Genomic DNA, 72,089 nt, shown 5'->3' on the forward strand with positions numbered 1-72,089 from the left:
AACTGGAGTGTTGGAACCCAGAATAGTCCTTCTTCAAGGGCCCCTAAGGACAGGAATCACTGAACGTAGGGAAAATCATCCACTTTTCAGGCATGATACCTATTTCCATCTTCCCCCACCTGTTTCTTTAACACTTTATTTACTCCTTATCTGGCTGCCTTCTGAAATGATTCAACCCTCATGGTCAGAAGTCCCTCCCTACAGTAATAATTCCCCTGCACCTGTTACTCCTTACTGCCAAATTCAGACTTCAATTGAGGAAAGTAGGTAAAACCACTATTCAGGTATGACCTAAATCAAATCTCTCACAATTATACAGTGGAAGTGACAAATAGATTCAAGGGATTAGATCTGATAGAGCACCTGAAGAACCGTGGACAGAGGTTCATGACATTGTATAAGAGACAGTGATCAAGGAGAGAGTGGGATGATTTGGGAGAATGGCATTGAAACATGTATACTATCATGTAAGAAACGAATCGCCAGTCTATGTTTGATGCAGGATACAGGATGCTTAGGGCTGGTGCACGGAGATGATCCAGAGAGATGATATGGGGTGGGAGGTGGGAGGGGGGTTCATGTTTGGGAACTCATGTACATCCGTGGCGGATTCATGTCAATGTATGGCAAAACCAATACAGTATTGTAAAGTAAAATAAAGTAAAAATTACAAAAAAAGAACACCCCTAAGAAAAAGAAACACAAAAAGATATAATGGTTGTCTAAGGAGGCCTTACAAATAGCTTTGAAAAGAAGAGAAGCTAAAGCAAAGTAGAAAAGGAAAGATATAAACATTTGAATGCAGAGTTCCAAAGAATAGCAAGGAGAAGTAATCAATGATTACTCAGTGATCAATGCAAAGAAATAGAGGAAAACACCAGAATTAGAAAGACTAGAGATCTCTTCAAGAAAATTACAGATACCAAGGGAATATTTCATGCAAAGATGAACACAATAAAGGACAGAAATGGTGTGGACCTAACAGAAGCAGAAGATATTAAGGAGAGGTGGCAAGAATACACAGAAGAACTGTACAAAAAAGATCTTCATGACCAAGATAATCATGATGGTGTGATCACTCACCTAGAGCCAGATATCCTGGAAAGTGAAGTCAAGTGGGCCTTAGAAAGCATCACTATGAACAAAGCTAGTGGAGGTGATGGAATTCCAGTTGAGCTATTTCAAATCCTGAAAGATGATGCTGTGAAAGTGCTGCACTCAATATACCAACAAAGATGTAAAACTCAGCAGTGGCCACAGGACTGGTAAAGGTCAGTTTTTGTTCCAATCCCAGAGAAAGACAATCCAAAGAATGCTCAAACTACCTCACAATTGCACTCGTCTCACTCACTAGCAAAGTAATGCTCGAAATTCTCCAAGACAGACTTCAATAGTACATGAACCATGAACTTCCAGATGTTCAAGCTGGATTTAGAAAAGGTAGAGGAATCAGAAATCAAATTGCCAGCATCCGTTGGATCACTGAAAAAGAGAGAGAGTTCCATAAAAACATCTATTTCTGCTTTATTTACTATGCCAATGCCTTTCACTGTGTGGAGACAACAAGGTGTGGAAAATTCTTCAAGAGATGGGCATATCAGACCACTTGACCTGCCTCTTGAGAAATCTGTATGCAGATCAAGAAGCAACAGTTAAAACTCGACATGAAACAACAGACTGGTTCCAAATCAGGAAATAAAAACTAAAGAGACTCTTAATGAAAGTGGAAAAGGAGAGCGAAAAAGTTGGCTTAAAACTCAACATTCAGAAATCTAAGATCATGACATCTGGTCCCATCACTTCATGGAAAATAGACGGGGAAACAATGGAAAGAGTGAAAGACTTTTTATTTTCTTGGGCTCCAAAATCACTGCAGATAGTGACAGCAGCCATGAAATTAAAAGACTCTTGCTTCTTGGAAGAAAAGCTATGACCAACCTAGACAGCATATTAAAAAGCAGAGATATTACTTTGTCAGCAAAGGTCCGCCTAGTTAAAGCTATGCTTTTTCCAGACTGTATGAATGTGAGTCAGACTATAAAGAAAGCTGAGCATAGAAGAATTGATGCTTTTAAACAGTGGTGTTGGAGAAGACTCTTGAGAATCCCTTGGATTGCAAGGAGTTCCAACCAGTTCATTCTAAAGGAAATCAGTCCTGAATATTCATTGGAAGGACTGATGCTGAAGCTGAAACTCCAGTCCTTTGGCCACCTGGTGGGAAGAACCGACTCACTGGAAAAGACCCCGATGCTGGGAAAGTTGAAGGCAAGAGGAGAATGAAGACAGAGGATGAGATAGATGGTTGGCATCATGGACTCAATGGACATGAGTTTGTGTAAGCTCTGGGAGTTGGTGATGGACAGGGAGGCCTGGCGTGCTGCAGTCCATGGGGGTACAAAGAGTAGAACACGACTGAGTGAACCAAACTGAGCTGATCCGTGTTACAGTGTTCGGTGGCATTATTGTAGTAATTAAAGACTCTCCTTTCCTAAGTCCAGATTTGTTTTTCTATGACATCACAGCTTATTGTAATTATCTGTTTAATTTTTTTTATTCTGCACTAGATTATAAATTCTGTGAGTACAAGGACAATGTCTCTTTTATTCACAATTAGTTCGTGAGAGTATATACAATGCTGTGTCATAGGAAGTGATCAGAGATTTATCTCATTACTCAGCATTATTTGGTTTTGACCTCTAAGATCTAACACTTTAATTCCATGATATCTATTTGACACTGAAATATAGGATCACAATTTGGAACAGCCACCAGCTAGAGAAAGGGTAATTAATTTTTAAATGTCAACAAAATAGTTCATGCTTTATATGATAGTGTCATGTAGTACCTTGATAAACTGAACCTACACATAGAACAAAACTTTCTTCCACTTAAGCTGAACAAATCATTGAAAATAATTTTTGATTAATTTCTTATGAGAAAAACAGTAGTTAAATTCTCAAAACTCCTTCTATTTAGAGTGAAAGTGAAAGTTTCAGTTGCTCAGTTCTGACCAACTCTTTGTGATCCCAAGGACTATAGCCCTCCAGGCTCCTCTGTCCATGGGGTTCTCCAGACAAGAATACTAGAGTGAGTTGCCATTTTCTTCTCCAGGAAATCTTTCTGACCCAGGGATTAAACCTGGATCTCCCACATTGAAAGCAGATTCTTTACCATTTGAGCCACATGGGCTTCCATACCCACCAATATAATGAAACATGAAATATTTGTTTCTCATATAACAGAAATACTTGACTAAAACTTTTCAAGCAAAAATGATATTTTGTATGCTCAAAAGTTTTACACAATAAAGATAAGGTATTTTATAACATATTCCAAATGTTGCCTAGGATATGATTCAGACTCAAATTCATGCCAACTTGTGTTTTTCCAGGACACAAAAGTGATGTGCATTTAACCTTGCCTGCCAAGGCATTTCAACACCTATAATCAGGGTGCATTCTTTAGGAACTTGAAACAAGATGTTTTGTTATAGTTAATTAAAAGAGCTAGATTATATCATATAATTATATATGATAAATGAATAGAAATAAAAATACATTTATAGATTGTTCTGGTTTTAATCATTTGAGGTGCCTTTGTTTTTAGACACCTTTGTAGAGTTGTTTATTTCTCTTTAGGATTTTAAAATCTAAACATTAACATGTTATTAACATATTAAGTCACTAACTTTTGTCCAACTCTTTTGTGACCCCATGGACTGTAGCACATCAGACTTCTCTGTCCATAAGGTTATCCAGGCAAGACTACTGAAGTGGGTTGCCATTTCCTTCTCTAAGGAATCTTCTTGACCAAGGGATCAACCCATGTTCTCTTGTGTCTCCTGCAGTGCAGGTGGATTCTTGACCGCTGAGCCACCAGTGAAGCTCCAAATACACGACTGAAGCGACTTAGCAGCAGCAGCAGCAGCAGCAGCAGCAGTCATTAATCATAGGTGGCAGGTAAGTTTCACATGTCGTACCAGTTACAATCAATAGGCAGGAACTTCCCAGCGTACCATGTTATGAAGGCTTATAAGGTCATGTCTGAATTTAGAAAGTAAATCACCATGGCTGATTATTCATAACTGCAATGTATGTGAGATGCAAAAATAGCAAAATATGTGTAATGAATTTTATCCCTTTGGACTAGACTAATACCTAAATATATACTATATTTTTGCTAACAAGAGAGAGAATTATATTTAAGAAAGTACACTACATATATGTAGTATTTTATTATTATGCATAATATTAGAAGCATACTTAAATATCCATGGACAGAGGAGCCTGGTGGGCTTCAGTCCATATAGTCACAAAGAATCAGACATGACTGAGTGACTAACACTTTTACTTTCACTTAAATATCAACACTCCACTTTTTGAAAGCTATTCTGTCTTCCACATCTGCCACAGTTTAAAAGTGTAATGTGGGTTAAATATTTGTTTCTTAATGATGATCAAAAAGAGAAATTAAGAAACAAGTTAGTTATTCCCCAGCCCTTAATTATCAATCTGTTGCTAATAGTGATCGTCAATATAATAATTAATCAGATTTCATCATCTTCCTTAAGAAGATACAACTAAGCATATTTGAGTTCATAAATTTGATTGTGTTTAAGGATATGTAAATGTCCATCTTTGAAACAGAAATTTTGTCTAAGTTCTCACAAGAAGTAGGGGTAGAAACCTATCTTTTGAAATATGTTAAACTCCAAGAGACTTTGTTTCTTTTTTTAATTAATTAATTTATTTTAACTGGAGGTTAATTACTTTACAATATTGTATTGGTTTTGCCATACATCAACATGAATCTACCACAAGCATACACGTGTTCCCCATCCTGAACCCCCCTCCCTTCTCCCTCCCCATACCATCCCTCTGAGTCGTCCCAGTGCACCAGCCCCAAGAATCCAGTATAAAATGGTTTTCTGTCCACAGTCTAGAATATACTATGAGAAGCTGAGAATAGCTCATGCATATCTCAAGGAACTGCTGAGAATTTTGGCCCTTTATCTAAAGAAATGAGCTAATCTCGATTTCATTTTAATAGAAGGAAACCAAAGGCTAAAAATAGGAAATACATTGCAAAAAAGTGAGTAGTTATAGGTAAAGAAATCATTGTTTAGATAGGACAATTTGGTAAAATAAAACTCTTTGTATTTCTGGGGTTGTCCTAATTGTATCCAGATTGAATCCATAATACTTCATAGGTGAAGGTGAATTCGCTCAGTCATGTCCGACTCTTTGCGACCGCGTAGCCTACCAGGCTCCTCCATCTATGGGATTCTCCAGGCAAGAATACTGGAATGGGTTGCCATTTCCTTCTCCAGGGGATCTTCCCAACCCAGGGATCGAACCCAGGTCTCCTGCATTGGAGGCAGACGCTTTAACCTCTGAGCCACCAGGGAAGCATAATACTTCATAGGGATCTCAAGAAGCAATCTGTCATCTTTATTTATGAAAAAAGCATATTTATGCAAACCCTGGGGTTTCCCAGGTGACTCAGTGGTAAAGAAATCACCTCAAATGCAGAAGACTTGGGTTCAATCCCTGGGTTGGGAAGATCCACTGGAGGAGAGCATGTCAACCCACTCCAGTACTCTTGCCTGGAGAATCCCATGCACTGAGGAGCCTTGTGGGCTACAATCCACAGAGTCAGCCACAATTGAAGCAACTGAGCATGCAGGCAGGCATTCAAATCCTACGTCTCTGTAAAGGACACACTGTTTGGGGAGGAAGATGAGCATCTACTTTCACTCTGTATATCCACACTGATTTACAGACAGAAGAGAGTGAATAGTACCAGTGAGAGCAATTGTTTCATTGGTCCAGTTGAAAATTTCATCATGTATTTAGAAGAATCAATAATGCCATTTAACACTTAAGATTTGTTTCCTAGTTCTTTTTAATAAAACGAGAATAATTCCTCCCCAAAAGGCCAAGTCCATCACGTTATCAGGATGCAGACAAGAATTCATTTTGCCTCTTTGTTAAGATAATGGAACTCATTTTAAACTCCAAGATGAGAAAATACTTTCCTAATAAAGTCAATTACTTAATTCTGAAGTTCATTACTCAATTTACTTCAGGATTATTGAAGTAAAATAATATCTGTAATGTGGTAATTTTATATGATGCGTTTAATGGCTTACAAATAGCTCAGGTTAAATTTTAAATTTGATTTTATTATGATTTTATTCATAACTAAGTTATAATCTTCTATGAAACTGTCCCTGTTTAAAAAGACCAAAGTCAACTCTCATAGTTATCCCAGCTAACATTTCCTCCACCTTTCATTTCAACACTGACACAAAATTAAAGCATATTGATAAGGCAGGAACATTTTAAAAGTATTGTATTTCTTGCCAGATAGGATTACTTCTGGAAAGTTTAAATTTGCAGCTATAATATCACTGGATAAACATACCCCAGTAGATAAATACCCCAATATATAAATAACATTTGCTTTTAATCAAGTGTAGACAAGAAAACAAAGAATTAAAATCCACCATCGTCACTTCTTCAAAGCTGTTGGCTGAATTATTTCCAACACCACATGAAAACTGGGTGTGATTATAATCCACTGTGAAAACAAAAACAAAATGCCCAGAATGTACCAGTAATGCTTTAGGCAGTAGTACCTTATATTTTGGATTATTTTTCAGAGAATAAGCTCTTGAATGCGAAAGCACAGAATCTAATAAGAGAGTAGGCCTCTCTCCTGTCATTTTTAATGAAGTATCATTAAGAATACCACTACAAATAGGTAAAATGTTTGTTTGTAAGAATATGCAATACTTCTTTTCATTAGTCAATTTTAGAAGTGCTTTACAAGTCTTTTATTTTGTAAGCTAGAAAATCATTGATCAGCTAAATACTCTTTCATGTAAGAAAAGAGGAATTTATTGGTTCATTCCTAGGTGAAAGGAAGCTTCCATGTATTTTTAATATTTTAAAGTAAAGTGAGATTTATCACCACCTTTTCTAAGATACTCACCTGTCTGAAACACCTCTCTACTCTGAATGGCAGTTTCAAATTATTATCTCTAAATATATCAGACTCCTCAAAATGTATTATTAGAAAGGATAAATTGATGAATTACTATCCTCAGAGGCAACATGACACTTGACTGTCTCTTCCAGACGCAGCAGAGTCAACTGAGAATGAACTACTTGAGTGTGAAGAAGGAAATATCCAGGTCTCCTTTCCATCCAATAATCTCCATTCCATTGAAAATTATATCGCTACACTGTGACATTCTTAAGTGTGTCATTATAAACTTTTCTCCTGAAAAGACTGAAGTGGTGAGGATTGATGGTTCAAAAAAAAAAAAAGATGAACCTCGCTTTCTATGACTAGGGATGCATATGGATGTTATTCCATCAGCAGCATTTTTGTGTGTGTGCAGTTTGTGCTGTGTTCAATCACACCCATCTCTTTGCAACCCCATGGACTATAGCCCACTAATTTTCTCTATCCATGGGATCTTCAGGCAAAAATACTGGAGTGGGTTGCCATTTCCCCCTCCAGGGGATCTTCCCAACCCAGGGATCAAACACATGCTTCTTTCATCTCTTGCACTGGCAGGCAGATTCTTTACCCCTGTGCCACCTGGGAAGCCCTGATTTCACCAGCACCTGAGTGTAATTGTAATGACTGTCTGAGAAGGCCTTACAAATAGCTGTGAAAAGAAGACAAGTGATCTAGTTTCATTCTTTTACAAGTGGTTGACCAGTTTTCCCAGCACCACTTGTTAAAGAGATTGTCTTTACTCCATTGTATATTCTTGCCTCCTTTTTCAAAGATAAGGTGGCCATAGGTGTGTGGATTTATCTCTGGGCTTTCTATTTCGTTCCATTGATCTATATTTCTGTCTTTGTGCCAGTATACTGTCTTAATGACTCTGGCTTTGTAGTAGAGCCTGAAGTCAGGCAAGTTGTTTCCTCCAGTTCCATTCTTCTTTCTCAAGATTGCTCTGGCTATTCGAGGTTTTTTGTATTTCCATACAAATCTTGAAATTATTTGTTCTAGTTCTGTGAAAAATACCGCTGGTAGCTTGAGAGGGATTGCATTGAATCTGTAGATTGCTTTGGGTAGTATACTCATTTTCACTATATTGATTCTTCCAATCCATGAACATGGTATATTTCTCCATCTATTAGTGTCCTCTTTGATTTCTTTCATCAGTGTTTTATAGTTTTCGATATCTAGGTCTTTAGTTTCTTTAGGTAGATATATTCCTAAGTATTTTATTCTTTTCATTGCAATGGTGAATGGAATTGTTTCCTTAATTTCTTTTTCTATTTTCTCATTATTAGTGTATAGGAATGCAAGGGATTTCTGAGTGTTGAATTTATATCCTGCAACTTTACTATATTCCTTGATTAGCTCTAGTAATTTTCTGGTGGACTCTTTAGGATTTTCTATGTAGAGGATCATGTTATCTGCAAACAGTGAGAGATTTACTTCTGCTTTTCCAATTTGGATTCCTTTTATTTCCTTTTCTGCTCTGATTGCTGTGGCCAAAACTTCCAGAACTATGTTGAACAGTAGCGGTGAAAGTGGGCACCCTTGTCTTGTTCCTGACTTTAGGGGAAATGCTTTCAATTTTTCACCATTGAGGATAATGTTTGCCATGGGTTTGGATCACTTTCTAACACCACACACAAAAATAAACTCAAAATGGATTAAAGATCTAAATGTAAGACCAGAAACTATAAAACTCCTAGAGGAGAACATAAGCAAAACACTCTCCGACATAAGTCACAGCAGGATCCTCTATGATCCTCCTCCCAGAATTCTGGACATAAAAGCAAAAATAAACAAATGGGATCTAATTAAAATTAAAAGCTTCTGCACAACAAAGGAAACTATAAGTAAGGTGAAAAGACAGCCCTCTGAATGGGAGAAAACAATAGCAAATGAAGCAACTGACTAACAACTAATCTCAAAAATATACAAGCAACTTATGCAGCTCAACTCCAGAAAAATAAACGACCCAATCAAAAAATGGGCCAAAGAACTAAATAGACATTTCTTCAAAGAAGACATATGGATGGCTAACAAACACATGAAAAGATGCTCAACATCACTCATTATTGGAGAAATGCAAATCAAGACCACAGTGAGGTACCATTTCACACCAGTCAGAATGGCTGCGATCCAAAAGTCTACAAGCAATAAATGCTGGAGGGGATGTGGAGAAAAGGGAACCCTCTTACACTGTTGGTGGGAATGCAAACTAGTACAGCCACTATGGAAAACAAGGTGGAGATTCCTTAAAAAATTGCAAATAGAGCTGCATTATGACCCAGCAATCCCACTACCGGGCATACACACCCAGGAAACCAGAATTGAAAGAGACACATGTACCCCAATGTTCATTGCAGCACTGTTTATAATAGCCAGGACATGGAAACAACCTAGATGTCCATCAGCAGATGAATGGATAAGAAAGCTGTGGTACATATACACAATGGAGCATTACTCAGCCATTAAAAACAATACATTTGAATCAGTTCTGATGAGATGGATGAAACTGGAGCCGATTATACAGAGTGAAGCAAGCCAGAAAGAAAAACATGAATACAGTATACTAACACATATATACGGAATTTAGAAAGATGGTAATGATGACCCTGTATGCGAGACAGCAAAAGAGACACAGATGTATAGAACGGACTTTTGGACTCTGAGGGAGAGGGAGAGGGTGGGATGATTTGGAAGAATGGCATTGAAACATGTATACTATTATGTAAGAAACGAAGTGCCAGTCTATGTTCGATGCAGGATGCAGGATGCTTGGGGCTGGTGCATGGGGATGATCCAGAGAGATGATATGGGGTGGGAGGTGGGAGGGGGATTCAGGATTGGGAGCTTGTATACACCCGTGGTGGATTCATGTCAATGTATGGCAAAACTAATACAGTATTGTAAAGTAAAACAAAGTAAAAATAAAGAAAGAAAGAAAGAAAAGAAGACAAGTGAAAGGCAAAGGAGAAAAGGAAAGATATACTGATTTGAATGCAAAGTTCTAAAGAATAGCAAGGAGAGATAAGAAAGCCTTCCTTAGTGATCAATGCAAAGAAATAGAGGAAAGCAATAGAATGGGAAAGACTAGAGATCTCTTCAAGAAAATCAGAGATACCAAGGAAACATTTCATGCAAAGATGGGCTCAATAACGGACCGAAATGGTATGGACCTAACAGAAGCAGAAGATATTAAGAAGAGGTGGCAAGAATACATGAAGTTCAGTTCAGTTCAGTCACTCAGTCATGTCCGACTCTTTGCGACCCCATGAATCGTGCACACCAGGCCTCCCTGTCCATCACCAACTCCCGGAGTTCACTCAGACTCACGTCCATGGAGTCAGTGATGCCGTCTAGCCATCACTGAAGAAAACATGAAAGAACTATGCAAAAAAAGATCTTCATGACCCAAATAACCATGATGGTATGATCACTCACCTAGAGCCAGATATCCTGGAATGTGAAGCCAAGTGGGCCTTAGGAAGCATTACTATAAGCAAAGCTAGTGGAGGTGATGGAATTCCAGTTGAGCTATTTCAAATTCTAAAAGATGATGCTGTGAAAGTGCTGCACTCAATATGACAGCAAATCTGGAAAACTTAGCAGTGGCCACAGGCCTGGAAAAGGTCAGTTTTCATTCCAATCCCTAAGAAAGGCAATGCCAAAGAATGCTCAAACTACCACACAATTGCACTCATCTCACACACTAGCAAAGAAATGCTCAAAATTCTCCAAGATAGATTTCAACAGTACATGAACAGTGAAATTCCAGATGTTCAAGCTAGTTTTAGAAAAGGCAGAGGAACCAGAGATCAAATTGCCAACATCCATTGGATCATTGAAAAAGGAAGAGAGTTCCAGAAAAACATCCACTTCTGCTTTATTGACTATGCCAAAGCCTTTGACTGTGTAGATCACAACAAATTGTGGAAAATTCTTCAAGGATTGGGAATACCAGACCACCTGCCATTCCTCCTGAGAAATCTGTATGCAGGTCAGGAAGCAACAGTTAGAACTGAACATGGAATAACAGACTGCTTCCACATTGGGAAAAGAGTACATCGAGGCTGTACATTGTCACCCTGCTTATTTAACTTATATGCAGAATACATCATAAGAAATGCTGAACTGGATGAAGCTCAAACTGGAATCAAGATTGCTGAGAGAAATATCAATAACCTCAGATATGCAGATGACGCCACACTGAGGGCAGAAAGCAAAGAACTAAAGAGCCTCTTGACGAAAGTAAAGAGAAGAGTGAAAAAGTCGGCTTAAAGCTCAACATTCAGAAAACAAAGATCATGGCATCTGGTCCCAACACTTCATAGGAAATAGATGGGGACACAATGAAAACAGTGACAGACTTTATTTTTGGGGGGCTCCAAAATCATTGCAGATGGTGACTGCAGCCATGAAATTAGAAGACGCTTACTCCTTGGAAGGAAAGTTATGTCCAACCTAGACAGCATGTTGAAAAGCAGAGACATTACTTTGCCGACAAAGGTCCATCTAGTCAAGGCTATGGTTTTTCCTGTAGTCATGTATGGATGTGAGAGTTGGACTATAAAGAAAGCTGAGCACCAAAGAATTGATGCTTTTGAGCTGTGGTGTTGGAGAAGACTCTTGAGAGTCCCTTGGACTGCAAGGAAATCCAACCAGCCCATCCTAAAGGAAATCAGTCCTGAATATTCATTGGAAGGACTGATGCTGAAACTGAAGCTCCAATCCTTTGGCCACCTGATGAGGAGAACTGACTCATTGAAAAAGATCCTGAAGCTGGGAAAGATTGAAGGCAGGAGGAGAAGGGAATGACAAAGGATCAGATGGTTGGATGGCATCACTGACTCAATGGACTTGAGTCTGAGTAATCTCCAGGCATTGGTGATGGACAGGGAAGCCTGGCATGCTTCAGTTCATGGGATTGCAAAGAGTCAGACACAACTGAGTGACTGAACTGAACTGAATGTAATTACCTGAAAATAAAGACAGTGACTTTTCCATTTATGGAGAACCCCTCCACCATATGGAGCTCCCAGATCTCTGGCATTTTTTACTCCATAGTATTAATATTATTCCCTGTCTTAGCTCAGACACTTACTCCCAGAAAATGCCATCACCAATAACTGAGCCCTTTGCATAATCTTTTGACCCTAACCTATTTATCTGAACTTCACCCACTTAAGCTCTTGTTTTCCCCTTTCCAGTTAAAATTATATAACTGATCTCTGTATTAACTTCTAGCATACACCCTTAGCCTCTTGTCCATTCTCTGTCTTGGTAATCCTGGTTATGTCCAAATATCTGACTTCTCTGTGCTCATTGAACCTGTGTAACTGATTTTACTTTGTATTCATAACCACTAAGCTCAGGTGGATCCTAATTGTTGTTAAATTTGTCCATCACATTTTGATATTAAAACCAAATACACAGATATCCAGAAAGCGTCTATACATATAAAATAAAGATTTTATCCACCAAGACTTTTTAATTTTGAATATAGTATAAATTATCCCAGGGGATAAATAATATTACTTTTAATTAATGATATACCAAAAAAAAGAATAAAATTCACAATAGCCATTTATGCAAAGTTGTTTATAAGATTTAAGCATAGCATAAAGCGGAATTTAATCCTAAATCTAAAACCCTGTAAAGTCAGAAAGTGAATATACTCAGACTATGTTAATATTCTCTGCTATAATCACTGGTATTTCAGACTCTGCCTTCATAGTCCTACATTGTGTTTGCCAATTTACTTTACTGCTCTCTGAGACGACAGTATCATGCCTTCTCCCTTTTCCTCCTCCATTACTCCTTCTCTATCTTCACTTCCAGATGAAGCCTTTCTTTCCTAGCTCCCATGGAGGAAACCTAAGTAGTCTGGAGAAAACTTCCCCTTGCCATCTCCACCACATCTGCCATGTTTTGCTCCAAGATGCACCCACACTTTTTGCTTTGTTTCATGCTTGTGTGAACAAATTCTCTATGCCTTCTATCAAGCCCAAATTTTCCACCTGGGTACCAGACCCCGTCTGTTTATCCTCATCTACTGAAGGACATCACTGCAGACATTCTCCTGTCTGGCATCGTCTGTTTTTCTTCTGCATTCAATCATTTCCACCAACATAATACTAATAATGACAAAAATTTTTACACTGCTTATTTTCTTGCAGGTACTCAGATACACTAATTTAATCCTTATGCCAATCCACTGAGAAAGATAACTTTATTGCTGTCCACATTTTACAGATGAAAACTTGGAGCGCAAAGAATGTAAGAAATTTGCCTTAAGGAGCAGAGGTAATAGATTGTGTGGAAGTAAAATCTAATACTCTTTTATCCAGCTTCTATTATAACTGTATACTTCACATACCACAGTCAGGGAAAATTTTATTCTATGATAAACTAAAAAAGAGGGAGTAATCCTGATTGGTTCTTGTTCTTAAAATAATACAATTTGAATGTTTTCCTTCAACTAGATGTCCTAACAAAGATAATTTTATCATTAATTCTTGATATAGCACATAATTTTTAAATATATGATAATTAAAAAATTATTTTTTGCCAACATAAGCAAATGTAATGTACACTGTTAATTTTACATTTTTCTTTGTTGTGTTTTATATTTGACAAATATTTTCTTCTGAAATCTGACTCACTTTTTCTAAGTGCGCTTGTTTCTGAGTCTTCTTTGGCAGTCCTTCTTACAGGTTCTATTAAGCTATAGTCCGCAATTAAACACAATAGAAATGTGTAGTTTGGTGGCATTCCTTGTCTGGACCTGGACAAGCTAAGCCCTTGGCTCAGTTTTGCTTGTCCCTTCATGTATGGTGACTGAGTTTTTTGGCTCTAATCAGTAATTCTGTTTTATGATCAAGTCTGTTTCTGGTGACAGCAGTGGTGAAATCTGGTTTTAAATTATACAGCTGACATGTGGTGGATATCAGAAACTGTGTCTCTCAGGAAGCAGCTGACAAGAAATTGAAATTTATTTCCCTATTAGTCTTTATTTGTGTATTGTGTTTGTCTTAAAATTCTAATATTTTCTGACATATGACAACGAAGGATTAAAATGCTTTTATTTTTCCAACCATTGGTAAAATCGTCTCTGATTATGTGATTTGTGTTTCTACCTATTTAAACTTGTCTATCAAGAATAGCTTTTGAATAAAACTAAACTAAATTTCTAACTTTCAATGATCAACTTTTGTTCATTGCCATGTAAACACCTTCAATAATAAGATGATCCCCAATTAGTGTGTCTTCAGGACCCTTTAAATGAGGCTAAAGAAAGAAGATTGCTACAGTTAAAAAATAATTAAATAAATAAATGTAAGAGATTTTTCTGCTAAATTCAAAAGAAAAGCACAATATTACTTAGAATTTCAACAAATGAAGCTTTTTAAAGATCTAATGGGCTCAATTTTTGTCTTTGTGTCTTTAAATGTTTGATAATTCTTGAGAGGTGCTGGTACTTCCATTCCTTTTGGTTTCTAAAACTGGCTCCTCTAGTTTGGACAAGAATTGATAAAGCTTTTTTTCTAAATACAAACCAAATTTAGAAAAGAAATCTATACCTTTTGTCTAAATATGAGATGAAATAAAATGAAACAAAGCATAGTATAAACTCTCTTAAAATATTTAATGAGGCAAGACCCCTACCTCTGACTATGATGGAATCACAGTGAAGACAAGTACCACAAATTGAATGGCTTATTAAACTGACAAAAATAGGTGAATGGTACTCAGGCTCCTTAGTGGTGGTGAGGGATGAGGATGGAAAACAAGTGTAAGACAACTGACTTAGGTCTTTAGAGAAATGGGAAGTCATCAATGAATTTTATTCAGGAAATGACCCTTATTTAAGATTCACATTTTTCTGTTACCTATGTTGACTAATTTTTTCTTGAATGTTAAACATTTCAAATTTACTGATTACAAAAATTTGTCACTTTCCATATTCCTTTAGAATGCATTGAAGTTTATTCTAGAAAGCAGGTAAGTTTCTTGCAGACCAGCTTGATCTTTTCAGGGGTTATTTTTGCAAACTCTCACATCTGTTCATTCACTCATTAGCCATTTAATTTAGCAAGAAACTCCAGGAGATCAATATGCAGAGTTCTGGAGCGTTTTCCCCACATGATTCTCTCATCTTCAGTGCTGTTCCCTACAAACTCCATCCCATTTAGCCTCCCTAGGGGCCGATCTCTATTTCTTCCATTCACTGAGACCACCTTACCCTGTCTAGGATCCAGCCTGCTTCCTCACCATCTGGAAAGCACCTCCAAGTTCATTTTGTCTGCTTTTAGAGATCACAGTCCCAAACTGACCACTATGCCATGTCTACAAACAGTTGCCGCTTACATTCTGTCTAGTTTTCTCTATACTCATGGTAGAAGAGAAAGTTTGGCTCCAGTTCCTCTAAAATGATTGTCTATGCATGTTGTCTTGGATTAGATTATCTGTGTTTTCTTCTGAGTTCTCAGGGTAGCTGTTCCCCCCTATCCAACCCACTCCTTTGTACCATTACTGAAGGAAATGACTGAAATAATCTAATTATCTCTGAGGCTTTGCAGTAAGTTTGCATTTATTCAGTTTACCATTTCAGAGGAATATATGATTTTTTTTAATATATGATTTTTAAAAATAAGAATAAAAGTACTATACATGGCCTATTATTATTTACTATATATCAAGTTCTGTGAGTAATACTTTTCAGAAAATATTTAATTTTTTACAAAGTGTTTGTAAATTAAGGCATTACATACTTGATTTTACTCATGCAATACACTCACAGTGACTCACCAAAAGTCAAGTGTCTAGTAAGTGATGGGAACAAACATAACTTGTCTCTCTACCTCTCTAATTCCCCTCTAACTTATTTTAGGGGGCTTCCCAGGTGGTGCAGTAGTAAAGAATCCACCTGCCAATGCAGAAAACACATTAGACATGGGTTCAATCCCTGGGTCAGTAAGATTCCCTGGAGTAGGAAAAGACAACCCACTCCAGTATCCCTGCATGGAAAAATCCACAGACAGAGGAGCCTGGCAGGCTACAGTCCATGGCGTCACAAACAGTCATACACAGCTAAGTGAATGAGCATGCAAACATGCAATTTATTACAGGAATGCCTATTAAAGAAGTTAAAATAATAGCCCTAACAAAAGTGCCTTTCAAGCATATTTACTCCCATGAAAAAGCATTTCTCTGAGGGATGGTATCTCAGTGAGGTTTTTAATCAAAACCTGTTTTTATTCACATTGACCTAAGTATTTCCTTTTAATGCATTCAAAATGTTTACCCTTTCATAAGAATAAAACTGAACTGAGAATCAATATTCAACATAAGAAAAAATAACAACAAAGCTTACATTGTTCTTACAGCGTTAGCTCAAATTAAGACTCTACCATTTGGAGCTGCTATTAAAATTATGTCAGATTCTAAATTCAATTTTGAAATTGTTTCAAAAACTAATGAGAATGCAACATTTCATGTAGAAACAAGCTGTGCTGGGAATTATTACTGTTTAGTTTATGTTTTCCAAAAAGAATTAAGAAAACTGCTATTTGGAAAGAGATTAGCTTAGTAGAATGAGAAACCATTGGGAGCAACATTTAAATAAAATTTTTTTCAAATTAATTCAATAATTAATTAAACAGCAAATTGATATTCTATTGGAGAATATGTGTTGAACATTATTTGTGGGTCAGTAATACTCCTTTCCTCTCAAAAACCTCTGAAAAGTTTATTGCATTAATATGATCAAATGATGATAACATAATGAATGCATTAATTGATCAAGTAAAAAATAAATATCTTTTAGTGGAGATATCATGGTCTCTGTGAAAATTTTTTAAGCAATGATACCTTCAGATTGTTATTTATCCACATAAATAGTGCTCAGAAGTATAGATTTTGTGGCTCTGGATCAAGATTTGGAAAACTTTCACTTAAATGGCCAGATAGTAAATATTGTCAGCGTTGCTGACAATACCATCTTTGTTGCAGCTACTCAGTTGTCCTCATAGTGTAAAAGTAGCCATGGACAATCCGTAGTAAAATCAGTGTAGCTTGTGTTCCGATAAATCTTTGTATGCAAAACCAAGTAGTCAGCGGACAGTTTTATCTGTGGGTCATAATTCCAAGACCCCTGATTTACAACATAGATTATTTTGTAATTTACACTTAGACCTCACAATTCTCTGTTTCTTGACATTGGTCAACAGCGTTAGGTGTGGGGAATCAAGTCTTTTTTAAAAATAAACTCATGTGGTTAGTTTTATATTATATTTTCCCTGGAGAGAAATTGAATATGTGCTTCCCTATTTTCTGATCAAGAAAAGAGATAGGATACAGATAGATAATTCTTCTAAAATGATTATTAATATTTAGGACTTCCCAGGTGGCCTTGTGGTTTTAAAAAAAAACTAAAACACCCACCTGACAATGCAGGAGACATAAGAGACACAGCTTGAATCCCTGGGTGGAGAAGATCCCCTGGAGAAGGAAATGGCAACCCACCCCAGTACTCTTGCCTGGAAAATCCCATGGACAGAGGAGCCTGGTGGGCTAAAGTCCATGGAGTCACAAAGAGTTGGACGTGACTGAGCGACTTCACTTTCACTTTCATGCATTGGAGAAGGAAATGGCAACCTGCCGGGGGCCAGCGTGAGGAACTCCGCCCATGGCAAAGGTCATGAGGAAGGAGGCTTGGCATACGCAAAGGCGTGATCAAGCCTCAGGAAACCCCCTGTTCCCAAGCATCTAACCCCAAAATCAGAGTCTGTTTTATGCTCTCACCTACACCTCTGACTTTACGGGGGGCTCTCACCCATAACCGTTTCTCTCAGAGAGGGAGTAAATGTGCAGCTCCAAGGCAATAAAAATTATTGAGCGTGACAAGAGTGTTTCAGCTTACGGACTCCTCTGAAGGTTATGTAGCCCGCCTGTATAGGTTCGTCCAGCCACATGTGATTGTTTATAGCCTCCCAACCTGAGAGGCATGAGATGTTTTAGACTTACTAAAGGCAAATTATTGTGGAGAGTTAGAAATTATTAGTATAGTTGGTTAGGAATTATATTGGTGAAGGGTTTTTCATTTGTTGTGTCAATAATTGCTGCTAATTCCCTGCTCTGGGTGGGACAAGGATGTTTCAGGTCAAACCTCTCTGCTGACAGACCAGCTTGTGTGACAGGATTATCCATACTCCTGCCACATGATTGTTTACTACCTCTCAACCATAAACAGCACAGAGAGTTTTGGAGTATTTTGAGAGTCTTAATTAGCATAGGACCTTTTCTTCTTGTTGAGTCAATGATTGCCGCCAGGCCTCCATATCCTTAGGCACCTGGGAATATATTAATCAATGTAATTGGAATATAGAAAAGGAAATACAGTAGTTTTTGATGTTAGCAATACTAGACTTTTTGAGCTAATGGATTTTCTCTTTTGTAATATATCACTGTACTTTGTTATAAATCACTGTGTCCTTGCTATGTAAAAATATAACTTTATCATATCTTAAGACTAAACAGATCTTAAGGGGAGCATTGGTGAAAGGATTTTCATTTGTTGGGCTGATGTTTGCTGCTAAATCTCCATGTTCCCTACACTTATAATAAATATAACTAACATATAGGAGAAATAAGTATTAACCTTTAAGCATATAGGAGAAATAAGTATTAACCTTTAAGACTAATCATGTTAACCTTGGGTTAAATAAATTCCTTTCTTGATTGTAACTCACTACACCCTCACCCTATAGGAATGTAACTTTATTTGGAGGGTGGTGCTTGGTTTAAGAAAAAACACCCTTGGAAGAAATAAGTTTTTTGGTTATCAGAAAGAAAGGATCATAAAATGTCAGCAGGTCTCACTCATGGCCAGAAGATGATGTAATATCCCTAAGACCTTTTTTTTATACATTTATGTGAAGCACCTGATTTTGATAAAGGTCAGGACTGCTGACCCCCACATGACTCTGTATTCATCCCTATGTGTAACAAAAGGTATATAAGCAAACCCCAAAATAAAGAAATCGGATCAGTTTCCAGAAAGACTGATTCCCTCATGTCGTTTCTTTCTTGCTCCCGTTTTTCTGGCTGAATTCCCATCTGGAGCATGGATGCTATTCCACGTAATCCAAGTTGTTCAGCCTCCTTTTCTCCACGAATCTTCCTACTACACTGTCCATTTCCAATCTCTCTATATCTGTGATTAACTATGTATTTTTCCAAAGACGCCAACTCCATCCCCCCACCTTCGAATCACCCTGGGTCCACCGGAGCTGGACCCCGGCAGCAACCCACTCCAGTGTTCTTGCCTGGAGAATCCCAGGGACTGGAGTGCCTGGTGGGCTGCCATCTCTGGGGTCGAATAGAGTCAGACACAACTGAAGTGACTTAGCAGCAGCAGTCTTTATTTAAAATTCTGATATTCTATCTATTAAGGATTTTTACTTTATTTATTTTAAAATTTATTATTTTTTTTAACTTTACAATATTTTATTGGTTTTGCCATACGTTGACATGAATCCACCACAGGGGTACATGTGTTCCCCATCCTGAACACCCCTCCCCTCTCCCTCCCCATCCCATCTCTTTGGGTCATCCCAGTGCACCAGCCCTGAGCACCCTGTATCATGCACCTTTATTTTTAATATATCCAGTTAAAATATTATGTATCTTGAAAATTCCCTAGTGGTCTGGTAATTAAGACTCAGCACTTTCACTGCTGAGGCCAGGGTTCAATCCTTGGTCAGGGAACTAAGATGCTGCAAGGTGTGAGGCCAAAATATATATATATATATATATGTGTGTGTGTGTGTTTGTGTGTGTGTGTGTTGTGTATCTTGATTAGTCAGTTTTTTGCTTCGTGCTTACATTGATGCCAGAGATACCTCACTCATCTTCTCTAGTACCTTAGATGTCAAAGAGCATCTTCTTTCACCACCAAAGTCACACAAAGATTTTTGTGTACAAACTCCCTTTTCAGATTCTTATATAAATTCCCTCCAAAGGACATAAAACCATGCTGCTAAGTCACTTCAGTCATGTTCGACTCTTAGCGACCCCATGGACTGCAGCCTGTCAGGCTCCTCCGTCCATGGGATTTTCCAGGCAAGAGTACTGGAGTGGGTTGCCATCTCCTCTGAATCGTCTTTCCTACTTCAGTATGAATCCTTCCACCAAAATCCCCCACCCAAATCCTTTACCGTCTCTTTCTGATCGTCAAGTTTCCTCTAACCTAACCAATCATGTCAATGTAAAGTTTTTCCTGGAAATCATTGCAATATATATTTTATAATCCACTATGAATTCCTGGCTATGCTTATATAAATCCATGAAGTATGAAAGGTATGTAAAGAAGAGGAACTTGTTTTTAAGATTCAATTTATTTCAAGTCACCTGTCTTGACATTGTTAATGTTGTTGACTGTCGGTCACTAGTGGCTCTAACATTTCCAGCAGGACAATGAGTCCTCTGGCATTGTCTTCCTTGGATGATTTTAAGCCATTTCCACAAAGGGCTAATAAGCCAATCATTTCTTTTGCTTAAAGAAACTGCAGAGTGGAATAAAAAAGGAGCAAAGTGGTGTTTTCGTCTCTGTTGTGAATACACTCAGGGAGAGAATCACAGGTGGGACTCGGGTGCAATAAGAAAACTATGGAAAAAGACTGGATTTAGAAAAAAAAAATGCAGAAAAAAATATGCCCATCTAAACCAAATAAACATCTATTTCAACTTACTTATTTTTAACTTATCTAACAAGTTTCAGACAGGTGACACAATTCACAGGAAATTAAATTCAAACATTGAAGAAAATCTAAAGATAAATTGAGAATATTCAAGAAGCTCATTTTAAAATGACAAAGCATGGCAAAATATAGATGTGCATTAGAAAGCATGTCATAATATCAAATACGTAAATGAAATTTCACAAAGACAAAGAGATGTTTCAGAAAGAGAATTGATTGGTGAGGCACAGAAGTTTTCTGTGGAAGGTGGAGGGGATTTGGCATTGCAGGAAAAGGAGATGATACTGTGTGCTGGTTTGACAAATATCTGCATATGAACTATTTTCAGCAGGCTTTCAAAGACCAGAGAAAGCTTTGAAGCAAGTCTGTGTTGAATTAGAACTCAACATGTGGAGCATTCTGAGAGAGAAAAGTTCACTATAATTTAGTCAATTATTTATAATTGGTTCAAATTAGTACTTTAGTATACATATTGTTGGATACCTGTGCATACAATTATTCACTTCAAAACATGAATTTCCCTGAAACTGCCAATTGTTACAACAGACTCCTGCTGATTATCCTAAAAAAACTCAGTTGGGGTTTGGCCATACCCATGTATTCAAAGTAAGGTAGAAAATTAAAGTTATTATGTGGACAATATAATGGAAACAGAATCATCTGAACCATTCAGAGGACTAAGCAACCCTATAACACTGGACATCCGTTTTCCTCTTATTTCATCCGTATTCACCATAGGTTCTCAAAACAACTAGCCCCAAGGCTTGGAATGTAGGTCAGGAGCTTTATTCTGAGATGATACCAGTTCCAAAGTTATAAACGCAGTCATCCTAGTGGTAACACTGAAGAGGCTCAAGAAGACAGGGATTGTCTTTGGATTTTCCATGCTTCTAAGAAAGCAAATATAAAGCTAAACAAAGTGTGTTTGGAAATAGGCACTAGATTGCTGCTCCATGTGGATTTGAGGAGTTAGTGTGGCATCACTAACTGTGGAAAATTCTGAAAGAGACAGGAATACCAGACCACTGGACCTGCCTCTTAAGAAATCTGTATGCAGATCAGGAAGCAATAGTTAGAACTGGAAATGGAACTAAAGACTGGCTCCAAATAGGAAAAGGAGTACGTCAAGGCTGTAATATAGTCACCCGGCTTATTTAACTTATATGCAGGGTACATCATGAGAAATGCTGGGCTGGATGAAACTCAAGTTGAAATCAAGATTGCTGGGAGATATATCAATAACCTCAGATATGCAGATGACACCACCCTTATGGCAGAAAGTGAAGAAGAACTAAAGAGCCTCTTGATGAAAGTGAAAGAGGAGAGTGAAAAAGTTGACTTGAAGCTCAACATTCAGAAAACTAAGATCATGGCATCCAGTCCCATCACTTCATGGCAAATAGATGGGGAAACAGTGGAAACAGTGTCAGACTTTATTTTGGGGGGCTCCCAAATCACTGCAGATGGTGATTGCAGCCATGAAATAAAAAAGATGCTTACTCCTTGGAAGGAAAGTTATGACCAACCTAGACAGCATTTTAAAAAGCAGAGACATTACTTTGTCAACAAAGGTCCATCTAGTCAAAGCTATTGTTTTTCCAGCAGTCATGTATGGATGTGAGAGTTGGACAATAAAGAAAGCTGAGTACTGAAGATAATAGATGAAGACAGGCTATATGGGAAATAGAAGATGGACAGACAGAGACTGGAAAAGGAAAGGGCAACCAACTCCAGTATTCTTGCCTGGAAAACCCTATGGACAGAGGAGCCTGGCATGCCATAGTCCATAGGGTCGGAAGAGTCAGACACAACTTAGCTACTAAACCAGACAGATAGATAGATAGATAATAGGTAATCAAGGAATAATTTATCTTTTTACATTTTCATACCCTTTAAAACACTAAATTTTTCTGCTTCAAAAAAGAAGCTTTTTCTGTGTACAAGAATAAAATTGTTCCTTATCAGAATTTAACTTGAGGAACTCTTAAAGAATGATAGTCGTCTAGTGAAAAATCTCGTATTCTCTCTCTCTCTCTCAATAAAATTATCTCCTGCAGCATATTTACTGCTGATGCAAACACACTACTCTAGCTGAATTATCTCCTCAGTTCCATTTTCAATGCCATCATCATAGCTCAGCCTCAACATTTTCTCCTTTATTGCTTTAATGATGTCTATATTCAAGTACTATATTTGGTCTCTTAAATAAACCTCAGCTATTGAACTTCCCTGGTGGCTGATTGGAAAGAATCTGCCTTGCCACATAGAAGATGTGGGTTTGATCCATGGGTCAGGAAGATCCCTTGGAGAAGGAAGGCTGGCAGGCAACAGTCCACGGGGTTACAAGAGTCGGACAGGATTTAGCGGCTAAAACAAGAAACCATAACTGGAGTAACACAAAACCCCAAAGCCCGCATCTTTCTTCCACTCAAGCCTAGTAAGATAGATAAAAAGCTTTCATCTTTGTGTTTAAGACCCTCAAAATTGGGTCCTAGTGTGCCTCCTGAATGCTTCATTGTGTGTAGATGCCACTGGTAAGGATTCTATACTATCTAATCTGTCAGTGTGTTTTTTTTATTCCAGGCACAGCCATTTTCATCTTTAGTACTTTGATTTTGGACTTTGTAAAGTCTTTAATATCTCTACTTAGCATGCTCACCTTAGTTCTGTCTTATTCAACAAATGGAATACAATTATAATAATTTGACATCCTTCTCTACTGGTTCAATTATCCATGTTGTTTCTGAGTAGGTTTTGAGTGAATAATCTGTCTCTTCATAATGCCTTGTCCATTAATCCTCTTTTGCATGTCTCATAATGTTTAACTAGATGCCAAACATGTTGAATTTGATCTTGCTTGATAATTTTGAATTTCTAAAAAAATTCTGTGCTTTGTTTTGGGTTTCCATTATTTGGAAATAGCTTGCTTTGGTGGGGCTGGGGGATGAAGTGTGGTTCTCTCCTTTAAGCTTTCAGGCAAGACCAGAGCAGTATATAGCCTCAGACTAATTCTGTTCCACCAATAAGATAGAATTCCTCTGAGTACCTTAACCAATGTTTTGAGAATGTGAAGTTTTCCACTTTGACTGTGGAGAACAGGTGATATTCACAGCCTTGTTTAACCACTGTTCTCTCCTATTCTTTCTAACCTCATCCAGGAATTAATCAATACTCAGCTAAATTCTCGAAGGGACACTCTCTAGGTCTGAATCTCTCTCTCTGTGTTCGCTATTCTCTGCTCTGAGAACTCTAGCTGCCTTGGCTTTCCTAGACTTCTATATCCCTACTTTCAAATCAGCAGGACTACCAGGCTTGGCCTAGAACTCCCATCCCAGAACTATCACCTGTAATTTTTCTCCAGGCAATGATCTGGGGTAACAATAAGGCTCGCATTATTTACTTACCATTCTCAAAGATAACTATCCTTGTTGCCTGATGCTCAATGATTTGAAAGCTGTCACTTCATATATTTTTTCAGTATAAAATAAAAAATATATTTTTTTCGGCGTGGGGGGGGGGCTCATAAATCTAGTCTCATGTTATTCCATCTTCTAAAGTGAAAATCTTAAGTTTTTATCATAGTGGTGGTGAACTGTCCTCAACTTAATCAGTCTATAAGTAAATCCACAATTATTTTGACAACAAGGTAAACATTTGGGCTTCAGTTTTATTTTTACCTTGGTCTTATCCTTGAGACAAAATGTCAAGGCTATTGGTTCTTCCAGAGAAGTGTTGCCCGCTTTCTTTCAGCTGATACTATTCTATGTTATGTATGCATGTGAGAGTTGGACTTTGAAGAAAGCTGAGCGCTGAAGAATTGATGCTTTTGAACTGTGGTGTTGGAGAAGACTCCTGAGAGTCCCTTGGACTGCAAGGGGATCCAACCAGTCCTTCCTAAAGGAGATCAGCCCTGGGTGTTCATTGGAAGGACTGATGCTAAAGCTGAAACTCCAGTACTTTGGCCACCTCTTGTGAAGAGTTGACTCATTGGCAAAGACTCTGATTCTGGAAGGGATTGGGGGCAGAAGGAGAAGGGGATGACAGAGGATGAGATGGCTGGATGGCACCACTGACTCAATGGACATGAGTTTGGGTGAACTCTGGGAGTTGGTGATGAACAGGGAGGCCTGGCGTGCTGCGATTCATGGGGTCGCAAAGAGTTGGACACGACTGAGCAACTGAACTGAACTGAACTGAACTGAATTCTGTGTTAAGAGAAAATTATAGAATTTCACTAGTGTATTTTAAGTTTGCTCTTCCTATTGTAACTTTAAAGCACTTTTGGCAAACTACTGCTTAAATCTTCTGGCGTACTCTGCATTTACTTCAGCATGTGAATGATTTGGGATTGGTATAAAGAACACCTGGGTTCTTACCCTATCTCTGCTTAAAAAAACAAAAAAACAAAAAACAGAAAAACAGCAACAAAAGCTGTAGGACACTGGCCAAGTTTCTTTACATCTCAGAACTTCAGTTACTTCTGTAAAATAAAGAAATAAGATTAGGAAACTTTAACACACCATTATTTTACTGTTTATAATGCTGCATTTGCTTTAGTTTCAAGAGGTTTTTGAGTATCAAAACTTTTAGGAACACTTCTGTGTCCAATTTTCAAGTACAACCCTGTCCAAGTTTTGTTGATTAGATTTCTATCCATTTCTTTTAGTTTTAAGAACAGGCACCTAGGGCAATAGCCATGTTGAAGCAGCTTATCACCACACACTAGATTGACATGCATAAACACACTAATGATGTGTCAAATTGCAAATAGACCACATCATTCTCTTTAGAACCCATTTTTTACTGAACTTGCAATGGTGAGAGCACATTAAAACTATTAAGTAGATGCACTTTAAAAATAAAACGTCATGAAAATTTTGAATGGACTGTATTTTTCTCTAAATAAGTTACTAAATTTGCTTCTTTAAAAGGGAGTTTTTAATTTTCAGTACTCTGTGTAAGTTATCTGTTACCTGAGCACTTTTAGAGCACTGTTCTAAAGCATTTACATACTTGTTCTAATATTTGAACTGGACTAAAACGGACTATCATTTTTTTTTTTGGACTATCATTTTAAAATTTTATGTCCTTCAGATTGCAAACAAAACATCCCAAAACAAAATATCAATAACCTCAGATATGCAGATGACACCACCCTTATGGCAGAAAGTGAAGAGGAACTAAAAAGCCTCTTGATGAAAGTGAAAGAGGAGAGTGAAAAAGTTGGTTTAAAGCTCAACATTCAGGAAATGAAGATAATGGCATCCGGTCCCATCATTTCATGGGAAATAGATGGGGAAACAGTGGAAACAGTGTCAGACTTTATTTTGGGGGGCTCCAAAATCACAGCAGATGGTGACGGCAGCCATGAAATTAAAAGATGCTTACTCCTTGGAAGGAAAGTTATGACCAACCTAGATAACATATTAAAAAGCAGAGACATTACTTTGGCAACAAAGGTCCATCTAGTCAAGGCTATGGTTTTTCCAGTGGTCATGTATGGATAATAGAGTTGGACTGTGAAGAAAGCTGAGCACTGAAGAATCGATGCTTTTGAACTGTGATGTAGGAAAAGACTCTTGAGAGTCCCTAGGACTACAAGGAGATCCAACCAGTCCATTCTAGAGGAGATCAGCCCTGGAATTTCTTTGGAAGGACTGATGCTAAAGCTGAAAGTCCAATACTTTGGCCACCTCATGCAAAGAGTTGACTTATTGGAAAAGATCCTAATGCTGGGAGGGATTGGGGGCAGGAGGAGAAGGGGACAACAGAGGATGAGATGGCTGAATGGCTTCACTGACTCTATGGACATGAGTTTGGGTGAACTCCGGAAGTTGGTGAAGGGAAGCCTGGAGTGCTGCGATTCATGTGGTCACAAAGAGTTGGACACGACTGAGCGACTAAACTGAACTAACTGAACTGCACCATCTACCTGAGAAACTGATGATTTGAAGGTAGACAGATGGAGGCAGACGTGGGTGGAGTGGTCAGAGAGAGGCACAATGTCTAAAGACAGCTGAAAGAACATCAGAGATGAAGTTAGCCTCCTTTACCATTTCCCTGACTCCATTTATTAACAGCTCCTACTAAGCAAATTATCATTCAAGGATGAAAATAAATAAGACAAGGGCCCCTCCCCTCAAGCAACTTGGTAAAACTGGAGAACCAGAAAAATACAAAACTCAAAAATAATATGGCAATAAGCAATATTTATTGATGACAAGAAAGTTCTCAAAAAAAATACATGAGTATAATGTATTAATTCTCCTTGGTATTGAGAAAAGCTTCAGAGAAGTCATATATTTATATTTTACCTTTAGTTAGCACCATCTAGTTCTCAAAGTTTTTCAAAGATAGTGTTTTACTTAATTCTTTTCACATTCCTGGAAGGTAGACATTATATAGTCTTTAAAGCTGAAGAGAAATAGATATTAAGAAATATTTATTGATTTGTCCAAAACTATAGAACTAGTAAATGCTACAGCTCAGATTTCCAACACATTGTCCAGTGTGATCAAACACTGTCTTGGAAAATATGACAGGAAGAAATTATATTTACCTTTAAAGAGCACATCTTTTGGAAAATGGAAATTTTTGAAGTGCTTAAAACATTATTTTCTAGAAGAGGTGAAATCAACATTTTGAAAATATTCTCCTATCATTTGTTCATCATCATTGATTTCAAAGGTAAACCATGGCCCAGACGCTGTCTGGCTTGACAGATTAATGGAGTTGGAATAAATGGTGTTTTGCCTTTGCTATGAAGTACAGGTATTGTAAGTGACATGCCTTTGAAACTGACAAAAATGAAGCTTTAGAAGAAAACATTAGTATCTGAGAGTCCTTTGTCCTCAGAGTCCCTGCACTGGGTCTGATTCCATTTAATATTTCAATTCCAGGAGGAACAGAAGTCTGGCAGATACTCAAGACTGACAATTTATTGAGCTTCTCACCTGGAGATATCCCTTACAGAGCTCTTTCCTGCTAAAACTTGGAAAGGTAAAAGATTTATTTCAAGAAAGGAGGCTGTGTTCTCAAAATGTGAGGGAGGGAAGATTTAACAAACACATTGTTCATTACAATTTTATAATGATAAAAGTCTTCCAAACAATCCTCTGCACAAACACACACACTCTCATCTAACTATGTAAATGAATTCGCAAGACATTTCTCTTGTCCTCTAATCCTTCCAGTCAGTTTGCTCTTGTTAGGACACATTAATTTAAAAATTAGTGAACAATCACTGCTCTTCTCTGCATGTATAGCAGTAGTCACACTGGGTCTTTGAGTAGTAAGAAAAAAGGAGAGATTGGATAGAAAGTACTTGGGTGTCCATAGTCACACAGACAAATGAAAAATGAATTAGTCAAAGTCAAAGATGGATGTTCAAGCAAGACCCTAGAGGGTGACAACACAAAATTAAAAGGGAGATGAAAACACCTATTTTCTGTGCAGAGCGACATAGTACCTTGCTGTTTAAAGCTTGATAAAGCAATCTGAACTGTGGCCTGAGGCATCTTTGTGACCCCATGAACTGCAGCATGCCATGCCTCCCTGTCCAGCACCAATTCCCAGAGTCCACACAAACCTATGTCCATCAAATCAGTTGATGCCATCCAACCATCTCATCCTCTGTCGTCCCCTTCTCCTGCCCTCAATCTTTTCCAGCATCAGAGTCTTTCAAATGAGTCAGCACTTCACATCAGGTGGCCAAACTACTGAAGCTTCGGCTTCAGCATCAGTGCTTCCAATGAACACCCAGGACTGATCTCCCTTAGGATGGACTGGTTGGATCTCCTTGCAGTCCAAGGGACTCTCAAGAGTCTTCTCCAACACCACAGTTCAAAAGCATCAATTCTTCAGCACTCAGCTTCCTTTATAGTCCTACTCTCACATCCATACATGACCACTGGAAAAACCATAGCCTTGATTAGAAGAACCTTTGTTGGCAAAGTAATGTCTCTGCTTTTTAATATGCTGCCTAGGTTGGTCATAACTTTCTTTCCAAGGAGTAATCATCTTTTAATTTCATGGCTGCAATTACCATCTGCAGTGATTTTGGAGTCCAGAAAAATAAAGTCAGCCACTATTTCCACTGTTTCCCATTCTATTTCCCATAAAGTGATGGGACCAGATGCCATGATCTTTGTTTTCTGAATGTTGAGCTTTAAGCCAACTTTTTCACTCTCCTCTTTCACTTTCATCAAAAGGCTTTTTAGTCTTCTTTACTTTCTGCCATAAGGGTGGTGTCATCTGCATATCTGAAGTTATTGATATTTCTCCCGGCAATCTTGATTCCAGCTTGTGTTTCTTCCAACCCAGCGTTTCTCATGATGTACTCTGCATAGAAGTTAAATAAGCAGGGTGACAATATACAGCCTTGAGGTACTCCTTTTTCTATTTGGAACCAGTCTGTTGTTCCATGTCCAGTTCTAACTCTTTCTTCCTGACCTGCATACAGATTTCTCAAGAGGCAGGTTAGGTGGTCTGGGATTCCCATCTCTTTCAGAATTGTCCACAGTTTATTGTGATCCACACAGTCAAAGGCTTTGGCATAGTCAAGAAAGCAGAAATAGATGTTTTTCTGGAACTCTCTTGCTTTTTCCATGATCCATCAGATGTTGGCAATTTGATCTCTAGTTCCTCTGCCTTTCCTAAAACCAGCTTGAACATCAGGGAGTTCACGGTCACGTATTGCTTTCATGTTAGATAAGCCTAAATTATAAAAAGGAGTGCCTGGGAAAAACCAGGAGACCTGAGAATGCAGTGTGCAGGGAAAGAAAAGATGAGCTTGATCAATTGCATACCTTCTTCTCTGACCTACTCCAGGGCTCCACAGACCAGGCAGGTGAAAACACTGCATCCAGAAATATCGCTTTGGCTGTTTCACATTCACATACTGCCTCTTACAAGTTGTGCAACCTTTGGGGAGTTATATTCTCCAGTCTTTAAATTACTCTTTAGTAAAATGGGCATAATAGAACTACTTCATTATCTTTTCATGGGGGAATTGAATGAGATAACATGTGGAAACCAAAAAGCAGAGTGTTCTGGAGTACAGATTTGGAGCCTGATAAATGAGATCCATAAAAACTTCAAAGAATACTCCTTTCTCTCATAACTCCTTTGAGGTCTTCATTTCATTCTTGATATTGCAAATGAAATAAACTTCTTCTTAATTCAATCAACCATATCACCAACTCTTCTCCCCTCATGAACTTTTAAACTCTACCACACTAATCCCCAACAGACCACTTTTTTCCTCTCCTCCAAGACCCCATAAGATGATTCCCTCTACCTGAAAGGTCTTTACTCCTCCACCCTTTAAGCTGCTACTCAGCATTGAAGATTCATGCTCTGTGAAACTTTTCTGTATATAGTCAGCTCCACTTGTCAAAATGTGTTATGAGACTTGATTTATCATTCTTTTAAACTCTCTGGGATCCTCAAAAGAAAAGGTATTCAATGTATTTATTCATTCCTTCATTCATTCACTATTTTATGAATGTTACCTGTTTGTCACATATTTAAACTAGGTGATGGTGGTACATTTTTAGAAAACATCTGAGTCCTCTTTACTGAAAGCTTTATTTCCTGTGACTGACACTAACACAATAGTTACTTAAGAGTAGTGAGTGGAGCAGAAAGTATTTTTCTCTCCTTCAAACCCCTAATCATTTGACACCCCCAACCCCTAAAAAAATATAGTGTCATGGGCAACCTCTTTGAAAACTTTTACACTTATTTCCATATATAAGTAATAAGTTCCACTTTTGTTTTCTACTAAAATCTATATTAATCTTATCTATAACTTCCCACTGTTGACATGACTGCTTCACTCTTCTAAACTTAAAGTTCCTTAGGGACTGGAACCCTGCTTATGTCTTAGCACAATGCTTGGCATCCTAAAAGTAGCCTGCATCTCATAGATAAATGAATAGCCAAAAGATGCATGGACTAAGGTTTTATTTTCTGTACAGTTTTACATTGGTCCTTCCCCTTAGATGACTATCCTTGAGTTCCTATACTATGAATCCCAGGCTCCAAATCACTTGCTGGTCAATTTAGGGCTTCAGTTTTGAGTTGACTATAAGAAATAGAAGTTGTAACTTTCATCTTCTCCAGAGAGAAAGTGTTTGCTTGAACTGAGTGCACTTCAAATAAAGAAAGCAGAAAGTGTAAGAAAGAGTGGGGGTATATTTGTGTATACTGTGGTGTTGAAAAGAGAAAATTAAACTTTGGGGCTATTTTCCAACTTATACATGGGGAATGGTAATTGTCTCCATTCTAGAGTCTGTTCATCCATTGCCAGGGCTCCCAGTTTCTCTCCAATATGAAGTCATACACATCACTGATGCTTCTCTTTCGCCCTCCTGTCAATTACTTTTTATTTATTTTGACCATTCAGCTAGTAATGAAAAGAATACTTTTCTTTATTATCCGTTACTAGTCATGCTATTGAATTTGTTTTCTCAAGTTAACATAATGTGACTATATTGACACAAATAAAGCATGAGCTTCATTAATTTAAAAAATTGAAATTACACTTTTCTAAACAAGATGATCATTTTCTACTTTGGGATATTGTCTTGTAAGTTTATATTGCTGTATTTTCTTTCTGATAATAAACATATATTGACCAGCCAGATAATGGTGATGAAAATCTATATTGAGAACAATCTTCATGAAATCTCTCTTCTAATCTGCATTTAGCTTACCATTTCCTCATAGTCAGCAGAAGTAATGTCATCCAAAATAAAAGTTAATAAGCCTTAGAAGAGTAAGACAAATGCTTGACTTGTGAATTATATAGCATTTAATTTTGCTGAAAGAAGAAAGTCTTCCTCAAGTTTTAGTTTACAAGAGGAAGAATGCTTCAACATTGTGACCCTTCATTGCTCTATACAAATTACAGAGAATCTGACATGCCTTCAATTATGGTAAGTTACAGATATCCCAACTGCCCAAGTACCTTACCCTAATGTTCAGTTCAGCTCAGCTCAGTTCAGTTCAGTCACTCAGTCGTGTCCGACTCTTTGCGACCCCATGAATCGCAGCATGCCAGGCCTCCCTGTTCATCACCAACTCCCGGAGTTCACTCAGACTCATGTCCATCGAGTCTGTGATGCCATCCAGCCAACTCATCCTCGATCGTCCCCTTCTCCTCCTGCCCCCAATCCTTCCCAGCATCAGAGTTCTTTCCAATGAGTCAACTCTTCTCATGAGGTGGCCAAAAAATTGGAGTTTCAGCTTCAGCATCACTCCTTCCAAAGAAATCCCAGGGCTGATCTCCTTCAGAATGGACTGGTTGGATCTCCTTGCAGTCCAAGGGACTCTCAAGAGTCTTCCCCAACACCACACTTCAAAAGCATCAATTCTTTGGCGCTCAGCCTTCTTCACAGCCCAACTCTCACATCCAGACATGACCACAGGAAAAACCATAGCCTTCACTAGACGGACCTTAGTCGGCAAAGTTATGTTTCTGCTTTTGAATACGCTATCTAAGTTGGTCATAACTTTCCTTCCAAGGAGTAAGCGTCTTTTAATTTCATGGCTGCGGTCACCATCTGCAGTGATTCTGGAGCCAAAAAAAAAAAAAGTCTGACATTGTTTCCCCATCTATTTCCCATGAAGTGATGGGACTGGATGCCATGAACTTCGTTTTCTTAATGTTGAGCTTTAGGCCAACTTTTCCGCTCTCCTCTTTCACTTTCATCAAGAGACTTTTTAGCTCCTCTTCACTTTCTGCCATAAGGGTGGTGTCATCTGCATATCTGAGGTTATTGATATTTCTCCTGACAATCTTGATTCCAGCTTGTGTTTCTTCCAACCCAGGGTTTCTCATGATGTACTCAATATAACTTAAATAAGCAGAGTGACAATATACAGCCTTGACGTACTCCTTTTCCTATTTGGAACCAGTCTGTTGTTCCATGTCCAGGTCTAACTGCTGCTTCCTGACCTGCATACGGATTTCTCAAGAGGCAGGTTAGGTGGTCTGGTATTCCCATCTCTTTCAGAATTTTCCACAGTTTATTGTGATCCTAATATTAGCTTATATCTTATATTTATTTTAACTTCTTAGTAAAGGGTGAGTAGATTTTCGTTTTTCTCATCATGGTGAGGGGGCATATTTTTCTTACTATATTTTTCATATGTAAAATCATCCCTTTCCAGATTATTAAACCCATGTTGGTTAATCATGAAATATTTGAGTTTCAGCTATATAACAAGCAACATAAGGCAAACTTATGCAGAAATCACTTACAAACCTTTCTCCACTATTTAAATCAGTTCCCCCAAATACAATTAAATTAATGACATTCCTTTTTCTTTTTAAAATAAACTTTTAATTTCTCTGTAAAGTCATCAAAACAGGTTTTGCCTGCTCACATCCTGTTCCTTTTTTCTTGGTGGGAGTCCCCAGTTTCATTCATTCTTGCACCATTCAGCTCCAGGAACAGACAACTCCACACTATCTACAAAGGCATGCCAACCAGAGTGAAGCCCAAAACTTAGAGTTAAACGCTTTGAGCATAGATAGTCTTTCTTCATGGAAAAGACAGTCACAGAAGCTGCTGGCAGTCATGTGCTTTCCAAAACACGAGAGCTGGAGGGTCTGAGAACAAAGCCAGCATGGAAGCAGTACAACTGACCCCACAGTGGGAGCCCTGGATAAAAGCTCATCTGAAGTTATCCATTCTCTGAAAACATGTGATATATGCCCCTCTCCAAATATCTTTTTTGGACTTTGGCCAGGTGCAGTTGTGGTTTGAGTCCAGCTCCAGCAGTTAGGGAATCAGCCTGAAGGGATGAGCAGCGTCAGCAAAGAATGATGTAGCCTCTGACTCCAGCTATGGGACTACATGTTTATTTCAAGCATCAGGTCTTCTTGTACACTTTGACAAAAGCATTACATTAGGTCAGTGGTTTTACATTTTCAGCTCCCCCTCATCCAGATTTATTGTCTCCTTGTTGCCCTTCAAACAGAGTTCCTGCTTCAGCAATTCTCTCAGAATCCTGTTTACTTGTGATTACATTGTAACTCATGCTTTATGTCTGGGCTGCATATCACATTCCTCAGTTTATTTCTTATCTTTCTAAATCCTGCTTGCCCCTAGTATCTTAAGCTCACTATCTCCTAAAAAGGCTTCTGAAGGAACGTCGCTTGGTCGTGTCCGACTCTTTGTGACCCCGTGGACTGTAGCCTACCAGGCTCCTCTGTCCATGGGATTTTCCAGGCAATAGTACTGGAGTGGATTGCCATTTCCTTCTCCAGCGGATCTTCCTGACCCAGGGATCGAACCCGAGTCTCCCGCATTGTAGACAGATGCTTTACCGTCTGAGCCATCAGGGAAGTCCTAAAAAAAAAAAAAAAAAAAAAAAAAAGGCTTCTAGCTATTCTTAATTATTCCTAAACCCTAAGCTCAGCAAAATTCCTTTGCCATAAACATTGCCCTCACAAACAAGTCTCAGATAACAACCCTTCCCATGGCCTCAAGCTGTGGCCTATGTGTTCATCCTGGGACATTCTTTGTAAAGATCCTTGAACAAATGTCACTGGTTACTTAATAGATTATTTTCTGGGCACAACTGCAGAAGGCTTTGTGCTTTCTCATGCCTCTCTCAAGAACAATAAGCATCTTAACATTCTTTCCAGCCAATTCAACCAGAGAAAGGAAAGAGCAAGTCAGAATCACAAAACCTAACTCCTTCATCCCGGGACCTTGCCTGCGAGATGAGGAGAGGGGGTTGGGGCCGTGCCTCCATTTTGTCAGTAATGCCTAATGCGGCTCCTGACAGGTTTTGATAATTATTGTTGCTTACTCCAAATATTTCCTAACCAATGTCATCAGAATCAGCTACATAATTGGCAGGGTTGGGTGCAAAATTAAAATGCAGGGCCTCCTCCTCAAAAATTATAAAAAAAGTTCCAGACCTCAACAGCATAATATTAAACCAAAGGTGAGATCTTTTAGGTATAGGGCCCTGTGCAGCTATACTGCTTGCTAGCCTCTGAAGCTGGCTCTGTATAACTTCCTGATAGCTCAGTTGGTAAAGAATCTGCCTGCAGTGCAGCAGATCCTGGTTTGATTCCTGTGTCAGGAAGACCCGTTGGAGAAGGGAAAGGCTACCCACTTGAGTATTCTGGCCTGGAGAATTCCGTGGACTGTATAGTCCATGGGGTTGCAGACTCAGACACGACTGAGTGACTTTCACTGACCTCACATACATTAATACTTACTCTCTACCTAACGTGTCTGTTGTTGTTCCAAAAAGGATTAAAATTTGTTTTTACTATAAACCTATAAATGATTTTATGCAATATATGAAGTTGAAACATTATTTAGAAGTAACTTATGGGAAAATTTTTCCATGGAAATCAAATCAGACCTCAAATTTAATTCAATTGCAAATTATATTTGAACATGAGAATAATCCTCTAGCTTTCTAATGCTACCAAAGTTTGCTATTTTTTAGAGATGCTTCCAATGTAAAAATCTCCATTGCCTTGTTGCTTGAAGAAGTCTCAGAAAATCATTTAATAAATTACCTCTGTTTCATCATAAATATTAATGAGTTAATAAATGCTCTGTCATTACAATTATGTGCCACTCATGCTTGCTTGCTAATTGTGGTGACTAAACCTGGTTACGTACACTTGAGGCTATCCAGAATCAGAAACAAGGTCATAATTAATCATTACACAGTTATACACAAAAGAAAAGAGCTATTTCTCTTTGATTTTATAATCACATATTTATCTTTCAAAAATCTGTATCATGTGTTAAATTTAATGTAATATAACAGTACATATTCATGTTGAAAAATTGAAAATCACAGAATATATTTCAAATAAAATGTAATTTGAATGTAACCAATGAAAGGGAGATTATGCTGCACACATACCTCTGTAGTCTGCTATTTCTACTTAAATATCTTGAAAAGCTTTCCAAAATAATTAAATGTTATATACATACCTGATTTCCATAGTTACATGTATTCTTATTGCAATCTTTTTAAAATTTACCAATTGTGCAATCTTATTATTTCACCTTGAAGCTACTTCTAATTTTTATTATTGATAAATTATGTTATACAAAAAGAAATCACATATATCAACTGTATCTGTTACTTCCTTAAAATAAAGCTACATAGAATTACAAAGACTAAAGAATAAGAAGACAAAGAAGCAAGATTACTGACCTCAAATGCTTCTTATACAAAAAGTTTATACATACTTGCTTATGTACATAATAAAAATTTACCTGTTTGGGAAAAATATATGTGTTTAACTCACATTTTTTTAAGTCATTTCAGTCATGTCTGACTCTGTGAGACTCCACAGATGGCAGCCCACCAGGCTCCCCCGTCCCTGGGATTCTCCAAGCAAGATCACTGGAGTGGGTTGCCATTTCCTTTTCCAATGCATCGAAGTGAAAAGTGAAAGTGAAGTTGCTCAGTCGTCTCCAACTCTTAGCGACCTCATGGACTTCAGCCAACCAGGCTCCTCCATCCATGGGATTTTCCAGGCAAGAGTACTGGAGCGGGGTGCCATTGCCTTCTCTTTAACTCACATTACCCACCTCCCCCAAAAAAATTCCAATGGCATTGTTTTTTTAACATAAATTTATTTATTTTAACTGGAGGCTAATTACTTTACAATATTGTATTGGTTTTGCCATATATCAACATGAATCTGCCATGCGTGTACACATGTTCCCCATCCTGAATGCCCCTCCCACCTCCCTCCCCACACCATCCCTCTGGGTCATCCCAGTGCACTGGCCCCAAGCATCCTGTATCATGCATCAAACCTGGACCAGCATATGGTTTCATATATGATATTATACATCTTTCAATGCCATTCTCCCAAATCATCCCACCCTCTCCCTCTCCCACAGAGTCCAAAAGACCTATACATCTGTGTTTCTTTTGCTGTTTCGCATACAGGGTTATCATTACCATCTTTCTAAATTCCATATATATGTGTTAGTATACTGTATTGGTGTTTTTCTTTCTGGCTTACTTCACTCTGTATAATAGGCTCCAGTTTCATCCACCTCATTAGAACTGATTCAAATGTATTCTTTTTAGTGGCTGAGTAATACCCCATTGTGTATAAGTACCACAGCTTTCTTATCCATTCATCTGCTGCTGGACATCTAGGTGGCTTCCATGTCCTGGCTATTATAAACAGTGCTGTGATGAACATTGGGGTACACGTGTCTCTTTCAATTCTGGTTTCCTCAGTATGTATCCAATGGCATTGTTGATTTAAATGTGCATGTGTGTGTGGTTAGTCAGTCAGTTGTGTCTGACTCTTTGTGACCCTATGGACTGTAGCCTGCCAGGCTCCTCTGTCCATGGGATTCTCTAGGCAAGAATACTGGAGTGGGTAGCCATTCCCTTCTCCAAGGATTGAACCCAGGTCTCCTGCATTGCATGCAGACTCTTACCATCTGAGCCATCAGGGATGCCCATTTAAATATAAAAAGATAAATAAATGTAACTGATATCGATGATCAGTTGAGCAAGCTCTGAGAGTTGGTGATGGACAGGGGAGCCTGGCATGCTGCAATCCATGGGGTCGGACATGTCTGAACAACCGAGCTGATGATGTCTAACAAGTGTTTTGAAATTTTGCTAGAATATGTATGTGATCAAGGGCAAAAATATTGCAAAGCAAAATACAGATAAATAGGTTATGACAAATTAGAATTAAGCATTCCTTTAAAAAATTCATAAATATAAATAAAAGGTAAATTAAAAGGTTAAGAATGCTTGTAAAATTAATGCAAAAATATCTAGCATTTTAATAAGAAGTGCTCTTACAAATAAATAAGAAGTAAAAGAATAACTAACACCCCAGTAGAAAAAGAAGCATTTAATAGGAAGATTAATCCTCCTGTCCACATCAAACTTGTCATCCACTCAGGCGATCTTATCTTGGAATCTGATCCTTTAAACCCAGTCAGGTTTTTAGGTGTCTGCAGCACCAGTCACCATCTTAACTGCAGCTCCATGAGCCTTAGGCCAGAGTCTCTGATCCAAACCACTTATATATTAACATAGCTTAAGCCACAATACATTCCTGACTTGTAGAATCTGTGCAGGGTAATAAATATGTATTGTTTTAAGATGATAGGTTTTTAGGTTACTTGTTACATGGCAGTAGATAACCAATCTCTAATAGCTACTGTAACAAGTATAAATTTTAGAATGTTTTCCTGGTCTGACAATTTAGAAGGACCTAGTTGTCCACAATATGAGATTGTAACACTGATTGTGGTTGGCTATGACCATGAGAGAAAAAACAGACTTAGAATGAAGCAAACACTGGATGGGAGAGTGAGGAGACAGAAACTGGGACTCTGATGACATTGTTGAGCTGTAGAGTCAATCAATGGAGAAGGCAAAGGCACCCCACTCCAGTATTCTTGCCTGGAACATCCCATGGCTGGAGGAGCCTGGAGGGCTACAGTCCATGGGGTTGTTAAGAGTTGGACATGACTAAGTGACTTCACTTTGACTTTTCACTTTCATGCTTTGGAGAAGGAAATGGCAACCCACTCCAGTGTTCTTGCCTAGAGAATCCCAGGGACGGGGGAGACTGGTGGGCTGCTGGCTATGGGGTTACACAGAGTCAGACATGACTGAAGCAACTTAACAGCAGCAGCAGAATCAATCAACACTTACTATAAAATTTCCAGATGTGTGATATAATAAATAACTTTACCTTCATGTCACCATTTTGAGTCATGTTTATCATTATTTGTAGCAAGCATTTGCTAGTACAAAACAAAAATGGTCTCACAAAAAATGCTTTCATTCCTCTATCCCAATTTTAAACACATTCTCATACAACTGTCCTTGTTGAATATCTCCGAATAATTTAAACACATTACATTCTTTCATATTTCCATACTCTTGCGCATGGTTTCCACTGTCCCCAGAATGACCTTTCTTTTCTTTTTAATGTTATCTTTTTTAAAAGATTCAGCTGGAATGTGATCCTATTTGTAACTTTTCCTGGATTCTTCCAGAAGAATTAGGCATTCCCTTCTCTTTGATCACCTGGAATTTTAATCAAACTAAGTTATAATATATATAATATATAATAACTGTATATAAGTATCTCTATGCTCTGTTGCAAGTTCATATCTTTCTGTCTTCCTCTCCTACTCATTTCTGATGGTCTTGACAGCAAGGACAATTTCTTATTAAACTTTCTAGCTCAGGAGTTGAGTGGAGTACTTGAGAGATGGCAGGTGTTCATTAAAAGTTTGTTAAGTTAATTAACTAATTGATTAAAAGTGTTCTACATATGTAAATAGTGTTATTCTAATATAAGATAAAATGCTTAGCAATAATTCTAAATTATAAGAATCTTGCCCCTTAAAGCAGTGATTTTAAAACATTTAGTATCTACAAAAATTGCTCAAAATTAATAATAAAATACCAGTTCCTAGGATCTACCATCAAAAATTCTGATTCAATATTTCTGAACAAAGGATCTAGCACCATGGTCCACACTGACAAGTCTTGCAAACTTGAAAATAAAACTTTGCTTCTGTGTTCTTTCATTTCTTCATTTGTAAAATGGAGATATTACTTATATTGTTTGATTATATTAACTTGAATGTCAGGAAATCAACAAAATAGCATATTAGGCACATAAACATTGAACCTGAAAAACAGGAAATGTTGATATATTTTTCTAGTATTTTAAAAGCAATAGTGTATATGAGGAAGGATACAAATGCTGGAGCCAAGTCTCTTGGGTTTGAACCCTGGTTCTGCGATTGTCAGCTGCATATTTTAACCTTTGAGTCTCAGTTCCCTCATATATAAAAAAAAGTTGATACTAATAATATCAACCTCAAAGGATTTTCCTAAGGATTAAATGAGTTAATGAATACAAATAATGCCTGTCACATGGTAAGCACTATGTAGTTTTGTTATTCCTATTGTTTTGGAGTTGTTAAAAATCTCCTGTATGATATTTTGTTTTACTCCTCACTATTTTCTTTTTCTCAGGTAAGAAACACAGGAAGCCCCTTCTGAGAGTAGCTCCAGGTCTCATAATAGATGCATGCTCTCTTTTCCTAAGCCACTCAAAACAACAACAGACTAGAGACCCTGAAGTATCCATATTCCTGGCTTCCAAAGTCCTAAAGATGAGAACATTAGAATAGAGTCATTGACAAGCTCATTTCATCTCCTTGTATGAGGTTATTTGTTCAACTTAAAGTGTCTTATCATTTTGCTATTTTTATAAAAAGCTTGAATTCTTATTGAATTGAGTGCATTGAATTCTAATGCATGCTCAAAACTCAGAAAAGACACAATGAAGTAACAGAAAAGCAAAAATATAATTTTATAGCAATGAATAAATAAATCCATTCAACTGAAACATTTTTGAAGAATATCAAGTATTTATATTATCATTGAAATTAAGTAAATACACATATATGAATGAACTAATCAGAAAGCTGTCTAGAGGAAAGGCTAGAACAAGCTTTAGACAGTCAACATCATAGAAGAGCTAGTGCATTTTGACAGTCCTGCTAGATTTCTTGTATACCAGTATCCATGCACTTAAGCAGAAACACACTGTTTTTCAAATATATATAATACAATGTTCAGGGACTGTCATAGACTCTGTGAAAGGAAAAAGACATAGAATAGAATATTGGTGATAGATAGATTCATAGATAGATAGATGATAGATTATACATATATATATATACATATACACACTTACCAGCAATTGATACTTTATGATAAAATATTCTAGGATTCACCTTTTGACAAAATTATGACATATTTATATGCTTCAGTTAGTCAGATTTAAACTAAAGAGAGAGTGGGGGGTTAGGGTGATCCGAACGTCAAATAGAGTGGCACTAGTAAAACTATCTTGTTAGAGAGATATAAAGATTTAAAAACCAGCAGCTCTGGATGTCCAGCTTAAAACCCTGTCATTCATGTGTAAGATGGCACTGTATTAGGAATATTTGGTAGGACTATTGGTTTTCATATTAAAATCTGAAATAAGGTATCATTTTCTACTGAGCTTGAAAGGCACAACATGAAATGATAGGCAAAGCACTGTGCTGAGAGGCGGAAGAGAGGAGTCCCATCTCTCCCAGTTTACCAATAAGTGACCCTAGGGAGGCTCATCACTATATCTGAGCTGAAATCATCTACAAAATACCCTATCTGGATGAAGGTGTTGAGCAGGATCAAATTATTTCTTAAGGTCCATTCCAGACTTAATCTCCAGAATTATCATATTAAATATATATTATATATGGCATTATATGTTTTCCTGATAAAAGGAAACACACCAATATCAAAACAAAATTGCATATATTTTCAAATTTATCATTCAAAATATACATGTATAAATATCTTTTCTGTAGATTTTTTGGTACTTCTTACTGCAACTATTGGATTATGCATATCCTTCTCTTACAAAAGTGAGAATCCCTTGAAGACAAGGTAAACATCTTGCTAATCTTTATTTCTTCATGTGCCAGTTATTCAGATATGGCCTCTCAGCTTCAAACTCACCCTCCATGCTCTGCAAGTAATACAGGAGGTGGGACTCTGCGTGTCACACTTCTTTGCCCTTTGGCTCCCTGTTAGAGAGGAGGTGCGGACCGGGAGAGACAGGGAAGCTTGAGGGGGAGAGTGGACAAATTTTCCCCTAGTTCTTTCTTGCTCCTTTTTTGTTGGCTGAACTTAGAATCACCCTAGCAAATTTCTTCAACTGAATGATGGCAATTCATTTTTACTAGTAACAGTTGATTTCAGACTGGAATTTTTCTAACCCTTTCAAAACCAGATCCTTAGTGCCTTGTTAGAGATGCTGTACACAGAGCAGGATTCCCTCCTCAGAGGTCAAAGGCTCAACTTGTGTGCCACCTCCAACCTTCTTTATTTCAAAAATTTCAATCCTTTTCTCTATGTCCTTTCAGCCCTAGGAGTCTTAATTTTTACTTCCATAATATCTAAGCCTCCCATTTTTGCTTTTTAGTTATTTAATATCCACTTTACAATTCTTTATATGAAACTATCTATACTTAAATAGCTGTGTGAGTTCTATCTATTGACTGGACACTAATTGGTGCATGTCAGTACTAAACTCTGCACCTGGAATAAGAGGCAATGATGAATATTAGCTTCTACTGCACCTTCAATAGATTTATTCAATTGTGACAGGTGTGTGCTTTCTTTGCACACAATAAACTCTACATTTTGTCACATAAAGCATTCAACTCCAAGGCACATTTTCAATCTGTGATGCTTCACAAAATTCCTTTGAAAAGTATTTAATGTTGACATTGTATTTTTAATTTATCACAAGCTGTTAAAATACTGTGCCCAATCATCTCTGGGTAAGGGAAAAATACACTGCCATTTCATTGTCATATACCTCAGACTATTTATAGGTTGGAATTAATTAACCATCTGTTCTTGTCATCAACATAATATTTTAAGTGTAGCTGCACTTCTGTCAACATTTAAAACTGAGCAGGTTAAAAGCTGACTTACGTGTGCTCTTCCTGTTTCTGTGCAGGAAAAAAAATAAGAGGGAAGTGAATAATAACTGGAAACAAGCTGTGGAAGTGCATACACACACACACACACACACACATTTACAGGGACATTCTAGAGCAGAATATGTGGGGAAATAATATTTAAGGCAGCAGAAATAAAAATACAACAACAAAAAATGATAAAATCAGCTGACCCTGGCTAACCTAGCACCTAAAAACATCAGGGATGGCATTATCTTATGGGGCATGAACTACTAAGAATCATTTCAGAGTTCACTTCATTCAACTTGTGGGAAAAAAAAATCAGTGTCATTTAGACAGAACAATCTTAGAGAAAGCTCAGTGGTAAACTTGGTGTAAGATTTTTTGGTTTTGCTTTTCTTTCCTTTTTTTTTCATCAGTGACAGAGTTTCTGCTGCCTTTGGTCACACTCTTTTTGTCTCTCTTTTAATCTTTTTTCCAACTTAGATGACCTAGTTACTTTAGTTATAGAATAATGGGCTTCTCTGGTAGCTCAACTGATAAAGAATTCACCTGCAGTGCAGGAGACCCCGATTCAATTCCTGGGTTGGGCAGATCCCGAGGAGAAGGGACTGGCTACCCACTCCAGTATTCTGGCCTGGGAAATTCCGTGAACTATATAGTCCAGGGGTCACAAAGAGTCAGACACAACTAAGTGACTTTCACTTTGACTTTCAATCTCCGCAATGGGACTTTTTCCTTCACGGAAGTTATCTTCCTTCTAGCCAAAATTCTACCTCATTAGTGTCAAAAAAGACTTTTTCCTAATCTACCTTTGCTGAATTTCAGCTCATCTTTTACTTCAAGTGTACCTGCACTGTTTCATTACTACAGACATTTGAGGGTTTTTTCCAAACATTGAATGTTGTCTATTCAGGAGCCTTGGAATATATTTTAGTCTTATCACAAAACAAATTATAATATATCCTGATAATTTCACCATATTTTATGCAGTTCTGTGTATTTTCCCATACATAATACTTCATTTTATGTTCATGACTTTGTGAAGCAGATAAATTATAGAATTTTAGATTAAAAAGAGAATATAGAGAAAACCTAGCACAAAGTTTCCATGACTGAAATAGTTAGGTTGTGTTTTTGACTGTAAGCAACAAGTAACAGAAGATCTAATTTTAAATGAATCAAATATCTCCTCTCTTTCTCCTTCTCTTTCCATAACATAACAAGAACTGTGAATATAACCTGCTGTTAGAGTTGGTTAATTCATTTACCAATGATATTATCAAAGGACCAGGCATTTTCTCTCTGTTGCTCATCATCCTTGTGTAATATACCTGTATTATTAGTCAGGGTTCTCCAAAGAAATGGAACCAATAGGATGTGCACATATAGAGATGTGTGAGAAGGACGTTTGCTCATATGAAGCTAATAAGCCCCAAATCTGCAGAGATGATATTCCAGTTCAAGCCCAAAGGCCAGAAGCTAACGTAAATCCAGTAAAAGCCAATGTCTCAGATCAAAGACCATCATGTAGGAGAATTCCCTCCTACTTGGAATCAGTGTTTTGTCATATTCAGGCCTTCAGTTGATTGAATGAGGGCAACCTGCTTTATGGAGGGCAATCTCTCTACTCAGTCTACTGATTTAAATGCCTCCAAAAAGACCCTTGTAGAAACACCCAGAATAATTTTTGACCAGTTATGCAGGCAGCCACGGCCCAGTCAAGTTGACAAAAAATTAACTATTATAACACCCATGACATAGGAAAAAGGAGGTAACCTAAAACATGAATGAAATTCATGAATTAGGCATGAATGTCTCACCTATTTACATCAAAGCCAAAGCAGAAGAGTGTATATCCTTTCCCCATGGCCCATTTCAACAGCAATAAATCTTCTAAATAAGTTATGTTCATCTTTTATATGATGTATTGTTATCATGTGTCCTTTACTGAACCAATTATCACCAAGGGGACTGGAATTCATATGATCATCTTAGAAAAATCAGGCTGAAGCAGTTGGTTGCCCAGGATAAAATGAATAATGGGGTTCCATTTTCAAGAAACTTGTCAAGAAAAATGACTGCTGTGTAGGCATTAAATGACACCTGGCTCTTTGACAAAAGCAAGATCTTCATTTTTCTATCATGTTTATTATGTATGTATGGACTCTCTGTTATAATTGTTATTTGCGGTAACTTTAAAGTCATTAAAGTTTTTCAATAGTGACTTTAACATGAATTATTTAAGCTCTATCATCTGTGGTAATTTCCTACAAGTAGTGTTTCCAGGTAAATATGCTTCAGTTCAGTTCAGTTCAGTTGCTCAGTTGTGTCCAGCTCTTTGAGACCCCATGAATCGCAGCACGCCAGGCCTCCCTGTCCATCACCAACTCCCGGACTTCACTCAAACTCATGTCCATCGAATCTGTGATGCCATCCAGCCATCTCATCCTCTGTCATCCCCTTCTCCTCCTGCCCACAATCCCTCCCAGCATCAGGTCTTTTCCAATGAGTTAACTTTTCGCATGAAGTGGCCAAAGTATTGGAGTTTCAGCTTTAGCATCAGTCTTTCCAAAGAATACCCAGAACTGATCTTCTTTAGGATGGACTGGTTAGATTTCCTTGTAGTCCAAGGGACTCTCAAGAGTCTTCTCCAACACCACAGTTCAAAAGCATCAATTCTTCGGTGCTCAGCTTTCATCACAGTCCAACTCTCACATCCAAACATAACCACTGGAAAAACCATAGCCTTGACTAGATGGACCTTTGTTGACAAAGTAATGTCTCTGCTTTTCAATATGCTATTTAGGTTGGTCATAACTTAGCTTCCGAGGAGTAAGTGTCTTTTAATTTCATGGCTGCAGTCACCATTTGCAGTGATTTGGGAGCCCCCAAAAATAAAGTCTGACACTGTTTCCATTGTTTCCCCATCTATTTCTCATGAAGTGACGGGACCAGATGCCATGATCTTCATTTTCTGAATGTTGAGCTTTAGGCCAACTTTTTCACTCTCCTCTTTCACTGTCATCAAGAGGCTTTTTAGCTCCTCTTCACTTTCTGCCATAAGGGTGGTGTCATCTGCATATCTGAGGTTATTGATATCTCTCCCAGAAATCTTTTTTTTTTTCTCCCAGAAATCTTGATTCCAGCTTGTTCTTCTTCCAGCCCAGCGTTTCTCATGATATACTCTGCATAGAAGTTAAATAAGCAGGGTGACAATATACAGCCTTGACGTACTCCTTTTCCTATTTGGAACCAGTCTGTTTTTCCATGCCAGTTCTAACTATTGCTTCCTGACTTGCATATAGGCTTCTCAAGAGGCAGGTAAGGTGGTCTGGAATTCCCATCTCTTTCAGAATTTTCTACAGTTTATTGTGATCCACACAGTCAAAGGCTTTGGCTTAGTAGCTATATAAACCATACTTGAACATTTCTAAGAGTTAATGTCTTCATTTTATTTTGTTAAACAATTCTAATTATTAAGCAAGTCATCTTTATGTTCCCCCATAAATCAAAGCAATATGTTACATGTCTTCCATATATGTGTCCCCTATAACTTACAATTGATAGTCTTTCACTGCCTTCTGGGAAAGCATAGGAAGTTCCTCATGTTCTCTGTATATGACTATGTCCCTTCACAACTGAGGCCAAAAGAGAACAAGTAGATTGCTAAAGATCACAAAACTCTTTAGTGGAAGCACTGAAACAACTCCTTTGTCCTACTTGGTATGTCATTCTGCTTTTTTATGTACTTGATAGAGGCACTCATTTTCCTTCAATGCTTTAACTGGTGTCTGTTGAATTACCCTACAATTTCAAGTTTTCAAAAGAGAGCATGTGATATTAAATAAGAAATTAGGGCTAAATTTTCTTCTGTGGGACCCATACTGTATGTTTGATCAGAAATTTCTTTTGAAGATGCTGAAAGTATAATTCGCATCTCTCCTCTCGCTGTACTACAAACTATAATTTAGTTTCTCCACTGGTTGCTTTTGCTCTGAGCTTAGATTAAGTGAAAGCAACCAAGTGGAAAGGGCATAGCTGGATCCTACTCAAATGAAAGGGAAGCTGAGAAACAGGAGAGCACCAGCCACCAGGAAGGGTCCCCAGAAATGACTCTTGAATCTAGTGAAACAGATTCAAGGGGTCCTGTGCAAAGCTGTCCATGTTCACTGCATTCCAGCAAGAGAGCACGCTATTTGTTCTAATGTTTCTCCACTGTCTAAAACTATAGCTATTCATTATCAGACACCAATAAATTATTGTAATGCACTAATTTTGCTAACTGGCAAGAGTTCATGTTTTGAATTTGATACGATTAGGTCCATCTAGTCAAGGCTATGGTTTTTCCAGTGGTCAGGTATGGATGTGAAAGTTGGACTGTGAAGAAAGCTGAGCACTGAAGAATTGATGCTTTTGAACTGTGGTGTTGGATAAGACTCTTGAGAGTCACTTGGACTGCAAGGAGATCCAACCAGTCCATTCTGAAGGAGATCAGCCCTGGGATTTCTTTGGAAGGAATGATGCTAAAGCTGAAACTCCAATACTTTGGCCACCTGATGCGAAGAGTTGACTCATTGGAAAAGACCCTGATTCTGGAAGGGATTGGGGGCAGGAGGAGAAGGGGATGACAGAGAATGAGATGGCTGGATGGCATCAATGACTCAATGGACATGAGTTTGGGTGAACATCGGGAGTTGGTGATAGACAGGGAGGCCTGGCATGCTGCGATTCATGGGGTCGAAAGAGTCGGACACGACTGAGCAACTGAACTGAACTGAACTGAAGGTGTATTCTGAATTCTTAAACAATTTTCTCTGACAACAGCCTAGAGAAAAATATGCTTTTAAAGCCTCAAAGTACAGGAAGATGGATTCTCAAGAAACGGAGTCAGCATTCAAAAACACTGTTTCATTTTTATCACAGTCATTCAGGGAACCCTTCCACATGATCACATTTTTTAGACCTAAGGAACAGGACACAAGCAGCAAAATCATTTCATCCCCCCCCCATTCATTTTGATTAATAATCCCTCATTGCTTATACTACCCAGTTTCTAGTGGTGCAGTATAGAAAGGCATGCACTGCAAGATCTCATTATAAAGCAAGTGAAGTGAAGTCGCTCAGTCGTCTCTGACTCTTTGCGACCCCGTGGACTGTAGCCCACCAGGCACTTCCATCCATCCAGGGAATTTTCTAGGCGAGAGTACTGGAGTGGGTTGCCATTTCCTTCTCCAGGGGATCTTCCCAACCCAGGGATCGAACCCGGTTCCCCTGCATTGCTGGCAGACGCTTTACCAGGGAATCCCTCATTATCAAGCATGTACACTGCAAATGGCTAAGGACTTGCTTTTGAAATAATGAAAATGCACTGGAATTACATAGTGGTGATGACTGCACAACTTCGTGACATACAATCAGTGAATGGTAAAATTATCATCATCGTCATACAACTTACAGGCTGTGTCTGATCATTCAGGAACAACTTTTCCCTTTACCATCCCTTAACCCCCATTTGTTAATCCATGTATTTCTCTGTGTCAGACTAAAAATTACTGACATCTACTTATGCATCCATTCAACAAATCCTTTAACTTGCGTGTTTCTATATACTACACATTTTCTGTTCTCTTGTTCAGTTTCTCTTTCTTTGAAGAACGGCCACTCTCCTAATTTATATAGTTCAGGTGAACTATTATATATAATGTAACACCAAACCCTAACAGTGGGTGTAAATTTAGAACCTGACCCTGGCCACTCACTTTCTCCATGGGATTTACTCTAAAAATCTTTGGAAGGGGAAAGCCTCTCTCTTCCTCTGTTTTTTAAGTCATAAAGATGATGTAAATTCAAGGCTATTGGCAGTTATCTTATAATTTCTAAGGAGAGTCTGACCTTGGGTAAATTTAAGCAAAGACAAACAAATCCAGGAGATATAGACAGATAAAGATAGAGCTGGAGAAAGAGATGAAAGAGTGAGAATGTACAAAATAGTCTGAAAGCCTGGGTCTTCTTGGTAAGAAGATAGATTCTCTTTCTCCCCTTGGATTTCTGAAGGATATATGCTAATATACCTTTCCCCATCCTTCACACACATTTCCTTATCCCAGGTCGGTTTTACTTTACTTCTCGTACTTGGAAATAAAAATATCCACATTAAAAAAAACATGTTTTTTGTTTTGTTTTGTTGTTAAAAACAAAAAACGTTCTTGTTTTAAAAGAACGTAAAGACTAAATGATAGAAATAGGCTTATAAACAGATACATACGAATAAAGTACTAAAAAGCACTAAAAATCTGTATTAGGTATTTGAGGGAAAGAGTAGAGAAGTTATGTTCAATTATAACTTAAACAGTGAGGGAACACTTGAAACAAGATATTACACTAAGGCTGATTCTTAGAGTATAAATAGAAATTTATCAGGAGAACTACCTCAGAAAAATGTAACAGAGTCCATAAAAAAGGACAAGCTTGAGAAAATCCAATGACCATAGAATAACATTAGGCATAGTAAATCAAAATAAGATAAAATAGCTAATTACAGTTTGGCAAAGAAACCATGCTTGAGTGTGGCTGGAGACAATGGTAAGGTCTGTGGAAGCCAGATCATATAGGTCCTCATTTACTACATTAAGATATAGGAAACCAATACAGAATTTTAGACAGAGGAGTGACTCTATAACATGTTCCAATATATTGGATGTTGTGAAACTTAAGTCAAGGAGAACAGTTTTCAAAAAGTTTCAATCATAGAGAAGAAAGGAAGGCCACAGATTAGGAAGTGATGGAAGAAATGGGGGAGAAAGACAAATTTCACAGCAAGTCTACTCTTTTCCTGCCTGTCTATTGGTCTCTGACTCTGGACTTCCAATTTTCAGCAGTATCAGTAAATTGGGCCCCTATATTGACCTCTTGGGACTCCATACTACTTCATCCCTCCCTATTCTGACCCAATATCTGACACGTCCACCCATATCCTAGTGTGAGTGGAAAGACCAAGTTCAGAGAAAATCATGTATATCAAAAAAGGGTGGCAGGTCCTCTGCAAAATATTTAATAATATTTACAAGGTCACCAACCACCACTCTGAGATACAGATCACTCTCTATGGCTTATGCTCCGCATCTTTGCCTCTGATGGTATCATATTGCTGCCATGAGATGGTTCATTTGCAAAGCCCTACTCTATGACTGATCGCCTCTGGAGTAGAGGATTCTGAGTGCTTTTTAAATGGCCCTTCAGAAGTAGGGCTGCTACTTCATGGAAACATGATCTTGTAGCAAAGTGCATCGAGAACAGGGTGGTGAAGGTACTGAAAAGGAATTTGCTTCTGCTGAGCCCTGACCTCTGTTTGTTTCAAGATACACCCATTGGATGATGGTACTTGAGACTATTGCTACAGGTAAGCATGTAGAGTGCATTAAGGTCAATGGGTTTTACATAATCTTAATGTGAATTGCATTATTCTTACCAAGGTGCAAATACTAAAATGGCGAACTAATTATCAACAAATAATCATGGAAACATCATGTTTCTTGGAAAGATCTGGATTCAAATATTGATTCAGGCATCTAGCAGTTACATAACTTTGAATGAGTTACAGGCAGAGGTAGGGCTGTTGGCAGCTTCCTTTGCCACTGTATCTGTTCCTAAGATACCTTCTAATCCATGTGCTGGAAACTTCCACTGAGGATTTAGGTCATCTGTTTATAGAGGAATATAGCTTCACTCTGGAAAAACTAATATATTCTTATGTTCCTGTGCAGGTAATTTGCTGGGAAAGGAAAAAAAAAAAAAAACAGGCAGTTAATATAAACTCACAGGAATAGAGGGTTTCTTGTTATTCCTGGTGAGCCTGGATGAGACATTAGGTATAAACAGCACACAGATGTCCCTGATAACACTGCCACCACTCTAAAGCCACCCACTGTACTTTTGTAAAAAATAAATCAAAACACATTACATAATGGTCTTGGGTTTAAAGGTTATTTTCATAGATGTTTGATGGTGAAACAATAGTATTAATAAAATGAGCTATATAACTCGCAGCTCCTTAGCATGGAAACACCAGTACATCCTGTAGGCAGAGCAATAAAGAGGCCAAAAAAGATGAAATGCTGAAATCAAAAAATTATTGGGATAATTGGCCCTGTCTGTGCTGTTTCTTACTGTATTGGTGTTATTGAACAGCACCCACAGTCAAGCAATACATTTCCCCTAAGGCAGAAACCAAATTTTAAAATGATAAGCAAATTTAAAAAATGATCTTGAAACAAGGCTGGAGTCCTTCAGTGTCTCAGAAATCTATGGTCACTGGGCTAGCATTCTTTGGTCTCCAGAAAAATTGTCTACTTTACTTTTAATGTGTCCAAATGTATATTCCCTGCAAAATGGAACAAAATTTGTCAGCAGAATTATCAGCCAACTCTCTCTGCTTTAAAGCAGCATCTAATCCCTTAGGCTCATAATTGAAGTGGATCAAAACAGGTCCTTTATGACAGAAAATTTCATGCATATAGGTTTTCTGAATAGCCTGTTTTATATTAAAATTTTATTCCTCTAAATCTCCTTAAAATTCTCTATCTTGGTGTTAGGAAATAAATCTTTGATAATGTCAGTATGAGGTAAAACCTTCTAGGCTGACATACTGTTGAACAGTATACAGTAGAACAGGAAGAGCTCAAAGATACTTGGGTGGTTTTGAGGCCTGATGTTGTAGAGAAGGGACACATTTGGAGGGATAATAACAAAGAATAATTCATATTTTTAAGCATTATACTTAAAGGAGAATATTGGGTAGAACAGTGTTGCCAAAATTTGAAAAATTATCCAGCCTATTTCTAGGCTGTTTTGCCCATCTTCCTGCTCTGTGTGTCCCCACATTATGGAGCATGCATTTGGCAGGAAAAAACCAGCAGCTACATCCTCCTCCTAACAAATTCCATTGCATTCCTTGTGATAGATTTATATGGAAACACTATAAAAATTCAGCATAATATGGGCATCATCCATGTACAAATTCCCATATCAGTCAATCACACCTATGTTATTTCATTTATTTTTTCAAAATAATCCATGAAGAAGGCATCATTAAGTAACATTACGAAGGAAATAGTTTGCAAAAACTAAGCCTCAGAGAGTAAATACATTACCCACAGAGGAACACATGAATATATTAGTTTATCCAGATTTAGACTTTATCCCTATATAAACAAGATGACCTAAATCCCCAGGGAAAGCTTCTAGCACCTGGGTTAGAAAGTAGCTTGGAGAGAGATATATTGTCAAAAGAAATTACCAACAACCTCAACCCCCTGGCAGTAAGAGATCCTCCTAGGAAATGAAACATTTTCATTTTGGATTTATTAAAGGTTTCCAAGAGGAGATTTATCTGTAATTATGAAGAAGACAATGTTGAATACTTGTGAGTTTTTCTTTCACAAGTGAGGTGATGAAGTTTTGAGGACAGGCTCAATGCATTTTCTCATTTTCTTGTAAAAATGGTGACTACTTAGTAGAGAAGAAATTGCTCTGAAGCACTGCTAGCCCAGGACACTAATGTGTGTCCATACCCAGGATTAGAAAATAGCTGGAGGAAGAAGAAACAAATTTTATATATAATGTTAAAACATCTCTGGCTGGGAAATAGCTTCAAAATAAAAGCATCTATTTTGAATATGTCATCTAGTGTGCTGTTATTCATTTAGAAATTGCTCAATAATATTTAATATGTGGCTCATTGTCACGGAATTGAGTGAGGTCAAACTAATTTTATGAAAATAAAGAAACTTATATGCAGGTCAGGAAGCAACAGTTAGAACTGGACATGGAACAATAGACTGGTTCCAAATAGGAAAAGGAGTACATCAAGGTTGTACATTGTCACCCTGCTTATTTAACTTATATGCAGAGTACATCATGAGAAACGCTGGATTGGAAGAAACACAAGCTGGAATCAAGATTGCTGGGAGAAATATCAATAACCTCAAATACACAGATGACAACACCCTTATGGCAGAAAGTGAAGAGGAACTAAAAAGCCTCTTGATGAAAGTGAAAGTGGAGAGTGAAAAAGTTGGCCTAAAGCTCAACATTCAGAAAACAAAAATCATGGCATCTGATCCCATCACTTCATGGGAAATGGATGGGGAAACAGTGGAAACAGTGACAGACTTTATTTTTTTGGGCTCCCAAATCACTGCAGATGGTGATTGCACCAATGAAATTAGAAGATTCTTACTCCTTGGAAGGAAACTTATGACCAACCTAGGCAGCGTATTAAAAAGCAGAGACATTACTTTGGCAACAAAGGTCCGTCAGTCAAGGCTATGGTTTTACCAGTGGTCATGTATGGATGTGAGAGTTGGACTGTGAAGAAAGCTGAGTGCCAAAGAATCGATGCTTTTGAACTGTGGTGTAGGAAAAGACCCTTGAGAGTCCCTTGGACTGAAAGGAGATCCAACCAGTCCATTCTGAAGGAGATCAGTCCCGGGTGTTCATTGGAAGGACTGATGTTGAGGCTGAAACTCCAATACTTTGGCCACCTCATTCGAAGAGTTTACTCATTGGAAAAGACTCTGATGCTGGGAGGGATTGGGGGCAGGAGGAGAAGGGGACGACCGAGGATGAGATGGCTGAACGGCATCACCAACTCGATGGACATGAGTTTGGGTGAACTCCAGGAGTTGGTGATGGACAAGGAGGCCTGGTGTGCTGCGATTCATGGGGTCGCAAAGAGTCGGACACAACTGAGTGACTGAACTGAACTGAAAAGTATAATTTAAAACCTGGGAAGACCTTGAGGCTGCCTAAATTTGGGCTCTGGATTGATTTCAGAACTCACAGGGGAAGAAGTACCACAACATGTAGAAGAAACAGAAGGACAGCAAAAGTGGGGAGTTTTCTAGTAAATCAGTTCAGTCGCTCAGTTGTGTCTGACTCTGTGACCCCATGGACTGCAGCACAGCAGGCAGCCTTGTCCATCACCTACTCCTGGAGTTTACTCAAACTCATGTCCATTGCATCGGTGATGGCCATCCAACCATTCCATCCTCTGTCGTCCTCCTCCTGCCTTCAATCTTTCCTAGCATCAGGATCTTTTCTAATGAGTCAGTTCTTTGCATCAAGTGGCCAAAGTATTGGATTTCAGCTTCAGCATCAGTCTTTCCAATGAATATTCAGGACTTATTTCTTTTAGGATTGACTGGTTTGATATACTTGCAGTCCAAGCGACTCTCAAGAGTCTTCTCCAACACCACAGTTCAAAAGCACCAATTCTTCTGCACCCAGCTTTCTTTATGGTCCAACTCTCACATCCATATACGACTACTAGATGTTATATCAGAGTAAATTATTTCAGAGAAAAGGCAAAATTAAAGCAATCAGTTCTAATTGCACAATTAGTTATTGTGTACCTATCACAGTGTGTGATGTTCCAGGGAGTAAAAAGCAAAATCTAGTTGTTGCTCTAAAGGGTGTTTTATCCTAAGCATACAGCTTTAGGTTTAAGGCAGAAGTCCCCAAACTCTGGGATCTAATGCCTGATGATCTGATGTGGGGATGATGTAATAATAATAGAAAGACAGTGCACAATAAATGTAATGAACTTGAATCATCCTGAAACCACTCCTGTTCCCAGAACATGGAAAAATCGCCTTTCAGGAAACCAGTCCCTGGTGCCAGAATGTTGAGGACACTGGTTTAAGGCACATTCTAACAGAAAGAAAATTTTGAGATGCTAAAAGTAGCTGTCTTTCCTGAAATACCAGCCAGAAAAATCTGAAACTACAGGTATTCATTAAAATAGTGCTTCTTAGAGCCTACATTTGGATATAACATATTTTTTAACCTGAGAGATTAAAATAAGACTCCTGAAAAAAATATAATACTTCTCTTAAATCCCAACGCAAGTGGAAAACCATTAAACTCAATATTCATTATTTGGCAGTAGCTGCAAGGAGAATTAAACTACCTTGTCCATGAAGAATGAATTTTATGGATGAAGAGGAAAGGTTTTGCACACAGTAGAATATTGCTTAAAACTTGAACCCATCTTTTATAACTTTTTGTTACCCACATGTGTAATTTAAATTCATTTTAGAAAAAAACACATGAGCACTCTTTTTTTTTTAACTTGGGATCATTTTGAAATAAATTAATGTGGAGTGGAGGGACAGATTTCAAGGTGTTTCCTATTGCAAAAAGATCATCAGTATTGAAATGGTTCTCTCAAATCAATATTGAATTATAGACCCTGACCATTTCTCTTAAGGGATCTGTTTCCCAGAGTATTGCTGTGGGCATAGTGTTGGCATGCATCCATCAAAATCAACATATTCGATTCTGCATTCAGAAATATGAAAATAAAGTCAAATAAAGAAGGGTTCCCTTGTTTCTGCTTCAAACTAGAAAAGATATTAAAATATCCCGAAGGACAAAGTGGTGGCACTAGAAGAACAAGGATAAATGGATGTATGGAAACACAGGAGTATGTTTGTGTGTGTGTTGCAGGGGTGTTACTGTCAGAACTCTTCAATATACGTGTGGCTTTAGTGTTTCCCCTTGGTTTGTGAACAGATGCTATAAAGCAGAAAATTTGTTTCAATTTCTTCTTGATATCTTTTTAAGCCTTTTCTTTTCCACAGTCTCCCTTTATCTTTTTTTTAAAGTTCAATTCTCTTCCGCTCTTCCTCCTACATTTGTTCATCCCCCTCCTCCCTCTGCATTTAAGGCTCTATGATGGTTGGTTCTGAGATGGGAGAATTTATAGGTAGCCAGGGCACTTCTTTCCTCTTCAAATGAGAGGAAATTTTTAAGATTTCAAATGAGGTCATAAAACATACCTTTAAAAGTCTGTCCCTTTAAAATTATTGCCAGAACTTTCAGTCTAAAACTAGTTCCAAAACTGTACGCTCCAAAGTCCTTCTTGGAGCTCAAGACTCATATGGCCAGATAGTCTCTGACACATGTTCGTGTGTGTTTCAGTAGAGTTCCCTGCAAAGAGATGGAGACTGTGTGTCAGTCTGCTTATCATTTTGTCTAGGGAGAGGTTATCTCATGCTCACAGATCAATCTCTAGAAATCTTCAGATAGTGATCCTGGTCAAGACCCTCGTATAGAAGAAGAAAACCCATCCACAATCTGTGTGTCAATCACATTAATGATGAATCATGTCCTTTCCAAGAGTAAAGGAGATCTGAAAACTGTCAGCTTTCTATTAAGTTGGCACACGTTGGCATGGGGCATCTTAAGGGCTAAATGTTGGTCTGTGATTCTTGCAAGTTGAACTTGGGCACCAGCCATAGCAAAGACATCTTTGTTGAGTGAAAATTGATGCAATTAGGTTTTAGATTCCATTTCTGCCATGATAGCTGCTCCATTTATGTGTCTATTTTGTTAGCACTGTGGCCAATTAGTAGAGCCTGGCTGATAAGTCATTGATTTTTGGTGTATACCACTGTCCCAAATTAACTAGAAGTGACTAGTACACTGGAGGCTTCAGTCATGTAGTACCTCCAATGAGCATCAACCTGTGATACTGATGTCAGTCTGTGCCCACTCAGAATAGGTCCAGTCATGTGCCTCTTCCTCTGATCACCTTGCTTCTTAACTTCTGATCTTTCTCCTTCCAGGCTCCAGACCGACTATCCAGGACACTAAGAGAGAAAATTTCAATTCTTCTTTCTGATAGCACATAAAGAAATGTATCTCTAAGAGAGCCACTTGCCATCTATCACAGACTGTCACCTACTCTAGTGAAATTACCATACTTGGCACAGCAACTTCAATTCAAGATACTATGTAGTGAAATTTTTCCATCATTAGCGGCCATTACCCATCCAACCTGAATAGAGCCCAGACCAATGAATTTAAATGAGAATATGACAGTGACCCTTATTCATGCATCCTTCAAATTGTTTAAAATACTGTTGATCTTACCTAGTCCCCAGGGAATGCAATACTGTATCCAATATGCTATTTTTCTCAGAAAGTGGATCATTTTCAAGGTACTATAATAGGGCTTTCACTCCATCCCCAGCTCTGGGTCAAGGAAACAAGAGGGTTTTGCCAGCTACCAACGATATTCATGGGCTTCCCTCATAGCTCAGCAGTAAAGAATCTGCCTCCAGTGAAGGAGACCTGGGTTCGACTCCTGGAATAGGAAGATCCCCTGGAGAAGAAAAGGGCAACCCACTCCAGTATTCTTTCCTGGAGAATCCCAAGGGCAGAGGAACCTGGCAGGCTATAGTCCATGTGGTCGCAAGAGTCCAACACGACTTGGCGACTAAACCAACAACGACATTCATTCCAATTATCCACTCATGTTTACGTGCTAAGTCACTTCAGTCCTGTCTGACTCTGTGACACTATGGACTGTAGCCTGCCAGGCTCCTCTGTTCATGGGATTTCCTAGGCAAAAATACTGGAGTGGCTTACCATGCCCACCTCCAGAGGATCTTCCTAACCCAGGGATTCAACCAGCATCTTTTGCATCTCCTGCATTGGCTGGAGGGTTCTTTACCACTAGCGCCATATGGGACGGACCATGAAAATGAAAATTTAAAAATTCTATAAACCCAGTGTATTCATTGTGAGTTGGACTTGGGCCAGCAGTCCATGTATTACCTGAATTCTACATGCCCTCACTCAAACAAGGGGCTAATAATATCAATAGTTTTGTCCTTGGTTATCACTGTCAATTCAGACTCTGTCCTCAGAGTACTGGAAATGTGTGGGTATTTCCCTCTTTCCAAAGCTTACTTATCTATGTAAATGACTGGAAACCCCCTTGGGGAAAGTTACTGAATGTGCTTGTCACCGTGTTGCAGGCTTCTTCCTGTTAGAGACTGGCCTCTCCTTCAACAGAGGGATTGCAGGTCTGAGAACTCTCTCAGGTCAAGAATCTTGTGAAGAGGGATATTTTGATTTACACTTCATTTGCAACTGAGGTCACAGACAATCCGAACAGAAGATCTGGAGGCAGGAAGATCCTTCAGAGTTGTCCCAAACAGAGGTAAAGATCCCCTGGAGAAGGAAATGGCAACCCACTCTGATATTCTTGCCTGGAAAAATCCCATGGACTGAGGAGTCCGGCAGGCTACAGTCCATAGACAGGACTGAAGTGACTTAGCACTCACGGGTGGGACCTCTAACACTGGAAGAGAAGGAAGCTGTAAGCATGAGGGCAGGGGCAATTTCCAGTGAAGGACAAGCTAAGAGCAAACGACAGCCACTATTCTCAGCAACTGGGGAATGGAAGCCTCAGCTCTGAGGAGAGGATTTGGGCAGAATATCACAATATCCACTCTTAAATACTTCTCATCATTCAGCTTTTAGCTCAATCATCACTCCCTCTGGGGATTTTTCCCTGATCTTGACTCATCCCTTCTCTCTGCCATACACTGTGCCAAACTAGGTCAGAACTCCTTATTGTAGACATTCTTAGCTTCCTGCATTTTTCTCTGACAGAACTTGTCATACATTTAATCATATCCTTATTTATGTGCTATTTGATTAATGTCTGTACTCTCCATGAAACTGTAAGCTCCTAAATAACCCACATAGAGACTGTGACCTCGCTGTTCACTATTGAACCTCTAGCGCATGGCAAAGGACCTGATATACGTCAGTGCTCACTCCATATTTATTTGAGTGAATAACATGTTGATGAGTTACTGGCATGGGTATTGCTCACTGTAACAATGGCACCATTATATGGTAAACTCATCTAGGTAGCTATTACAAAAAGTGGATTTCCACAAGGAAGGGTAACAACTTTTCTGTCACAGTGGATTATGTTCTTGAACAAAATTCAAAGCTTCTGGGGACCTTCACACGAAGCTGTCAGAGAACACGAAATGACCACCCACTGGTGAGATTGTCTTGATGACTTCTGAAATCAATGACACGATAGATGTGACCACCAGATCATTAAAAAAAAAAAAAAAAAGGATGTACTAAAGTTCTGGCAACAGTGAAAATAAGTGCTTACCAAACTGCGTCTGTTTTGCTTTGCCTGACTTGAATTCACATTTTAGTTTTATATTTGCCATTCATGAGACAGATGAGATAATATGCAGATTCTAACCTATGTTGGTAGGCTTAAAACTCAGTATTCAGAAACCTAAGATCAAGGCCTCTGGTCCCAATACTTCACAGTAAATAGAAGAGGGGAAAGTGGAAGGAGTGACAGATTTTCTTTTCTTGGTCTCCAAAATCACTGTGGATGGTGACTGCAGCCATGAAAATAAAAGACACTTTCTCCTTGGAAGGAAAGTCATGACAAACCTAGACAATGTATTAAAAAGCATCACTTTGCCAACAAAAGTCCATATAGTCAAGGCTATGCTCTTTTCCAGTAGTCATGTATGGATATGAGAGTTGGACCATAAGGAAAGCTTTGCTGAAGAATTGATGCTTTCAAACTGTGGTGCTGGGGAAGACTCTTGAGAGTCCCTTGGACAGCAAGGAGATAAAACCAGTCAAGCCTAAAGGAAATCAATCCCGAATATTTGTTAAAAGAACTGATGCTGAAGCTGAAGCTCCAATACTTTGGCCCCCTTGATGAGGAGCCTTCTCATTGGAAAAAACCCTGATGCTGGGAAATACTGAAAGCAAAAGAAGAATGAGGCAGCAGAGGATGAGATAGTTAGATAGTATCACCAACTCGATGGACATGAACTTGAGCAAACTTTGAGAGATAGTGAAGGACAGGGAAGCCAGGCATTCTGCAGTCCATGAGGTTGTTAAGAGTTGCATACGACTTAGCAACTGAACAACAACAAGCTACCTTGGTAAAGCAACAACAGTTTGGGGGATGCATTTATATAAAAAGGTACTGTATGGTTCAACATTAGTTTTCTTCCAACATAAAGTATACAGACTCTTATAGAAAAATTTTTTTATTTATCTGTAGTGATTTTTAATTTGTTTATTTCCAAATAAAGATATTATATAAATTCCACTGACTCCTTTTCTGTAATCACTTTTTTTTTTTAGTCTTAATGAGATTCACTCCCACAAGAAAAAAAAAAAAAAGAAAACCATGAGAAGATTAAGACACTTTAAAAGACTGCTGGTTCAACACCAAAAAGAGAACTTCCACTGTAGGACTTCAGCAAACCTTGTGGCCATCTGGGAATTGCTGAATATGTTTTTATCAGTCAGCATACTATCTGGCATTCATATACTAAAACTTCTAAAGTGATATTTAAGCTATTTGAATCCATCAAAAATAAACTCAGTAGACTATACCAAATGTACAGGATTCCATGGTGGGTGGTATTTAAGCTGAAATCAAATTGCACTATGATTAAGGGATTTCAACTGCAATCAGATCCAGAATTCCAGATCAGTGAGTTCTAGACCACTCTCTCCAGGTGACTTAGGGTGCTATTTCATGAGATACCATGAGATGCAAAAAAGGAAACTATGTTATAAATTCTGCTATAATCTGTAACAATATTTTAGAGGAGAAACTTCTTAACTGCAAGAGAGTTCATCTAAAACTGCTTCATAAGACTCACACATCCATTTTAAACCATTACCACCAAACTCCTGGGCATATATCCATAGAAAACTCTAATTCAGAAGTATACATGCACCCCAATGTCCATAGCAACACTATTTACAGTAGCCAAGTGGAAGCAACCTAAATTCCCTTTGACATATGAATGGATACAGAAGATGTGGTACTTATATACATAGGAATACTACTCAGCCATAAAAAAGAATGAAATAATGCTAATTGCAGCAATATGGATGGACCCAGAGATTATCATGCTAAGGGAAGTAAGCCAGACAGACAAAGACAAATATCACATGACATTGCTTATAAGTAGAGCCTCATCTTTAAAAATGGTGTAAATGAACTTATTTACAAAACAGATATAGACTTGTTGAGATAGAAAACAAACTTATAATTACCAAAGGGGATGTGGAGGGAGGGATAAATTAGGAGTTTGGGATTAAAGTATACATACTACATAAAATAGATAACCAACAAGGACCTACTGTATAGTACAGAGAACTGCTCAATATCCTTAATAACTGATAATAGAAAAGTATTAAATATACATATATTAATATATGTGTATATATATGTATGGGCTTCCCTGGTGGCTCAGATGGTAAAGAATCTGCCTGCAATGCAGGAGACCTGGGTTCAATCCCTGGGTTGGGAAGATTCCCTGGAGGAGGGAATGGCAACCCACTCCAGTATTCTTGCCTAGAGAGTCCCCAAGGACAGAGGAGCCTGGCAAGCTACAGTCCATGGGGTCTCAAAGAGTTGGACACAACTGAGGAATTAAGCACGTATATGTGAATAGGGATACAAAGAGTCAGACATTACTTAGTGACTCAACCACCACCATCACACACATGTGCGTGTGCACGTGCACACACACACACACACATACACACACACACACACACACATATATATATATATATATAAAACTGAATCATTTTGGTGTACAGCTGAGGCTAACACACACTGTAAATCAACTATATTTGAGTAAAAATTTAAAAAGAAAAATAAACCTTCAACACAAACAGCTTGGCATGTACTGTTCATGAAGCATGAATTTCCAGAGACTACCGTTTGCAACAATGACTCTGTATATCTCAGATAAAGATAAGGGATTTGTGAACAGGACATTGATCCAAGCAGCCAATATCATGCTTTGTCACCCTGAATTAAATGGTTATGATTAAAGATTAGTGCAGAGTTCAAAGAATGTCCTGAAGCAAATTGTTAAAGGAAATTTGCCAGCTGCACCTGCCAAGTGTTCTGCTGTGTAACATGTCATCTCCAGTTCCAAATAGTGGTAAGTCATGATGCCTTGTCAAGTGACCACTTCTCAGTATTTATTAGAGAGTCTGATAAACAATGGACTGCATCCCATGATCCTGCTACTCATATCACCTTTATAATACAGACATTCATTATTTTCTGGGAATTATGAAACTGAAATCATTTTGTTCTCATTGAACAAGTACATGTATAGCATATGTTATGTCAGTCACTGTTCTATATGCTCTACAAGCATTAATAGAATGTGGTTTGTGTGTGTGTGTCTGTGTGTGTGTGTGTGTGTGCACATGCACACACACTCAGTCACTCAGTCGTGTCCAACTCTATGCAACCCCATGGACTATAGCCTGTCAGGGTCCTCTGTCCATAGAATCCTCCAGGCAAGAATACTAGAGTGTTTCCATTCCTTTCTCCAAGGAATCTTCCCAAAGCAGGGATCAAACTTGGGTCTCCTACACTGCAGGCAGAGCCAAGAATGTGTTTGAAACACTACAATTGAGAACTCAGGTTTTATGTCATAGGACATGAAGAATAGAGGTAGAATTAGAGCCCATCATATGTTATTCAATTTTCAAATTATTCCCCCAGGAGACACTCGCAGCAAGACCACGGAAAGCATCTCTAACAGAACTCCTTGGAGCAGCACTCTGTGACATTGCCTGACACTCAGCCCATTTACCACATGAAGGATGTGGTAAGTTGCCTCTGATTTCTCAAGTACTAAAACTACGATATATTGCAATTCTACAGCTGTCAGTTTTGCACAGATTTAAATGCACAAAACTGTTCCTGCTTGCAAGCTATATTATAATAGAACCTGAATGTGGAGGACTGACATGTGTGATGGGAATTCTGATAGCCATGTTTTTATATCTTTGAATTAGTATTCCATCAACAATGTAAAGGGAAAAAAGACCTACTAAAGTAGGTCTAAAGTAGGCAGTTAGCCTCCAAACTCAGAATCTTTTCTAAAGCTTTTCATTATTGTTCTGTTTTCCCTGATACCCAATAGAATATAATAATATTGACCTTCCTCTTTTAATTTGATGGTGTCATTGTTAGAGTCCTGGACCTTATGCAAGCAATTGTATTCCAGTTACTACATGGGGTTTTAATTACATCGACCTCAGAAGTGGTGACATATTCATATATTTCCATCTTACCCACTTCTCTTGAGGCATGCTTTAGCATCTTAAAATGTTTGTGCTTAATCATTGCTAGAGTGCTTTCTTCTATACCAATGACTAATGTGTAGCCACAGCCATAGCATGTAAGATGGAAAAAAAAAAATCTCTGAAATGTTTAACACATTTGCAAAATTGCTTGTGGCCTAGATTGCCTTTTCAGAAATACTTTGTGCAGAGAATAAAATTTTCTTGTGTTCCATGACATTAATGGATTGCTTGGTCTGTTAACTGTTTTCCTTATTAAATACAAACACTCACTTCAACCAGATCTGCCCAACTTTGATGGATGACACACCCAGAGAAACAGCAGGCTTCGTTGCAGCTTAAACGAGCGTGTGCACTCATTTATCCCCAGTTATTTTCACTGTACCACACTCAGTTTGTTGGTTCCAAAATAAAAATAAATGGTATGATTTCTTCTGCTTCAGATTCTACTAGCAATTCTTTGTAGAATGCATTAAAGTTGTTCACAAGCACATTTTTCTTTATAAAGAAAAAAATTGAGTGAAAGTGTCCAATGACCATTAGATCACAGTGAGCACCTGACTCACTTTGTCAGGCTGATATAATGAGAAGAGGGAGTATGGAAGATTTTCACCCAGTTCTTACCCTGTCTGATTTCTGGCTTGAATTTCATCTTATTTTCACACCATTTCCACTCAGTGAGGTTTTTGGCTTTTTTGAGAGTTAATACCAAGCAGTGAACTAGATTAGAACAGTTTTTCTCAAGTAAAGTACATAACACAGAACCCTTAAAAATGGTACAAATGAACCTATTTCCAAGGCAGGAATAGAAACGTGGATATAGAGAGCGGACATGTGCACCCAGAGAGGGAAGAGGGGGGTGGGGTGAGTGGGGAGAGTAGCATTGACATATAAACAGTGTCGCGTGTAAACTAGGGTAGCTAGCGGGAAACTGCGATGAAGCACAGGAAGCTGTGTGATGATGGGACGCGGGGAGAGCGGTGGGAAGGAGGCCCAAGAGACAGGCGACATATGTGTACATATGGCTGATCCACTTTGTTGCACAGCAGAAACTAACATAACGTTGTGAAGCAACAATACGCCAATAAAGCAATGTTGGCTGATTTCTAATTTAAAGACAATTTTAGAAAGCACAATTTCTCTAAGTAAGTATATTTAGATCTAAGTGATTTTCACTTAATTAACAAACCTCCTCAAATAAGTCATTGGCGAAATGACTTATTTGAGAAGGGATGCCCCATCTTAGTGCCAGACTGCCAAGCGAACTGAGAATGCAAATGGCATGAATAACATTTGACCCAGTAACCCCTACTTTAAGTGTAAGGCATCTCTGGTAATTTAATTAATATTTAAATTACTTAAGGATGAGAAGTTTTGTCCCCGTTGCATTGTTTCTTGGCAGCATATTTCTGTGTCTAAATCCCCATAGACTACTATCATTGTGCTGGTTTTGCTAAAAACTTTTGGAATTTTTATTTCATTTGGTACTATAGCAACCAAATGGTCATTTCTGAAATGCTATTTTGCCACCTTAGTGGTTCGTATTTTAATAAAATTCAATTACATGTTTTAGCTTTCCAATGTCTCCCTGATGTTACAAGTAAATAATAAAAAGTATCAAATAGTCTAATTTTCTTCAAAGCCAGTAATATTCCACTGACTCTAAAACTGTTTCGTTAAGGGTTGATGTTCTGAGCTCTCTAGGAGATAGAGATAAAAGAGCAAAAGAACTTAGTAGCAGTTCAGTTCCACCAAGCCCCCTGGTATAGAGAGAGGTATTAGGAAGACAAGAATCTCCCAAATGATGTCTAAGGATACATCTCTTACCCCAGCTATTGAAGTACCTCAAACCTGGGACAATCCCAAATTTATTCTGAGAATTGACTATGATCATCAATATATCAAAAGTGGGTGACAACATTGCAGCCATATTGGACAGCAATTTGGAAGTTCCTCAAAATAATATTTTTACTCAGTGGCTCAGTGGTAAAGAATCTGCAATGCAGGAGACACAAGTTCAATCCCTGGGTAGGGAAGATTCCCTGGAGTAGGAAATGGCCATCCACTCCAGTAACTGTGCCCAGAAAAAAAGAAGAAACTGGCAGGCTACAGTCCATAGGGCTGCAAAGAGTTGGACACAACTGAGGAAGCATCAAAATGTTAAACAAAGAACTACCATATTGTCAGAAATTCTACTTCTAATTACATAAGAGAAATAAAAGCATGTGTCCATACAAAAACATATACAGGAATGTTCATAGCACCATTTTTTTATATCAGCCGTAAAGTAGAAACCACCCAAATGGTCATAAACTGACAAATGAACAAAATAGTGTATATCCATAAAATAGAGTAGTATTGGGGAATAAAAAGAAATGAAGTACTGACACATGGTACAACATGAGGAGCCTTGAAAACATTTTGCTAATTGAAAGAAGTTTGTCACAAAAGAGCATACACTATATTGAAAAGTTTAGAATGTGTGGTTCTATCGGGACAGAAAATAATGATTGCTTAGACCTTGGAGAGAGGAGGAGAACAGATCCCTAATGAGGAAAGTGGGGATTAACTGCTAATGGGTATGGCAGGTTCTTTTCAGTTCAGTTCAGTCGCTCAGTTGTGTCCGACTTTTTGTGACCCTGTGAATCACAGCACACCAGGCCTCCCTGTCCATCACCAACTCCCGGAGTTCACTCAGATTCACGTCCATCGAGTCAATGACGCCATCCAGTCATCTCATCCTCTGTTGTCCCCTTCTCCTCCTGCCCCCAATCCCTCCCAGCATCAAAGTCTTTTTCCAATGAGTCAACTCTTTTAGGGCTGATGAAAATGATCTAAAATGAATTGTGGTGATGGTTGCCTAACTCAGTTAAGATACTAAAAACAACTAGAATGCATGTTTCAAATGGGTGAATTCAGTGATATGTCATTTTTATCTCAACAAAGATATTTAAAATAGGCACTCATTTACTGAGCACTTACTATGTGTCAAAGATTATATGAGGGAGTTTATACACATAAACTTATTTTCCAGAACAGTTTTTTTTATAGCTGAGAAAACCAAAACCTGGAGATGTGAAGTACCTCTTGCCAGCTCACACAGCCAGGAAGTAGCAGAATAAGTCAATCTAATAAATTCCTAAGCTATTATAGTATGGTCATCACTATGCTACCTCCAAAACAGAAGCAGTTGTAAGAGTGCTCAGTAAATCAGGATGGTTTTGAGTAAACATAATCTTTGCCAACAGGCTTCCCTGGTGGCTCATTTGGTAAAGAGTCCACCTGCAATGCAGGAGACCTGGGTTCAATCCCCAGGTCGGGAAGATCCCCTGGAGCAGGAAATGGCAACCCACTGCTGCAGTATTCTTGCCTGGGAAATCCCATGGACAGAGGAACCAGGGGGACTACAGTCCGTGGAGTCGTAAGAGTCGGACACAATTTAGTGACTAAACCACAATTGCAGCAGTAACCCCTAAAAGCGATCAGCACCACTCTATTTCATTTGTGATGGGTATACTGCCAACAAGAGCTGTGTCGTCTGGGTAATACAATTTTTGTTATTAAAATAGTAAGGTGGTTGGAATCAGTCCAACTATCTGCCCTTAAAAATATTTAGAGAAATTTTTTTTCAACCCACAGTTTTATAAGGACAATGAGACAATTAATTGAGAAGACTTATAACACAAGCTTTTTTAAAAAATAAGTTTTATTTTTAATCAAATTTTTTTGAGAATAGTTGCTTTACAATGTTGTCTCAGATTCTGCTGTACAGTAAAGTGAATCAGGTATACATCTAGCCTCTCATTTTTAGATTTCCTTTTCATTTAGGTCCCCACAGAGCACTGAGTAGAGTTCTCAGAGTTCTCTGTGCTATTCAGCAGCTTCTCATTACTTATCTATTTTATGATACATAATAATGTATATATGTCGATCTCAATCTCCCAGTTCATCTCACTCCCCCCTTCCCTCCTTGGTATCTCAGGAGGGAATATTTTATTTTATTAAAAATAAAACATTTTTTAAAAAAGCTTGTATCATAAGTCTTCTCAATTAATTGTCTCATTGTCCTTATAAAACTGTGGGTTGAAAAAAATTCCTCTAAATATTTTTAAGGGCAGATAGTTGGACTGATTCCAAACACCTTACCATTTTAATGACAAAAATTGTATTACCCAGACGATGCAGCTCTTGTTGGCAGGTGCTGACCTGACCTAAGATTTCTGTTTTGCAAATAAGTTCATCTGCAACAGTTTCTGAGATTCCACATATAAGTGATATTATATGATACTTTTCTCTACCTGACTTATTTCACTCTATATGACAGTCTCTAGGTCCACCCACATCTCAGAAAATGGCACAATTTCATTTCTTTTTATGACTGAGTAATAGTCTACTGTGTATTTGTACCATATCATATTTATCTAGCCATCTGTTGATGGACATTTAGGTTGCTTCAATGCAAACTTTTTAATCAATTTCTTATTTAATTAAAATATAGCCATATAGTACAAATTACTAATAATCATAAAAATCTGATAATAACTTGAGAAATGAGAAAGTTACAGGATAGTAAAGAAGAAAAAAATTTAAAGTCATGCCCCTCTGGTCACAGTCAACTAAGGATTTCTGCAGTTCTGGAGTGTTACACAATTTATATGCATTCTTCACAGTAGTTCCAACATGTATGCTATTATTACAACTGATAGATGATTAAACTATATTTTAGAAAGATCAGTCATCAATAACACACAAAAAGTGAAAGAACCTAGATAAAACCTGAGTGATGTGTTGTTTCAAGGTCTGGCCCTCCCTTCTTTGCTATAACTGCACGTATTGTACGGGGCTTCCCTGGTGTGGCTCAGCGGTAAACAGTAGGCCTGCAATGCAGGAGATGCGGGAGACGCAGTTTCAATCCCTGAGTAGGGAAGATCCCCTAGAGGGAGGCATGGCAACCCACTCCTGTATTCTTGCCTGGAGAATTCCATGGATAGAGGAGCCTGGCAGGTTACAGTCCATGGGGTCGCAAAGAGTCTGACAAGATTAAGCAACTGAACACACACACACACAGCATTGTATTGGTCACTAAGTGGTGTGTCACAATGTGAAATTAGAATACAAATCCCCTACAACTAAGTCCAAATGGTTAAGAAGATAATTCATGGTTCTCACTGAATTTCAGAATTCCTCCAGTTTGTCCTCTCATCCAAATCACATTATTTCTTTCCCCAGATATTGGCCTACTCACCAGTGAGGCAGAGACTTTGGACAAATACATGCCAAGCCCCCTTCTAAGTATTTCATGTCACCAACTGTCAGATGTCTGACATTAAGACTGTGTTGTACTTGATTGTTCAGGCAGGCTCTCCTAGTTGGTGGCAAGGCCAAACATCCTGATCTCCAACCATATCATTATTATCACAGAGGTCAAATTGCCATGTGAGGCCATTAACCTTGACACACACCAGGAATCAGTGCATTCAGCTGCATCTGTTTCCCAGCTGGTCTTAGTGTGGTTAGCACTGTCCCACAAATAACCTGCATGATTATGTTTTTTAAAGGCAAAATGAGAAATTGTATAATAACAGTCCTTTTGATCTCATTTTTTTCTGATCTGTTCACAAGTGAACCATCTACATTTCTTAACACTCTTAGTATTTGACTGCAGAGTTAAATCATTTGTGCCTCTCTCTTCAAGCTATCTTTTCATACGGGATAATTGACTGATTTGCTGTACTTTCAATTACATAGTATAATTGCCGCTGAAAATGTGTGACTCTTAGGAACTGAAAGCTATGGACAAACTATTACATTTTCTTTTCAGTTCCTTAAATATCACAACCAAACCCCTTAAAACCGCTAAATCCAAAAAATCTTTAAAATTAAACTGCTTTTCCCCTAGTCATAATCACTGCTTGTTTTTCAGTGTTTATGTTGTTTTAGATTAACTATTAATAATATTGGGAGGGTCAAGATAAAATAACCAAGCTAAGTTTTAAAACATATTTAGTTTATCAACTCAAAGAAAATTATAAAACACCCTATAGGTTAGAGGCCAAAAAGTTGGAAAATCATGAACTAAACTCTATAATATACACCTCTAATGAAGAGACATAGAGTGAAATTCTTAACACCCAGAAGCTTGTCTTATTTTTAATATAAGATTTCAAACAAGTTACTTAATCTCCCTACATCTCAATTTTCTTATGTATAATGAGATGATGCTTAGAGCTTTGTCAGCTCTGTAGCTCATAATTCCAAGAAGTCTGATCATTTCCATATATTACTGAATGCATAATAAAGTTGAAAACAGTGACAAGAAGTAGAGCTTACAAAAATAAATAACATTTTTCCAGAATTTTTTTTTACTGAAAAGAAACTAAAAAGTAAAAGACTAAAATTATTTTGAATCATACATTACTTAGACATACATTACTTAGATTTAATCTCATAGTAATTATAAATATTTCAAGATGTCTATTATTCTGTTTAGTTTTATGACAAAACATACTTTAGTTTGCATCATTTTATATAGCATCATATTTGGTGCTAACTCCTTTTGCCTCAGAGGGCATGAATTCACTTTTATTTCACTAAAATCTAGATCTATAAAGCCTTACACTAAGCATATATATGCTCATATGAGTAAGAGAAACAGAGAGACAGAAAGGGAGATGGAGAGAAAGAGAAAATAGAAAAAGTATGAATAGACAATTTAAAAAATATCCTCTCTTATGTACAGAAGGGCTTCCCTGGTGGCTCAGAGGGTGAAGAAACTGCCTGCAATGCCAGAGACCTGGGTTCAGTCTCTGGGTCAGGAAGATCCCCTGGAGGAGGAAAGAGCTAGCCACTCCAGTATTCTTACCTGGAGAATCCCATGACAGAGGAGCCTGGAGGGCTATAGCCCATGGGGTCACAAAGAGTTGGACACGACTCAGCAACTAACAATATGTACAGGCAATCTCTCCTAAATATTCACCAAGGAAAAAAGAAATAAGTGGAAAGCTACATAAAGTGCAGGTATCATTTGCGCACTATATCGTCTTTTCCTGTTTGTGGAAACCAAGTGATTTGACACTGCTAAATTTTAAGCAACAGAATCAGAGTTAGTACTTCAAATACTAAGAGTGGGTTTGTTTATCAATAAGTGGCAAACCATCACTAAGCTCTCCTGTATTCTTAGACAAACAGATCTTATGTTTCAGAGGTGAAATATCACACCAGCATGTGTATTTGTGTGTGTATGTGTGTTTTCATGTATAAGTATCTTAAAATTCAAGTACTAGGTATAGATAAAGTCTAATTCATTTCAATTAAATAGGTTTTTAAAAGCTATGAAAGTTTTCACAGCATGTAATAATGTATTAGTCCAAAACTCTCAAATGCTGTCAAAAGAAGAGTTGTAGATTATCAGATGAAAGCTATTTGTTAAGGAAGAAATCAAATGAATTAAAAAAAGATACAGATATCCACAATATAAGGGAGGAATTCAGATTGATGGATATATTTGAGTAATGATAGAAAATCCTTAGATTTTCTTTGGATCCACATAAATAATTAGAAAATTAAAAGTACATAATTATCAGTTAATAAAAAATAATGCTTAAAATTATCACATTCCTTTTATTGGACCCATTCATATGTATGGGAGGCAGAGGAATTACGAAAGTAAAGTAGTATTTTCCCAAACCCAATCAAGCATGATGCAGACATCTTTCACTTAGCTAAAATGGATGGGCCTATCTGAAAACTAAAATTGTATGTATCATTCATGGCTTTATAAGCATGTGTGACAAAGTTGAGACTAGCAAATTTTGTTTTGTGAATGCATTGTCAAGGACCAAGTTATAGTAAATATGTGAAGCTGTTCTGTCCAATATAGTGGTCACTAGTCCTGTGGCTATTTAAATTTAAACCAACTAAAATTGAATAAAATTTAAAATTCAACTCTTCTCGCACTAACTACATTTCCCATGTTCAACGGCCACATTTGGCTAGTGGTTATGTTATTAAGCACCACATCCAAAAGAACATTTCCATAAACGTACAAACATATATTGAATAAGACTGGTTAGTATAGAGATAGTTTAATATTTTATGCTGCTAATAACATGTAGACTTTTTTATGTAGTAGAATAGTTTCTAAAGGTATAAAAACAGTTTCTTTAGTAGCATCAAACTCTAAATTCAAGAAGAAAGTTGTGTAGAGAAATAGTTTCCCCTTAAACTCGAACATCCATGAAGTCAGATTATGTCATCGTATTAACTATTATACCATCCTCAATATTAGAAGAGTGTCTAATACACAATAAATGTTCATTATTTATTTGCTACATTATTCCATTTATTTATGTTGGACATAATTCCTGTTCAGTATGGTAAAAATTCATTTAGTCAGAAAATATCAACTAAAGTTCATAATAAATCAACCTGACACAGAATTTATGTGTAAATTCTGGAAAAAAAATTTAAAGCAAATTAACACTGATATTATAGGGTATGTGACTTTCTTAAAAGAATAAAGTGGCTAAATGTCCTTGGGACTTTGGCAGCTCTATTTATAATATGTTAATTACAAAAACATCTCCAATTAAAACTGACCTTAAAAGATTCTATTTGGCAAGAGTTTCTTACCAGTAGTCTTTCTAATTACAGTAGATATTTAGAATGAAAATAGTCCATAAGACAGACAGCTCTAATTTAGACTGACCTTTCCAGAAATAGTATTAATTACAGAAATTTTGCTTTATGAGCTACTTTGCTACATCATTTATTCTGTCACCATCTTCAAGATAAATAGGAAAACAGAGTTAAAATCTTAGCTGACTATTGCCTAACAATCCAAGAAAGCAATCTCTCACCCGTCATATAAAGCAGGAGTCCCCAACCCTCAGGCCATAGACCAGCACTGGTCCATGGCCTTTTGGAACTGGCTCACATAGCAGGAGGTAAGCGGGATGCAGGAAAGTGAAGCTTCATCTGTATTTAAGGCCACTTGCATCACTCACATTATCACATAATTGCAATTTATTAATAATAGAAATAAACTGCACAGTAAACTTAGTGTACTTGAATTATCCAGAAACCATTCTCCATCATATCTGTTGAAAAATTTTCTCCCATGAAACCGGTCCCTGGTGCCAAAAATATCAGGGACCTCTAATAGAAAGGAGTGAGATAATAGTAGGAAACAGGAATAAGGATAAGTGCAGAAAGACAGTATGTGACTCTGCAAATTAGGGAAGCCTTGTTCAGTGACTATTGATTTACTCAAAGTATGTCAATAACAGCTCTAGTTCTGAGAATGCATGTTAAGTAATTAAGCAAGCCCAGGACTTCAAGGGGTTTATGTATGTAGTGAGCATCTGTTGCTTTTGCCTACCCAGCATCAATTCCCTCTTCTGATAATATCATCCTGATTTTTTCTTTGATGCTCTGCTTTGCTCCCAACTTGAATCATTCTTGGCAGACAGGCACAACACTCCCCTGCAGATGGTTAGATGGTACCCTCAAACCAAGCTAAGTCAGTCAGAATCTGTCTCCTTGGAATTTGCATCTTTAGCAAAATAATACAGAATCTGTAAAGAACAGATGTCTTTTCTTCTCAGTTAAAACATTCTACTAAGACTGTCAATTAGCTTGTGGCAAAAGAATCTGCCTGCCAATGCAGGAGACAAGGGTTCTTTTCCTCGGTCAGGAAGATCCCCTGGTAAAGGAAATGGCAACCCACTCCAGTATTCTTGCCTAGACAATCCCACGGACAAAGGAG

This window comes from Capra hircus, chromosome 9 (assembly GCF_001704415.2).
Source record: "Capra hircus breed San Clemente chromosome 9, ASM170441v1, whole genome shotgun sequence".
NCBI classification, from domain to species: Eukaryota; Metazoa; Chordata; class Mammalia; order Artiodactyla; family Bovidae; genus Capra; species Capra hircus.